A 72,089-nucleotide genomic window follows, 5' to 3' on the forward strand; every position below is an offset into this window, starting at 1 on the left:
AAGTCTATAGTAACGAATTTGACTACTTTGTCCTTGAGGAAGTTCTTAAAATCCTGGAACTCAACATCGGCATGGCATATGTGGTAGACCAAGCAAACGTTATGTACGCAAACCTGGATCACAGCGGGCCTCTTCCTCTCTTCTTCCTTTAGATCCTTCTCTCGTCCCAGGACTGTGGTGTACTCAACATCTAGCCCAGCGACCCACTCATCATCTGAGTTTTCGAACATGCGTCTGAAGTGAGAAAGGCATCCTTTCACCGTTGTGGAAGAACGGGTGTAGATGATGTCGAACTCATCGCCGGTGATGGTTCTAACCTTGTACTCACCGCCGATCGTGGAGATTTGGGACGCCATGGATTTGGGAGGAGGGTTAGGATTAGTGGAACTGCCGTAATGTGAATGGACGGGACGACTAGGAGCGAACCGCCGTAGTATTGAAGGACGTGTGGGGACGAGTAGGAGCGAACTACTAGTGTGCGAACGGCAGGGTAGTGGCTTTCCATTCTCAGGCTTCCGAGAGCCCTTGGATCTGCGATCGAACGGTTGCCTGGCGTGATTCTAGACCTATGGGTGAATATTCTATCCTAGAGGGTTATTCTGCAAATTTTCAGCAACTTAGCATGTGATCGTTTGATCTCAGATCCAAGGGCTGCCAGGAGCCCGTATCATGGTCACACCTACCGCGACCGTCGCGTCGCTCGCGCGGTCGCGCCCTTGGAGATTTAACACGGTGCGTTAGGCTATATGATGTTGGCATATCATACATAGTCATCACTTAGTCACTCATACTACAACAAGGTTGGCTATAAGGTTGGCTATAAGTGTATTTCTTTACTCCTCTCTATCTCTTTCTTCGTACCCCCTCCGTCCCATAATATAAGAACGTTTTTGACACTAGTGTAGTGCCAAAAACGTTCTTATATTATGGGACACAGGGAGTACTAGTATTTATTGCATTTGCCAAGGAGTGACCTCTTCCAATGAAATGGTGTTGCTAAGTTTGCTTCATTTAATTAGCTATAGACTCAAAATTGTCTTTTCACCTAGGTACACACGCTTAGCACCGTTTCTTCCTTGGGTCACCAAACTAGTCTCTCTCTTCTTGATTAACTTGCCACATCAGACTTTATGCCTATGTGGCAAGCTTAAGCACCTGTAGGAGCAAGTAAAAGTAAGTACAATAGTGCGCTTTACATGGCATTTTTGCATATGTGGAGGAAAGAGAGGCAAGGAAAAAGTGGAGAAGTGGGCTCTCATGCAAGAGTCAGCCTCTACTACATGGTGGAGCATTGGGAGAGGCACCTGTATGGAGGTGGTCAGGAATCGGGAGACTCACGCCGGTCGTAGCGCCGTAGCTAAAATGATAATGGCAAGTCAAACCATGGGGCCCCACCTGTCCAGCAGTAACTCCGCTGTCCAAATCACACAGCCCTACGTTTGCAGCAAGCCTACTCCCTTGTCTTCTCGCGTCTCTGTTGAACCGACTAGGCGGAACTGCCCCGCCTACCATGCAGGAAAAGCCCCGCCTCGACTTTTAAATACAACTACATCCGCTTAAGAATCCAATGATATTACTTTTTGTGACATAGTAACTCATATTTAGTTAGTCAAATGGATGATCTAGAACTACGTGCAGGCCCTATAAACCGAGGACGCCTAAAAATAAAAAAACGAGACGAGAGGGTAGTTCAGCACGTATCTTTTTAGATCAATATAGTCGGGATTCACCAAGGAGCAAAACCAAGTGGTAGGCTGCTCCTGTCGTGTTGGCCGTAGCAACTCAAGCAGGGTCAGTCCGCACACGAAATGGCGAACACACTTAACCGGACCCCTTTGGCCGACATGTGGCTCATCCACCGTCTTGTTCCAGGTGCGATGCACCAAATTACAGTTCGGAGCAGCGGTTGGAATTGGAGGCACCCCGGTCGTAGCGCCGCAGTAGTAGAAATGAGCGATGAGGGGTCAAATCACAAAGCCCCACATTTTCCCGCATTAAGCTGGACGGACGAAGCAACCATCATTTCACTCTAGGCGCAAGAGCATAAAGAAAAGAGAAAACAATGATGTGTGCGGCAGCTACCTAGGGCACCCTAGGTAGGGGTCTCCACTACAGATCCTTTTTTTGAAAGCGCCTCCACTACAAATCGGCTTCTCCCTCGTCCTCTTGAAGAAAACCGATGATGAGTGCTGGCGGTAGGGTTTGTAGGATACTACGGCGTGCGGGGCCACGTCGTAGTAAACGGGTTCGAGTCGACGCCTTAAATATGTGTGGGCCGCTTGGTTTTACTGGAACGAGGCAACATTTTGGGTTCGGGACCAGTGGAGATATAGTACGTACAAAAAATTGTGGACGTAGGTTCGACCGAAAGGCAATGATGCATGGGCCCTGCATTTTGATATACCCGGGGCCGCGTGAAATTTGCTACTCTACTCAAAACTAGTAAGGTACACATGTATTGAACGCATGAGATTTCGAAACCAAATTATGAATAAATACACACTATAGCATGTAAAGCTTTGAGTCATATATGCATGATGTAGATGTTCGTTTAGTTCTTATAGTTCATCTCATTCAAAATCAATTAGTTTTATAAAATGTTAAGATTCATGGGGTTGTGCATTGTAAATCATAAAGTAAAAAACAAATAATGGCAATTCATTTAGAAAAAATAATCAATTATGATACAGAAGATTCTAGAACAAAGGAGAAGTGCTTGTGTTTTGAGGTTTGTGCATTATGCTTAAGTTCAACCATGGAGTCTTCTAAATTGTACATGTGGCAGATCTGGTGGGAATGTTGATGATATCCAACGGCCAGTAGTGCTCGGATTTGCCTATCTCTGCACTGTCGGGTTAGCTTCATCCAGCGACCATCTTTCAAAGTTATTGGCACACTATATAGTTCTTGTGCCATAGTTGCATGTTTTGGAAAAAAGCTACTAGTGGGTTGTACTATCTATTTAGGAATAGAAGATGTATACATGGAAGTTGTAGGGAAAGAGATGACATGGAGCATCTCAATTCCTATGAGTAGGGATTGGAAAAGAGATGTCATTTGGTTCACATCATAGGAACTTTTCTATTGAATCTAGAGATGACATGTATCTCAATTCCTATGAGGAGGGATTAGAAAAGAGATGTAATTTGGTTCATATCATAGGAACTTTTCTATTGAATATACGCTAATGTTTATTTTCCTTTGAAATTAAGGGAGTATAGGAATCCATTCATATGAACCAAGTGGCTCTAAAGCTATAGAAATGATATCATGTTTATTTCCTTTGAAATGTGGAGTATATGAATCTATTCCTATGAACCAATTGGCTCTAAAGGAAAAAATCCTATAAAAATCATATCATATAGAGTTCCTATGATATTCCTCGACACTAAAGGATGCTTGAAATTGTTGCGGGTGATACGATGGTCTTTCTTTGGTAGACTCCTCACCCATCTTTATAGTTACCTCTCGAAGATGAATGAAATGATATATACATGGTATTCTACATGTGCAATTTGGTACACGAAAACTCGGTAAAAGTTTGCGAGGTTCGAATTTTCAATAAAGCTATATGCACTGCATTTCGGAACGGAGGGAGCATACGGCAGTTGCTAACACTCACGTGAAGATTTGTGTGTAGGAGGAGTGGCTGTTCTGTTAAATGACATGGCAAAACTGACACTGTCGGATGCCGATCTAACGGTTCTTACGGCGTTCGTCAGGAAAAGGCTTGTGGCGAACGTTTGTCGGATAATGATTTACGGACACATGCATTGCATTGATACGTGCCCCCCTCTCTCTCACGCACACGCACCCTCACGAGTCACGACTCTCCCGAGTCCTCTCGCAGACTCGCACGTCGCACCCACCGTCTATCTGCAGGTAGAACGTCACCACATATGTGCTCTTCACACCTACCCTCAGAACTTCTAAAAAACAAAGACGCACGCACATTTTATTTTAGCTCACACGTCACACACTTATACTATTACTCTTGCGGTGAAACGTTCTTTGGGCATAGTATATTGTCTCTCACGAAGAGAAGCGGTGCACGCACGCACTAGTTCTCTCACACCCACTCGCGGGTACATGTAGGAGCTCATTTTTTTTGAAGCTGGCTACAACAAAATCACTCACTATATAATAAAAGCAGGAGCCTTAGCGCTTGCTTTACTAGGTTCCTCTCGTTCACTCTCTCATGCTCTCCAGATCTTAAGCAACAACATAGGTGGCCACACTCTCTCTCAGCTCACGGCTGGTCACAAATCCGGCCGGACAACCTCGACCGGGGCAGGGGTGTAGGTGCATCGTCTCATGCTGTCGTCAGCGGCGAGGAGGAGACCAACGGCTTGCCCGCGCGTCCCGATCGCGGCCGTGCCGTTCTCTCCGAGAGAGCGCCGGCTCGGGAGGGCCTCCGACCCCTTCTTCCTCCCTGCGGTATTGTGGCCAAGATGCCCGTCTTGCCACATGCCGACGACCCTCAGGTATATATTCCTTCGAAACCTGCCTTGCTCTACTGCCCCAGCTCCCTTCGTGTGGATCCTTTTCTACTTCCGTCCGCTGTTCCAAAGCCATCTAGACTTCTACTATTATTAGAAGTAAAGCTAGTTCATACAGTCGACTCAAAGCGTTGGTTCAAACAGGGAAGAAAGTGGGAAAGCTGTAGCATGAATCTAGGACTTGGTTCTAAGAGGAAACGGGGGAAAGTAGTAATATCTGTCACTGTTTAAATAACCATATTTCGTATTTGCGCAAACAGGGATGTCTGTCTCCATATCGTTTCGGGATGTCTGTCTCCGTATCGTTTCTATCCGCGCAATCAAAAGCACACACCTCAGTTTTAGTACAACTGCGCAAAATGAGATGGCTATCCCTCGTTGCCGTCGTCTAACCTCCCGTCTTCAAGGTATCCCTACATTGGTAGTAACTAAGGTAGAATGACCAACGCAATCTAAAAGAAGCTGATTCGTACGTTTTACTTCCTGATTGCAGTGCAGGGACGAGCGAAAACAACTGCATCCTAGTCCGGAATGCACTTTCTACCAGTTCATCCATGGACCGAGGACTAGCTGGCACGGCTGCACGGCGGTTTTTGGATAGGTGCGCGGACAAGAGGCATTGTGGTCTGCTTATTTCTGCAAATAGCGGTGCTTAAATTTAGTGGAATGCACAAGCATTTCAGCTGGTCAGTACACTGCATGGTTCAGTTCAGCATTCCAGCTGAGACCACAATTATAATTGGTTATTCTGGAATGAGAGAACCTAACCCTGGATGGTGGCAACAAGAAAAAACCAGAGTGAACTCCAGGAAATTTAAGCCTGCCGGGAGGCCCTTTGCTCAGAGAAGCCTTGCTTGTTTTTCCTGATTTGTAAACCTTCTCACAACTTTGTCTTTTGCTGTGAACTAGTATATGTTTGTTATGTTCTATGAATCATTGAGATGTATAAAATTGCTTAACTTATGCTTTTCAAGTTTTTTATGAAGACGAGTTTAATGTGAGTGTTCCACATGAGCGCTGGACTAGCGTGTGAACGTTTGGAATTTATTACATTGTGGCCTCAATTAACTGCATGAACCACTGTAACAAGATACATAGTTCCTTATATGTCAGACATCAGATTGTTCATTGTTAGCTGGTCGATAGCCTAGTGTTGAAGCGAGCTGAGCCAATGTGTCGTGTTTTGCACAACTGCTTACAAGTGGGGTAGCACCAATAGTGTTTACAAGTACTTATGTATATGTCGGCGCACGGTTCTCGAACAAGTGCTCTATTTCAACAAAATACACATTGCTCGTATGGTAAACCGTGACAACTTATGTCTTACCATGCCATATTCATGAAAAAACTAGTGAGGACGTATCTGTCTCTGCAACAGTTATGATGGTTCTCACATGATTCACGAGCACACAAAAGTAGTAGCAGTTCCCATAGACGGATTCAAGTAGAGTACTAGCCCCAGAGGGGTCGATAACAGGCAAGGTTCGGATAATTAGACACCATCCAAACTACTATTAAACACTAGCTGGGGAAACTATTTCATGCCTCGATCTAATTTGGGCTGGACACAAGATGGACCTTGCCATGAACATCATCGAGGACATCCCGCAGCAGCTCAATCCTGTGATCCTTCATGAAGACAACCTTGTGGCATTGCCACTGATAAACTTGTTTGTGGAGGCATGCCATGTAATCTTCCTGCGTAAGCTTGACAAGAAAGTATGCCTCACAAACGAAGGAGTAGCTTTCAACTTCTTGTGCTTTAGTACACCCTGGACAACAGGCCTGACAACAGTGTGGCTGGAATACAACTCTTAATTGGTATAAGTGCAAATGGCTTCCAGGAGCCGACAGCCTAAGATCTCTGTTTTCCTAGTGCGTATATTCAGGTCGTCCGCCTCATAGCGAGTAACATGTACAACCACACAATCCTTGTCATATCAAGGCTCTAATTGAAACAGAAACAAATTCTGAATTACTTTTCAGTATAAGAAACACAAGTTATTTAAACCACTATGTATAGCATGGCATCGAAGCTAATAAAATTTTGCATTATTAATCACCACATACTTCCTTTTCTAAAAAATCACCACATACTTAGATGAAAAACCACAATCGAGATCGGCAAAGAAGGAAATCACCTTGGGCAGCTCAGCGGGGGGGGGGGGGGACACATCCTCGAAGGGGGAAAACTGCTCCTGAAGTGCCACGGGGGCTGTAACCTCAAACGAGGCATTGACCATCTCAGTAGTGGCCATGAGCATAGCTGGGGTCGGCTCGGTGGTTGCCTCCATCTTCTTGGAGCTCTCTGTCTCGTGGGGATCAGCCTCCCGCGTCTGCTCCAATATCGGCAGATCTTTGCCTGGTTCTCCTTGGTCCATCATGAAACTGACGAATACTAGGAGACCACTGAAAGGAAAACACAATCGCAATGACAATGAAACAAAAAAGAGAGTGAGGATCGGTTACTGCTTTGCAAAAGTTTTTTTTCTCTAAATGAAAATATACCAACATCACGGATCCACTTACCTTCCCTTCGTTCGGAGAGAAGAACAATGGCAGATGCGAGTGTTGCCTTTCTTGAAGATGGTGAGGGAGAAGGGGATTCAGCGAAGAGTGAAATGATGGTTGCTTCGTCTGTCAAACTTAGACTGCGGGGAGGTGGGGTTTTGTGATACGACGGCTCGTTACTGCCGCGCTACGACCGGGGTGACTCACCGCCTGCATACTGCCTTCTAATTTGGTGATGGCATTTGGGGCCGCGCGCTGCATGGCCCGCATGTCGATGAACAAAAGTATAACGACATTCAGTATAGGGAGACATTTCAATGACCTAGGAGGAGCCAGAAGCGGTAGAGTGTCTCCACTATACTAGTAGTAATTGTTCTTCTAGGTAGCTGTAGAGTGTCTCCACTAGACTAGTAGTAATTGTTTCTTTGGGCCCAAGACAAAACAGCCCATCCACACTAGTAAATAGTAAAATCAATTCAAAAGCCCATATATTTACTAAATTGACGCATGGGTATGTCGAAGAGCAAAAAAAGGAGTTTCAGGTGGGCAAAAGAGCTTTTGAATGTGCCAGGCTTCTATTTACAACATATTGTGGTCATAATCCAATAAATTTTACGACCCAGGATGTTCATTCTATGGACCCGACCGATCCATTTGACTGTGACTGCCGAAAACAGTGTTGGAGTTAGATGTTGTTGCCCTTTTCAATCTGGTTTTTTGTAAACCCGATGAACAATTAACCCTCGTGCTTTTGTACAGTTTGTAAGCTGGAGTTAGATGTTCCTGCCCTTTTCAACTCGGCTGTGACTGTTATATTTTCTTTGAAACAAGGCAAATGGCTTGCCATTCATTTAATTAGAGTGAAATATTGTAACAAATCCCAACCAAGGGAAATAACATCACTCTCGCCGGCTGCTTGAGCTCACTATGCATTAAAGAAGCCAAGTGATTAACCCCCACCAGCACCCACAAACTTATTTCAAACTAGCACATCAAATGGGATGTAAATTTTCATAGGAAAGGCTGCATGACCGTGACAGATTTGGATTCTGACATTTGGGACCCGCGAGGAAATAGCCTATCCAAGGTGGTGTCGACTTACTAACCAGTCAACAAACGATTCTGCCTACCAGCCGTTGGATTGACATCCAACATCTGTCGTGTATCTTCTATCTCTTGTCTTCTTCTTCCTCCAGCCGCCCAAACCAAACCACCCCATCGGCTCCGCCTGCTCCCGCCTCCCATGGCTGGCTGCACCTCCGCCGCCCTACCGTATGTACCGTCCAACGTTGGCCAGTCCCTCCCTCTATTCCCCCACACATCCTATTATTCTCGGGCGACGTCAGCCCCAACATGCACCCGCGCCCGAACCAGTCAACCCTCGTACTCCCCTCGGCCTACGACTGGACCGGCGCATCTTCAACGGCTCCTGTTCGTTCCGTCCGAGGCCTCGCCGTCGTCCTCCGCCTTGCGGCCTTGGTTCGCTCGTCGTGCGCGGTGCGGCGCCCTCTTGCGTTGTCAACATTGTCAACAACCAAGAGGAACAAGGAGATGACTGTACGTGGAGAGGATGACAGTAGGGACCCACCAGCGTCATGGCAGTACGCAAGCAAGGGCCTCTATAGTACAATCCCAAAAATATGGTTCCTCCTAATGGTTGGACATCTGGGGCTCACGCCATTGTCAACGTAGTCAATAAACGAGAGAATTACACTACGAGCGGCTGACACCAGGGACCCAGCAAGTCGCGCAGTTTTTTTGAGGAACAAGCAGTTGTTATTTATACTAGTTTTAGCGATGGATCAGGGTAAAAAGGGGCTGTGCGGGGGCTGTGGCCCATCTAGCTAGGGTTTTATTTATGTTTACCACATCATGAGCCCAGTTGTGCTTTTTTCTTGCTGAAAATGGCTAGACCAGTTCTATTTTTTTAAGGAAATAAGCAAACAAGGCCTACTTGCTTTATCGGCCCTGCTGGACTGCAAATCTTTCAAGACGAGGAGAGTTTCATTCGGTTTGCCCAGAAATGGGTTGTACATTTTTAAAACACATCAAACCGGGAATTAGTTTTAATTTTTTTCATTACAAGATCCTAAATTCCATTTATTTTTATGCGTGGACAATTATTTGGATTTTATATTTATATAAATTATTTTTCAAAATAGTTTGAATGTGAATCGATATTTCTGGATTAAAAACAGTTGACCGCACCGAAATATGCAAAATTTTGTATACTTTTTAACCGTGGCCACAATATGGGGTGTAATGCTAAAAAAAGAAGATGGGCTCCAAAAAAATTCTTAAGAATTAGCAAATGGGCTGTACATTATTAGAAATAATGGCAGATGGGCTGTATGCTGTTTTCTACAGATTTGAGGCTGACTTGTGCGCCTACTACAGGTTGACGCATATGCTTTCATAAAAAAAAGGTTGATGCTCACGCAATGCCCTGTCAACTTAGTCAACACACGAGAGCAGTGACTATTGGATGTCCATCCAACGGCGGCCGTGCTTCTTCAATCTCTGCTCTTCATGCTCCAGCCGCTCAAACTAGCGCCGACAGGACTGCCTGCTCCCTCCTCCCGCGGCCGGCTTTGCTGCCACGCAGGCCTCACGGCCCCACCGTACTCCCATCGTTGGCCTAGCCATCCCTCTACTCATCCACACATGCTATTATTCTCTGGCGACGGCAGGTGAATCGGTAAACCCTCGTACCCCTCTCTGTGGGAAGCAACTACCGAGTATTCCCTGTCTCCGTGTCGTTCCCTTCCTAGGCCTCGCCGTCGTCCACCGCCCTGGTGCTCTCGGCGTGGCCTGGTCAACGTGGTCAACGAATGACATCCATCGGAAGTGGACTGTACGTGGAGATGCTGACAGCTGGGTCCACGGCCGCACGCAAGGAAATGCCTCCTTATTACGCACAAAATAATGATTCCTCCACCTGACAGCTAGGACCCACAGGAAGGGCCTCTGTATTTCGTGAAAAAAACGTCCCCCCCCCCCCCGCTGACAGGTCGGACCCACCAGCTATATCTTCGCACGCAAGGAAGTGCCTCCTTATTATGCCCAAAAAATGAATACCCCCTGCTAGCTGGGACCCACCATATTGTTGGGCTGACTTGTGGGCCTACTAAGTTGACGGGGACGGAGGGCTTTGTCAACTTAGTCAATACTCTAGTGACTGTATGATGTCCATCCAACGACCATAGTGCTTCTTCAACCTCTGGTCTTCTTGCTCCAGCTGCCCAAAGCAGCGCCGGTCGTGCCTCCTGCTCCTGCCTCCCATGGCCGGCTGTGCTACCGCGGAGGCCTCACCGCCCCCATACTACTCCCACCACTAGCCAGGCCATCCCTCCACTCACCCACACCCCCTGTTATTCTGCGGCGGCGGCAGCCTCACACCGCAGCCGAACCAGTGAACACTCGTACTCCTCTCCACGTGGGCATCCACTGCCGCATCTTGCCTGGCTCCGCGTTGTCCCCTTCCAAGGCGTCACCGTCGTCCACCGCCGTGGTGCTCTCGGCGCGGCGTGGTCAATGTGGTCAACGACCGACTTCCATCGGAAGAGTACTGTACATGGAGAGGCTGACAGCTGGGTCCACGGCAGCCGCAAGGAAGTGCCTCCTTATTACGCAGAAAATAATTATTCCTCCACTTGACAGCGGGGACCCACCGGACGGGCCACCAGTATTTTGTGAAAAAAATGTTTCCCCCTGACTGCTGGGACCCACCGGACGGGCCACAGTATTTCACAAAAAAAAATGTTCCCCCCGCTGTTAGTTAGGACCCACCGGAAGTGCCTCCTTATTACGCACAAAAAAATGAATACTCCCCCGGCTAGCTGGGACCCACCTTGGTGGGAGGCTGACTTGTGGGCCTACTAAGTTGACGGGGACGAAGGGCTTTGTCAACTTAGTCAATATGAACGATTCTAGCTCCAGTGACCGTACGATGTCCATCCAACGGCCGTAGTGCTTCTTCAACCTCTGGTCTTCTTGCTCTAGCTGCCCAAAGCAGCGCCGGTCGTGCCGCATGCTCCTACCTCCCGTGGCCGGCTGTGCTGCCGCAGAGGCCTCACCGCCCCCTACTATTCCCACCGCTGGCCAGGCCCTTCGGCGAGGGCAGCCTCACACTACAGCTGAACCAGTGAACCCTCGTACTCCTCTCCGCGCGGGCTTCCACTGCCGCATCTTCCTCGGCTCCGCGTCGTCCCCTTCCTAGGCCTCGCCGTCGTCCACCGCCGTGGTGCTCTCCGCGCGGCGTGGTCAATGTGGTCAAGGAACGACTTCCATCGAAAGAGTATTGTACGTGGAGAGGCTGACAGCTGGGTCCACGGCCACAGCCTAGTTTTTTTTGTGATTTGCTGTCAAGACCCCGATTCCAAGTGACATTGATCTAGCCGGTAACACCTCATATCACATTATGTCCTCACGCACGGTATCCCCACGGGTGTCGCCTTACCATGGCCCGGGACCGTTTGCGCCTTTTGGCTCACGAATATGATAGTGTCGCTAGCATCCATATGACAGAGAACCCGGGCCGACATGGCTAGTCGTGAACCCAAAGCGGCACAGACGTATGGGGACAGGCATACATGAATCACATCCAGCATGTCGGTTATCAGTGAGTGAATCCGGGCTGTAGCATTGGGCTAGGACTCCGGGGAACCCGGGCTGTAGCAGGCTAGGCAGGACTCCGGAAGTCACCGTGTGACATTTCCCCGAAGGGACAGACATAGGAACAAAGTGAAACACATGCCGGCCAGTCAAGTGTCCTGAGCAGTAGTGCTGGGCTAGCAGGACTCCGGTGAACAGGGCTGTAGGAGACTACTATGGCTCATGGAAGTACTAGACTACATTTCCTCATAAGAGAGGCTGCCAAGGATAAACAACTAGATTGTCGGATCCCACACATACCAAGCATTTCAATCATACACACAATATGCTCGATATGTGTAAATACAACATGGCATCACAACATAAGTCTACGACTCAAGTATTTATTCATTAGGCTCCAAGGAGCGAGATATTACAAACATGGGTCTCATGACCCAACAATCATAGCATACAAATCAAGCACATGCGGAAGCTTAACATGTCTGAGTACAGACATCTACAAATGAAAAAGGCTGAGAAGCCTGACTATCTACCAGATCCTGCCAAGGGCACAAGATCGTAGCTGAGGTACCAAGCTAAACGTCGAAGTCCACGCGATACTACTAGCGAGACTGAAGTCTCTCTGCAAAAACATAAATTAAGCAAACGTGAGTACAAAAGTACTCAGCAAGACTTACATCAGAACTAGCTACATATGCATCGGTATCAACAAGGGGGGGGGGGGTGGTGGAGTTTAACTACAGCAAGCCAGCTTTGACTCAGTAGCTAACCTGAACTACGACTGCAAGCAACTCTTTTGAGGTGGCGCACACGAGTCCACATATTCACCATTCAATACACCACTATGGATCTGCTCCCGTCTCCCTACGAGAAGGCAATCCATAGCACTCACACTTATCTTGCGAGTTTTAGAGTATCCACTTCCACTTGTCTATGAACTGTTATAGGCAACCCAGAAGTCCTTTACCGCAGACACGGCTATTCGAATAGTTTTATACCCTGTAGGGGTGTACTTCGTCACACATGTTTCCACCACTTAGCGTCTGCACACGACATGTGCTCGGCAGACTTCAAGTGAAAGCCGACGTGGGTGTAGACCACGACCTGACTAACCGCACAAGTCTCTAGTCCAGGTTTATCGCCTATTCAGGTTCCATCCGCGAGGAGATCCGACCGGAGTTTCGCTCACAGCCCCAAACGATGTGTGCAGGGTTCCCGAGACACCAAACGGGTGCCCGGTACACTGTGCCACGGCGTATCTACCGCATCATAGCCCACCCCTAGGGTCAGCCCTACGCACGGCCACCAACACATATCCTATAAACACAAGAAACTAGTTGCAACTCCTAGACAGAGGACGAGAGGGGTCAGTAAGTCGAGCGGGGTCATATTCCAGGGCCCAATGTGTGGTAGTAGCTGTTTCATGGATCACAAACACCGAACTCAGTTCCTAAGGACGGCTCCAATGAAACAACCCACCATGTACTCCTACATGGCCTCTCATCGATACCTTTACCAAATCATGTTCACACACTTAGCTCTCAACAGTAGGACATGTTCACACACCTCCAATTCATCCCCGATGAATCAGACCTGACACAATTCTATGCAATAGCAGGCATGATAAACAAGCATGAATGAGTAGGCACATCAGGGCTCAAACAACTCCTACTCATGCTAGTGGGTTTCATCTATTTACTGTGACAATGATAGGTCATTCAGAGGATAAGGGGTTCAACTACTGCAGCAAGTAACAGATGAATCGTTGTTGTCCTAATGCAGTAAAAGAGAGCAGGAGCAAGAGAGTGGGATAGTACGGTAATGAGAAAGGGGGTTCTTCTTGCCTGGCACTTCTGAAGATAATATAGCTCTTCATCGGTGTCATCGAACTCATCATCGAAACCACGTCTATCGAGAGGGGACAACTTCCGGCAACTGGGAAAGAACACAATCAACACATGACGATATGCAACAATATGATGCATGCTATGACATGGCAATATGAATGTGTTTTTGGCTAATGCAAGCTAGATCATATTAAAAAGAGTCCATTTGAGCCAAAGATTGTAATGCAAACCCATTTTATGAAGTCATATTAGTGCATTAACTTGTTTCACCTAAATTGTAAGGTTAAAGTATTCTAACATGCATGAAACCAGTACAGATGGATAGATTGGATTTTTCTGATCATTTTGCATATATAAATTATTTCATTTGGAGTTACGGTTGATTTACTATGAATTTTAGAAGTTTTGGCTATTTTCTGGAATTTCCTGTAAAAGAATAAATCCAGTAAACGCTTTATTGCATCAGGAGTGCGTCAGCGTGACGTCAGCTGGTCAACAGGGGTTGGTCCGGGTCAAACCTGACCTGTGGGTCCCGTCTGTCAGTGTTAATTAAACTAACTAAGTTTAGTTAGCGTTAAACTAATACTAACCTAGTTTAGTTAGTGGCCTGAGGCCCACACGTCGGCGAGTCAGGGGGAAGTCAAACCTAGTCAACCGAGGTCAAAGTCGCCGGAGTTGACACGCGGCTCGTCGCCGGCGAGGCTAGAGACGGTGGAGGGGCTCGGGATTTGGCCTCCGGCGACCAAATCGACGGCTGAGCCCATCTATGAGGAGCTGGAGCTCGCGTGCATCGACTGGTAGGGTTAGCTTGGGCCGAGGTGATCTAAGACGTCGGTGGTGGCAACAACAGCGGTGGCCGGAGTTCAGCCGAGCTCGGGGACGAGGCTATGGTGGCCGTGGGGTTGCATGCTTGGCTCCCACGGCACCTACACGGCACGGCAAGCACGTGGGTGAGCTCGGTTGGAGGCTACGGTGACCGTGGCCATGGCGGTGAGGAGCTCAGGCGGCGGCGCGATTCGGTCATCATCGAAACGATGGCTGCGGCGAGAAGCTGAGCACGGGAGCAAGGGGAGGAGGTGGAGAAGCTCACAGCGAGGCCGGAGGAGGTATCAGCGGCTCGGGGAAAGTCCGGTGCAGGCGGAACGGCGAAGACAATCTCCGGCGATCCAAGGAGGAAGACGATGGCGGAACGGCGATGCAGAGCTCCCGGTGAGGCGTAGCTCGACGGGGAAGAAGAGGGCGTCGTGGCGGAGCTTCTTGACTCATCGGCAGGGTGAGGGGTGGTCGGTGGCCGTGGTGGCAGCGAACGGCGGCGACGGGCGCGCTCGGGTGTGGCGCGGGAGAGAGGGTTAGAGGAGGGGGCGAGAGCAGAGAGTAACGGGGAGAGGCAGGGAGGGGTTCAGGGCGGCGATGAGGGAAGGATCGGGGCTCCCAGGTGGAAGCAGGAGGTGGCCGAAGCCGCACGCGCGCGCCACGCCTCTCCTCTGCCTACTGGCTGAAGGAAGAAGACGGGCGTGCCCCTGTGGGCTGGGCCAGCCAGCTGGCCGTCCAAGTGGGCTGCACAGGAGGTAAGCTCAGGTACTTCTCTTTTTTTTTATATTTGTTTTCTATTTTCTGCTGTTTGTTATGATTTGGTCTAAATACCAAATCAATTTGAAACTTCATGAAATAATTGTGTGAGCTAAATGGTCTTATCCAAAGCCACACAACAATTTTCAGAATTATTGAACATATATTTCTTATATAATAAATATATATCCAACTCAAATAGTTATTGAATTAATTTCAAATGCCGAAAATAAATATTACTGAGACTCCAAAAATATTGGTTTGAATTTTACCCCTTGCCAATATTTTTATAGCTTGACAGGAACATTTTCTTGGGTTTATTTGAATTTTTTTTTAATGTTGATCATTTTTGTAAAAGACTTCTGAGGCTTCCCACTTTCCCCAATTCAACTTTCATAAATATAAACATGATGCACGAATGCTTGTGCAACTAGTTGCAACCAATTATAGGGCTGTGACATTTGCCAAGTAAGTCGCTTTGTCAGGCCTGTTGGGCTGCAAATCTTTCAAGACGAGGAGAGCTTTCATTCAGCTGGCCGAGAAAATGGCCCATCAGTAATGAGAAATGGGCTATACGTTTTTAAAACACATCAAACGGGCAATTAGTTTCAAATATCTTTTTTTCATTTCAAGATTTAAATTACATAAATTTTTATGCGTGCAGAATTTGTCGGATTCTATATTGATATACATTTATTTTTAAAATCAGTTTGAATGTGAGTCGAAATTTCGGGATTAAAAACAGTTCGGACCGCATCGAAATATGCAAAATTTCGTATAATTTTTTAACCATGGCCACAATATGGGCTGTAATGCTAACAAAAAGAATATGGGCTCCAAAAAACCATTAAGAATTAGCAAATGGGCTGTAAATTATTAGAAATAATGGCAGATGGGTTGTATGCTATTTTCCACAGATTTGAGGCTTTCCTAAAAAAAGGTTGACGCACAAGCACTGACTGTTGGATGTCCATCCAACGGCCGTCGTCCTTCTTCAATCTCTGCTCTTCCTGCTCCAGCCGCTCAAACAAGCGCCGGCGGGACTGCCTGCTCCCTCCTCCCCGCCGCCGGCTGTGCTGCCGCGCAGGCCTCACCGCCCCACCGTACTCCCATCGCTGGCCTAGCCATCCCTCTACTCACCCACACCTGGTGTTATTCTCCGGTGACGGCAGACGAACCAGTAAACCCGTGTACAGTCGTACTCCCCTCCGCATGGGAAACAACCACCGAGTCTTCCCTGCCTCCGTGTCGTCCCCTTCCTAGGCCTCGCCATCGTCCACCGCCGTGGTGCTCTCGGCGCGGCGTGGTCAATGTGGTCAACGACCGACTTCCGTCGGAAGAGTACTGTGCGTGGAGACGCTGACAGCTGGGTCCACGGCCGCAGCAAGGAAGTGCCTCCTTATTACGTGCAAAATAATTATTCCTCCACCTGATAGCGGGGACCCACCGAATGGGCCGCCATATCTCGTGAAAAAAACGTTTCCCCCCTGACTGCTGGGACCCACCAGCTACACCTTCGCACGCAAGAAAGTGCATCCGAAAAAAAACAAAATGATTCGTCCCCCTGACAGCTGGGACCCACCAGCTACATCTTCGCACGCAAGGAAGTGCCTGACAGTCGGGACCCACCTGGTCGAGGCGTACGTAACATTATCATTCTGGTCGCGAACGTGTAGGTACATATATACTGGTGGATGTAGAGGCGCGCATGTGTCGTAGTAGAGGCGCGCACGTAGCATGTACACGTATGTACAGCGGCCAGGGTGCAAGAAAGAAACTACGGCCCCGTATGTGTACATACGGGTGGGGTCTCGAACGCCTACTCACGCATACGTATGGCGAGGGCTCGTTGACATGGCTGGGTCGGAACGGAGAAACAGCGTTGTCGTCGTTTTCATGGGAGGCAACGGAATGCGTTGTGTTCATGGGGAGGCAAAGGAATGCATCGTGTTCATCGGGAGGCAACGGAATGCGTGGGAGCCAATCGGCTGGGTCGGAACGGAATGCGTGGTCGTGTTCATCAGGAGGGCTTGGACAGAACAGGCGATGGAAATGAGGCCTTGCATACCACAGAACGGAGGAAACGACCTTCTGTTCGACCGGCCATGTTTGAAATGGGATCCTGTTCATCGGGAGGGGTCTGGCGTACCGCAAAACGGACGAAACGGACCTCCTATGGTCGAAACGGGGGTCCTGTTGATCGGGAGGGTGTGGCGTACCGCAAAACGGACGAAACGGACCTCCTACGGTCGAAACGGGGGTCCTGTTGAACCGGAGGGGTGTGGCGTATCGCAAAACGGACGAAACGGACCTCCTACGGTTGAAACGGGGGTCCTGTTCATCGGGAGGGGTGTGGCGTACCGCAAAACAGGACTCCACGAGATACTGTTCATGTCCACCGTCGACCTCCTCTAGCCTCCACGGGCTACCGTCGACCTCCTCTAGCCTCCACGGGCTCCTGTTCATCCAACCTCCACCGCGCACTACTCCACCAGCTACTGTTCAACCACCCCTCCACGGGCACCCCTCCATCGTCTATTGTTCATCCAGCCCTCCACACCACGGGGTCCTGTTCAACCACCCCTCCACGGCACCCCTCCATCGTCTTCTGTTCATATAGCCCTCCACACCACGGGGTCCTGTTCATCCAGAGGCAACGCCACCGCTCACTGTTCATCCACCCCCCCTGCAATGCTCACTGGTCATCCAATCGATCGGCTTCAGTTAGCAGCAGTAGCGAAGGAATCGCTTGATCGAGTTCAGTTAACAGCCATCGATCGATCGCTCGGGTTCAGTAACGCGTAGCCTGCCGTGCAATCGCTCGGGTTCAGTTAGAGCCCAACACCTCGCTCGGGTTCAGTTAGAGCCAATGCCTCTCACACACGCGCGTACGTGTACGGGAAAAACACGCATCGCTCGTCCCCGACCTCCCACCGTAATTGGGAACTCCCTGAAATTTTCCTCCCCCTCGCTTCTACCATGGTTTTTTCCGTCATGGACGGCCCAAAGAATGTCATGCAGCAGCGTCTCCGGCCCGCCCAGGATGAAAAGCCCATTTTCTGTCATGATTTTTTGTCATAGAAGTAGGAGCCCACCACATCTATGATGATACTGGGTTTTGTCACAATTATCGTCATAGAAGTGTCATATGTATGATAGAAAAAAATTTCGTTCAGCCCAAAATGTCATGGATGTGTCTTTTTTTGTAGTGGTGTTCTTTGACCCTCCTGTGCACCTTCCATGCCAAAGTTTGAGGTCGGGTCGTTTTGGGCCAGGGGTGACCCCTGGCCGCTATTCGCTCACTCAGGGTACGGGCTCGAGGCCAGCAGGGTGTTATGGGGGAGGAGCTCGGCCGATATCGAATCTTAGCCTCTAACCTCTGGTTCTGCCTCGAGGGCCGTAGATAAATTCTCCGCTGATGTGAGTTTGGTTGACGGTGGGGTAAGGTCCCCTCTCTCAGGGAGTCCTTCCTGGCTCGAAGCCGTTTGGTGGACTTCACGGATTGGATCGGAGGTGTACGTCGGAGCAGGCGCGACAAGGCCTACGGGGGTGGTGAATTCGGTGAAAACCAAATCCCCCCGCATGTCAGTGATGTACTCTAGATTGCCGAATTGAATCCGGTGTTCGAGAGAGAAGTTGTCAACCTGGTCAAGATAGCCGGTCGAATCAGCATGCAACACGATGTTGCCAAAAGTGAAGAGTTGTCCAGGGATGAAGAGATCCATGGAACGGATGTCCTCTCCACGGACTAAGCGAGCCATCAATCCTTCCGGTGATCCAACAACAGAACTCCCAATCAAAGCACCAATGTCGGTGTCAAAACTGGCAGACCTCGGGGTAGGGGGACCCAAGTTATGGATCTAGGATCGATGGGTAACAAGGTACGATGAACATAGTGTTTACCGAGGTTCAGGCCCTCTCGAAGAGGTAAAACCCTATGTCCTACTTGATTGTATTGATTTCATAACGTGGTTTACAGAGTAGATCTACCTCGAGATCATCAGGAGCTAAACCCTAGGCTACGGGGGGATGAAGATAGCTCCACCCCTAATGACTACAACCCTCGGTTTATATAGACAATGATAGGGCTAGAGTTACCGAAGATAGATTATAATAAGGAATAAAAGAGATCTTCCGCCTTCTTGACTTGGAGGGCACACCGCGGCTTCATAGATCTCTTATCATAGTACAGCCCTACCAGTCCAACCCACGTATAATGGGCCGTCGCCCCAAGGACCCCTTAGTCCATGACTCCCTCACACCATATATAATAAAGTATGGTCACGACGTTCGGTCCTCCACGATCAGATCATAGAAACTTTATTTTCTTGTTACGATGATTCTCTAATTCACTCTGAAATTCCTTGAACTTTCAAATGTTTTAGACTTGTATTTCATCAAGTAGATATACCCATACATACTCAGATCATCTGTGAAGGTCAGAAAATAATGATACCCGCCACATGCCTCAACACTCATCAGACCGCATACATTGGTATGTATTGTTTACAATAAGTCATTAGCTTGCTCCATTGTTCCGGAGAACAGAGTTTTAGTCATATTTCCCCTGAGGCATGGTTCGCAAGTATCAAATGATTCATAATCAAGTGATTCTAAAAGTCCATCCGTATAGAGTTTCTTCATGCGCTTTACACCAATATGACCTAAACGCCAGGGCCACAAATATGTTGCACTATCGTTATCAACTTTGCATCTTTTGGCATTGATAGAGGCAAAGGTGTCCCGTCTTTCGATGAGATGGTGGCTATCGTTTTGGAGGAAGTCGACTTTGACGATCCGACTACGAACGTGCGAGGACGTCGCACCTTAGCAATCGCTAAACCAACTCCGAGAGGTTATTGACCACGCTAGAGCACGATCAACCTGACCACGAAGGTCTGTATCCTGCAGGCAAACAAAGAACAAGCAAGAAACTAAGATTGCAATCTCGATATTGTGAATATAAGAGGAAAGCTTTACTGATCAAGGTGGGGTTCTGTGATGCCTTTGTCTGGTCGTTGAACACAAACGAAGTATGCGAAGTTGCAGCTATGGTGAACTTTAATCTAAACAAAACCCGAAGTCCAGACGACGCCCTAAGGGCTATATATATGGAGGAAGAGGGGTGGTGGATTTCGTGGCCCTTGGAGGAGGGGTCTGAAACCAACCCTAACTCTTGTTTCCCCACACATAGGGACTATAAAAATAGCCTATACTTAAGTATTTCGAAATTACAAGGGCCTGGCCCAATAATAAGGTGACGTTGCACCTAGAACAGCCTTTGGACGAAATTTATGAAGTTGCATCTTGTATATTTCGTCCAAGGCTTCATGCACTCCTTATGGTGGCTTTAAAGTCCTGAAATCATCACTTGCAACTCCGTTCTTGTTCCCCTTGCGCATGCCATCATCTCCATGCTTGGTCTTGCTCTAGTTTTCATCCCTCTTATCCATGCCAGGCCCTTCATTGGTATGCAAAACAAATGTATCCAATTTAGGCAGCATCATATTCTCATGAACATTAAATAATTACGAAGAAACGAAAGTACCTAATAATTTAATTGTTGTGCGCGAGCTCTAATAATTGGTCCAGTATATGTAGCAGTAGGGGTTTCCTACAGGCAAACGAAGAACAAGCAAGAAACTAAGATTGCAATCTGGATATTGCGAATATAAGACGAAAACTTTATTGATCAATGTGGGGTTCTATGACGCCTTTGTCTGGTTGTTGAACACAAACGAAGTACGCGAAGTTGCAGCTATGGCGAACTTTAATCTCAACAAAACCCAAAGTCTAAACGACGCCCTAAGGGCTGTATATATAGAGGAAGAGGGGGAGGATTTTGTAGCCCTTGGAGGAGGGTTCCGAAACCAACCCTAACTCTTGTTTCCCCACACATACGGACTCTAAAAACAGCCTATACTTAAGTATTTCAAAAATACGTGGGCCTAGCACAATAATAAGGTGACGCAGCACCTAGAATAGCCTCTGGACGAAAATTATGAAGTGGCATCTTGTATATTTTGATCCAGGCTTCGTGCACTCATTATGGTGGCTTCTGAAGGAAATATGCCCTAGAGGCAATAATAAAGTTATTATTTATTTCCTTATTTCATGATAAATGTTTATTATTCATGCTAGAATTGTATTAACCGGAAACATAATACATGTGTGAATACATAGACAAACAGAGTGTCACTAGTATGCCTCTACTTAACTAGCTCATTAATCAAAGATGGTTATGTTTCCTAACCATAGACAAAGAGTTGTTATTTGATTAACGGGATCACATCATTAGGAGAATGATGTGATTGACTTGACCCATTCCGTTAGCTTAGCCCTCGATCGTTTAGTATGTTGCTATTGCTTTCTTCATGACTTATACATGTTCCCATGACTATGAGATTATGCAACTCCCGTTTACGGGAGGAACACTTTATGTGCTACCAAACGTCACAACGTAACTGAGTGATTATAAAGGAGCTCTACAGGTGTCTCCAAAGGTATATGTTGGGTTGGCGTATTTTGAGATTAGGATTTGTCACTCCGATTGTCGGAGAGGTATCTCTGGGCCCTCTCGGTAATGCACATCACATAAGCCTTCCAAGCATTGCAACTAATGATTTAGTTGTGAGATGATGTATTACGGAACGAGTAAAGAGACTTGCCGGTAACGTGATTGAACTAGGTATTGAGATACCGACGATCGAATATCGGGCAAGTAACATACCGATGACAAAGGGAACAACGTATGTTGTTATGCAGTTTGACCGATAAAGATCTTTGTAGAATATGTAGGAGCCAATATGAGCATCTAGGTTCCGCTATTGCTTATTGACCGGAGACGTGTCTCGGTCATGTCTACATTGTTCTCGAACCCGTAGGGTCCGCACGCTTAAGGTTTCGGTGACAGTTATATTATGAGTTTATGAGTTTTGATGTACCGAAGAAGTTCAGAGTCCCGGATAAGATTGGGGATATGACGAGGAGTCTCGAAATGGTCGAGACGTAAAGATCGATATATTAGACGACTATATTCGGACATCGGAAAGGTTCCGAGTGGTTCGGGTATTTTTCGGAGTACCGGGGAGTTACGGGAATACGGGGGAAGAAGTATATGGGCCTGATTGGGCTTTAGGGGAGAGGGAGAGGCAGGTCGCGCGCCCCCCATTGACTAGTCCGAATTGTACTAGGGGAGGGGCGGCGCTCCCTCCTTCCTTCTCTTCCCTCTTCCCCTTCCTTGTCTCCTACTCCTACTACATGGAAGGACTCCTAGTTGGACTAGGAAAAGGGGAATCCTACTCCCGGTGGGAGTAGGACTCCCCTAGGGCGCGCCATAGAGAGGGCCGGCCCTCCCCTCCTCCACTCCTTTATATACGGGGGCAGGGGGCACCCCATAGACACACAAGTTGATCTTCGTGATCGTTCTCTTAGCCGTGTGCGGTGCCCCCCTCCACCATAATCCTCGATAATATTGTAGCGGTGCTTAGGCGAAGCCCCGACGGTAGAACATCAAGATCGTCACCACGCCGTCGTGATGATGGAACTCTTCCCCGACACTTTGCCGGTCGGAGTCCGGCGATCGTCATCGAGCTGAACATGTGCTAAAACTCGGAGGTGCCGTAGTTTCGGTGCTTGATCGGTCAGGCCGTGAAGACGTACGACTACATCAACCGCGTTGTCATAAGGCTTCCGCTGTCGGTCTACGAGGGTACGTAGACAACACTCTCCCCTCTCGTTGCTATGCATCACCATGATCTTGCGTGTGCGTAGGAATTTTTTTGAAATCACTACGTTCCCCAACAGTGGCATCCGAGCCTAGGTTTTATGTGTTGATGTTATTTGCACGAGTAGAACACAAGTGAGTTGTGGGCGATATAAGCCATACTGCTTACCAGCATGTCATACTTTGGTTCGGCGGTATTGTTGGATGAAGCGGCCCGGACCGACATTACGCGTACGCTTACGCGAGACTGGTTCTACCGACGTGCTTTGCACACAGGTGGCTGGCGGGTGACAGTGTCTCCAACTTTAGTTGAACCGAGTGTGGCTACGCCCGGTCCTTGCGAAGGCTAAAACAGAACCAACTTGACAAACTATCGTTGTGGTTTTGACGCGTAGGTAAGAATTGTTCTTGCTAAGCCCAGTAGCATCCACGTAAAACTTGCAACAACAAAGTAGAGGACGTCTAACTTTTTTTTGCAGGGCATGTTGTGATGTGATATGGTCAAGACGTGATGACATATAAGTTGTTGTATAAGATGATCATGTTTTGTTGAAGTTATCGGCAACTGGCAGGAGCCTTATGGTTGTCTCTTTATTGCATAAGATGCAAGCGCCAAATAATTGCTTTACTTTATCGCTATGCGATAGCAATAGTTGCAAGAGCAATAGTTGGCGAGACGACCATGTGACGACACATTGATATAGATCAAGATGATGGAGATCATGGTGTCATGTCGGTGACGATAGAGATCATGACAGTACTTTGGAGATGGAGATCAAAGGCGCAAGATGATGATGGCCATATCATGTCACATATTTTGATTGCATATGATATTTATCTTTTATACATCTTATTTTGCTTAGTTTGACGGTAGCATTTTAGATGATCTCTCACTAATTATCAAGAAGTGTTCTCCCTGAGTATGCAGCGTTGCGAAAGTTCTTCGTGCTGAGACGCCATGTGATGATCGGGTGTGATAGGCTCTACGTTCAAATACAACGGGTGCAAAACAGTTGCACACGCGGAATACTCAGGTTATACTTGACGAGCCAAGCATATACAGATACGGCCTCGGAACACGGAGACCGAAAGGTCGAGCGTGAATCATATAGTAGATATGATCAACATAGTGATGTTCACCAATGAAACTACTCCATCTCACATGATGATCGGACATGGTTTACTTGATTTGGATCACGTGATCACTTAGATGACTAGAGAGATGTCTGTCTAAGTGGGAGTTCTTAAGTAATATGATTAATTGAAGTTTAATTTATCATGAACTTAGTCCTGATAGTATTTTGCAAATTATGTTGTAGATCAATAGCTCGCGTTGTTGCTTTCATATGTTTATTTTGATATGTTCCTAGAGAAAATTGTGTTGAAAGATGTTAGTAGCAATGATGCGGATTGGATCCGTGATCTGAGGTTTATCCTCATTGCTGCACAGAAGAATTATGTCCATGATGCACCGCTAGGTGACAGACCTATTGCAAGAGCAAATGCAGACGTTATGAACATTTGGCTAGCTTAATATGATGACTACTTGATAGTTTAGTGCACCATGCTTAACGGCTTAGAATCGGGACTTCAAAGACGTTTTGAACATCATGGACCATATGAGATGTCCCAGGAGTTGAAGTTAATATTTCAAGCAAATACCCGAGTTGAGAGATATGAAGTTTCCAACAAGTTCTATAGCTAAAAGATGGAGGAGAATCGCTCAACTAGTGAGCATGTGCTCAGATTGTCTGGGTACTACAATCGCTTGAATCAAGTGGGAGTTAATCTTCCAGATAAGATAGTGATTGACAGAATTCTCTAGTCACCATCACCAAGTTAGTAGAACTTCGTGAAGAACTATAGTATGCAAGGGATGACGAAAACGACTCCCGAGATTTTCATGATGATGAAATCGATGAAGGTAGAAATCGAGAAAACATCAAGTGTTGATGGTAGACAAGACCACTAGTTTCAAGAAAAGGGCAAAGGGAGAAAGGGGAACTTCAAGAAGAACGGCAAGAAAGTTGCTACTCAAGTGAAGAAGCCCAATTCTGATCCTAAGCCTGAGACTAAGTGCTTCTACTACAAAGGGACTGGTCACTGGAAGTGGAACTGCCCCAAGTATTTGGCGGATAAGAAGGATGGCAAAGTGAACATAAGTATATTTGATATACATGTTATTGATGTGTACTTTACTAGTGTTTATAGCAACCCCTTAGTATTTGATACTAGTTCAGTTACTATGATTAGTAACTTGAATCGGGAGTTGCAGAATGAACAGAGACTAGTTAAGGGTAAGGTGACGATGTGTGTTTGAAATAGTTCCAAGATTGATATGATCATCATCGCACACTCCCTATACTTTAGGGATTAGTGTTGAACCTAAATAAGTGTTATTTGGTGTTTGCGTTGAGCATGAATATGATTTGATCATGTTTATTGTAATACGGTTATTCATTTAAGTAAGAGAATAAATTGTTGTTCTGTTTACATGAATAAAACCTTATATGGTTACACACCCAATGAAATGGTTCATTGGATCTCGATCGTAGTGATACACATATTCATAATATTGAAACCAAAAGATGCAAAGTTAATAATGATAGTGCAACTTATTTGTGGCACTGCCGTTTAGGTCATATTGGTGTAAAGCGCATGAAGAAACTCCATGCTGATGGGATTTTGGAATCACTTGATTATGAATAACTTGGTGCTTGCGAACCATGCCTTATGGGCAAGATGACTAAAAACTCTGTTCTCCGGAACAATGGAGCGAGCAACAGATTTGTTGGAAATCATACATACTGATGTATGTGGTCCGATGAATATTAAAGCTCGCGACAAGTATCATTATTTTCTGACCTTCACAGATGATTTAAGCAGATATGAGTATATCTACTTGATGAAACATAAGTCTGAAAAGTTCAAAGTATTTCAGAGTGAAGTAGAAAATCATCGTGACAAGAAAATAAAGTTTCTACGATCTGATCACAGAGACGAATATTTGAGTTATGAGTTTGGTCTTCAATTAAAACAATGTGGAATATTTTCACAAACTCATGCCACCTGGAACACCACAGCATAATGGTGTGTCCGAACGTCATAACCGTACTTTATTTGATATAGTACAATCTATGATGTTTCTTAACGATTTACCAATATCGTTTTGGGATCATGCATTAGAGACAGCTGCATTCACGTTAAAAAAGGGGCACCATCTAAGTCCGTTGAGACGACACAATCTGAACTGTGGTTTGGCAAGAAACCAAAGTTGTCGTTTCTTAAAGTTTGGGATTGTGATGCTTATATGAAAAAGTTTCATCCTGATAAGCTCAAACCCAAATCGGAGAAATATGTCTTCATAGGATACCCAAAGGAGACTATTGGGTACACCTTCTATCCCAGATCCGAAGGCAAGACATTCGTTGTTAAGAATGGATCCTTTCTAGAGAAGGAGTTTCTCTTGAAAGAAGTGAGTGGGAGGAAAGTAGAACTTTATAAGGTAATTGTACCTTCTCCCTTATTCGAAAGTAGTTCATCACAGAAATCTGTTCTTGTGACTACTACACCAATTAGTGAGGAAGCTAATGATGATGATCATGTAACTTCAGATCAAGTTACTATCGAATCTCGTAGGTTAATCAGAGTGAGATCCGCACCAGAGTGGTACGGTAATCTTGTTCTGGAGGTCATGCTACTTGACCATGACGAACCTATGAACTATGAGGAAGCGATGATGAGCCCAGATTCCGCAAAATGGCTTGAGGCCATGAAATCTGAGATAGGATCCATGTATGAGAACAAAGTATGGACTTTGGTTGACTTGCCCGATGTTCAGCAAGCCATTGAGATTAAATGGATATTCAAGAGGAAGACGGACGCTGATAGTAGTATTACTATCTAAAAAGCTAGAATTGTCGCAAAAGGTCTCGACAAGTTCAAGGGATTGACTACGATGAGACCTTCTCACCCGTAGCGATGCTTAAGTCTGTCCGAATTATGTTAGCAATTGCCGCATTTTATGATTATGAAATTTGGCAAATGGATAAACAAAACTGTATTCCTTAATGGATTTATTAAACAAAAGTTGTATATGATGCAACCAGAAGGTTTTGTCAATCCTAAAGGTGTTAACAAAATGTGCAAGCTCCAGCGATCCATCTATGGACTGGTGCAAGCATCTCAGAGTTGGAATATACGCTTTGATGAGTTGATCAAAGCATATAGTTTTATACAGACTTGCAGTGAAGCTTGTATTTACAAGAAAGTGAGTGGGAGCACTACAACATTTCTGATAAGTATATGTGAATGACATATTGCTGATCGGAAATAATGTAGAATTATTCTGCAAAGCATAAAGGATTGTTTGAAAGGAGTTTTTTTTAAAGAAAGACCTCGGTGAAGCTGCTTACATATTGAGCATTGAGATCTATAGAGATACATCAAGACACTTGATAAGTTTTTTCAATGAAGTACCTACCTTGACAAGATTTTGAAGTAGTTCAAAATGGAATAGTCAAAGAAAGAGTTCTTGCTTATATTAGAAGGTGTGAAATTGAGTAAGACTCAAAACCCGACCACGGCAGAAGATAGAAAGAGAATTAAAGTCATTCCCTATGCCTCAGCCATAGGTTCTATAAAGTATGCCATGCTGTGTACCAGATCTATTGTATACCCTACACTGATGTTGGCAAGGGGGTACAATAGTGATCTAGGTGTAGATCACTGGACAGTGGTCAAAATTATCCTTAGTGGAATAAGGATATGTTTCTTGATTATGGAGGTGAAAAAAGGTTCATCATAAAGGGTTACGTCGATGCAAACTTTGACACTGATCCAGATGATTCTAAGTCTCAATCTGGATGCATATTGAAAGTGGGAGCAATTAGCTAGAGTAGCTCTGTGCAGAGCATTGTTGACATAGAAATTTGCAAAATACATACGGATCTAAATATGGCAGACCCATTGACTAAACTTCTCTCACAGGCAAAACATGATCACACCTTAGTACTCTTTGGGTGTTAATCACATAGCGATGTGAACTAGATTATTGACTCTAGTAAACCCTTTGAGTGTTGGTCACATAATGATGTGAACTATTGGTGTTAAATCACATGGCAATGTGAAATAGATTATTGACTGTAGTGCAAGTGGGAGACTGAAGGAAATATGCCCTAGAGGCAATAACAAAGTTATTATTTATTTCCTTATTTCATGATAAATGTTTATTATTCATGCTAGAATTGTATTAACCAGAAACATAATACATGTGTGGATACATAGACAAACAGAGTGTCACTAGTATGCCTCTACTTGACTAGCTCGTTAATCAAAGATGGTTATGTTTCCTAACCATAGACAAAGAGTTGTTATTTGATTAACGGGATCACATCATTAGGAGAATGATGTGATTGACTTGACCCATTCCGTTAGCTTAGCACTCGATCGTTTAGTATGTTGCTATTGCTTTCTTCATGACTTATACATGTTCCTATGACTATCAGATTATGCAACTCCCGTTTACTGGAGGAACACTTTATGTGCTACCAAACGTCACAACGTAACTGGGTGATTATAAAGGAGCTCTACAGGTGTCTCCAAAGGTACATGTTGGGTTAGCGTATTTCGAGATTAGGATTTGTCACTCCGATTGTCGGAGAGGTATCTCTGGGCCCTCTCGGTAATGCACATCACATAAGCCTTGCAAGCGTTGCAACTAATGAGTTAGTTGCGAGATGATGTATTACGGAACGAGTAAAGAGACTTGCCGGTAACGAGATTGAACTAGGTATTGAGATACCGACGATCGAATCTCGGGCAAGTAACATACCGATGACAAATGGAACAACGTATGTTGTTATGCGGTCTGACCGATAAAGATCTTCGTAGAATATGTAGGAGCCAATATGAGCATCCAGGTTCCGCTATTGGTTATTGACCGGAGACGTGTCTCGGTCATGTCTACATTGTTCTCGAACCTGTAGGGTCCGCACGCTTAAGGTTTCGATGATAGTTATATTATGAGTTTATGAGTTTTGATGTACCGAAGGAGTTCAGAGTCCCGGATGAGATCGGGGACATGACGAGGAGTCTCGAAATGGTCGAGACGTAAAGATCGATATATTGGACGACTATATTCGGACATCGGAAAGGTTCCGAGTGGTTCGGGTATTTTTCGGAGTACTGGGGAGTTACGAGAATACGGGGGAAGAAGTATATGGGCCTTATTGGGCTTTAGGGGAGAGGGAGAGGCAGGCCGCGCCCCCCCATTGACTAGTCTGAATTGGACTAGGGGGAGGGGCGGCGCCCCCTCCTTCCTTCTCTTCCCTCTTCCCCTTCCTTGTCTCCTACTCCTACTACATGGAAGGACTCCTAGTTGGACTAGGAAAAGGGGAATCCTACTCCCGGTGGGAGTAGGACTCCCCTAGGGCGCGCCATAGAGAGGGCCGGCCCTCCCCTCCTCCACTCCTTTATATACGGGGGCAGGGGGCACCCCATAGACACACAAGTTGATCTTCGTGATCGTTCTCTTAGCCGTGTGCGGTGCCCCCCTCCACCATAATCCTTGATAATATTGTAGCGGTGCTTAGGTGAAGCCCTGCGACGATAGAACATCAAGATCGTCACCACGCCGTCGTGTTAACGGAACTCTTCCCCGACACTTTTCTGGATCGGAGTCCGGGGATCGTCATCGAGCTGAACGTGTGCTAAAACTCAGAGGTGCCGTATTTTCGGTGCTTGATCGGTCGAGCCGTGAAGACGTACGACTACATCAACCGCGTTGTCATAACGCTTGCGCTGTCGGTCTACGAGGGTATGTAGACAACACTATCCCCTCTCGTTGCTATGCATCACCATGATCTTGCGTGTGCGTAGGAATTTTTTTTGAAATTACTACGTTCCCCAACGGCTTTAAAGTCCTGAAATCATCACTTGAAACTCCGTTCTTGTTTCCCTTGCGCATGCCATCATCTCCATGCTTGTTCTTGCTCCAATGTTCATCCTTCTCCAAGCTAGGCCCTTCATTTGTAAGCAAAACAAATGTATCCAATTTAGGCAGCATCATATTCTCATGAACATTAGAATCATTATCAAGAAACGAAAGTACCTGAAAATTTAATTGGCGTGTGCGAGCTCTAGTAATTGGTCCAATATTTATAGCAGTAGGGGCTATGGGTGTAACAATGGTATTGATGTCCTCATCATCCTCCCCTTCTTGAAATGAAGTCATCCTCGACGGAAGATCAGCTTCCTCACCCAAATACGGCTTCAAATCTGCAATGTTAAAAGTGGGACTAACCAAAAATCTGCAGGCAGCTGAAGTTTATATGCATTATCATTTATTTTTTCTAACACTTTAAAAGGACCATCATCACATTGTATTAGCTTTGATTTGCGTAAATTAGGAAATCTATCCTTACGTAAATGTAACCAAACAAGATCTCCAGGTGCAAACACAACATGTTTTCTACCCTTATCTCCAGCAAGTTTATATTTAGCATTCATACGCTCAATGTTTTCCTTAGTTAACTCATGCAGTTTTAAAATCTATTCAGCACGTTGTTTAGCATCCAAATTAACCTTCTCCGAAGATGGAAGAGGTAACAATTCAATAGGTGCACGAGGTAGGAAACGATAAACGATTTCAAAAGGGCACATCTTAGTAGTAGAATGCAATGAACGATTATAAGCAAATTCAATATGAGGCAAGCATTGTTCCCACATTTTCTTATTATTCTTCAAAACAACCCTAAGCATAGTAGACAAAGTTTTATTCACTACTTCAGTTTGACCATCAGTTTGGGGGTGACAAGTAGTACAAAAAAGCAGTTTAGTCCCCAGCTTAGCCCATAAACATCTCCAAAAGTGGCTAACAAATTTAGTATCACAATCTAAAACAATAGTATTTGGCACACCATGCAAGCGAATAATTTCATGAAAGAACAAATCAGCAACATTAACAACATCATCGCTTTTATGACATGGTATAAAGTGTGCCATTTTCAAGAATCTATCCACGACAACAAATATGCTATCCCTCCCCTTCTTTGTTTGAGGTAAACCTAAAAAAAGTCCATATATATATCCTCCCAAGGAACACTAGGTACAGGTAAAGGCATATATAAACCATGAGGATTGAGTTGTGACTTAGCTTTTTGACATGTAGTGCAGCGAGCAACAAAACGCTCAACATCCCGTCTCATTTTTGGCCAAAAGTAATGTGTAGCAAGTACATCCTCCATCTTCTTCACGGCAAAGTGTCCCATTAATCCTCCTCCATGCGCCTCCTACAACAACAAAAGACGAACAGAGCTAGCTGGAATGCATAGCTTGTTAGCACGAAACACAAATCCATCGTTAACGACGAACTTGTGTCATGTTCTACCTTCTTTACAGTTCTGCAATACATCTTTAAATTCAGCATCATGCACATATTGATCTTTTATGGTCTCCAAACCAAATATTTTAAAGTCAAGTTGTGAAAGGACAGTATAACGACGAGACAATGCATCAACAATAACATTTTCTTTACCCTTCTCGTATTTAATGACATAAGGGAAAGTCTCAATGAATTCAACCCATTTAGCATGTCTACGATTTAGTTTAGCTTGACTTTTAATATGTTTCAAAGATTCATGATCAGAATGTATAACAAATTCTTTGGGCCACAAATAATGTTGCCATGTTTCTAAAGTCTGGACAAGAGCATATAATTCTTTATCATTAGTAGAATAATTTAGACTAGGCCCACTCAATTTTTCAGAAAAGTATGCAACAGGTTTGCCATCTTGTAATAACACACCTCCTAATCCAATTCCACTAGCATCACATTCAAGATCAAAAGTCTTATTAAAATCAGGAAGTTGGAGTGAAGGAGCATGTGTCAACTTATCTTTCAATACCGTGAAGGCTTCTTTCAATGTGGTACCCCAAACAAAAGGCACATCCTTCTTTGTAAGCTCATTGAGAGGTGCAGCAATGGTGCTGAAATCTCTCACAAAACGCCTATAGAATCCAGCGAGGCGAAGAAAACACCTCACTTGTGTGACCGTTTTGGGTTGTGACTAACTCTCAATAGCTTCAATCTTGGCTTTATCAACTTCAATTCCCTGTGGAGTAACAACATAGCCAAGAAAATATACACGATCAGTGCAGAAGTTGCACTTACTAAGGTTACCAAACAAACATGCATCACATAGAGCAATAAAAACAACACGTAAATGTTCCAAATCTTCCTCCAAAGATGCAACATCCACGATCCGGCTATATCTCCCACGTGTTGGAGCACAACTTAGAGGCATAACCACATAGTAGGCATGTCGCAAGAGGGGTAATCTCATCCCATGTACTGAATAAGAAAGGGATAAAGAGTTGGCTTACAATCGCCACTTCACACAATACATAAATAAAGCATTACATCATCCAGAATACAATCAAGGTCCGACTACGGAACCAACATAAATAAAGACAACCCCAAATGCATAGATCCCCGATCGCCCCGACTGGGCTCCATTACTGATCAACTGGAAACGAAACAACAGAATGAACACGATCTTCATCGGGCTCCCACTTGAGCTCAGTTGCGTCACCTGCACTGGCATCATCAGCACCTACAAGCTGTTTCAAAGTATCTGTGAGTCATGAGGACTCATCAATCTCACAACCACGAGATCAAGACTATTTAAGCTTAAGGTAGGAAAGGGGTAATGCGGTGGAGCTGCAGCAAGCACTAGCATAAATGTGGCTAACATATGCAAATGAGAGCGAGAAGAGAAGCAAAGCACGGCCGTGAACTAGAAGTGATCAAGAAGTGATCCTGAAACTACTTACGTTCAAGCATAACACAAGAAACGTGTTCACTTCCCGGACTCCGTCGAGAAGAGACCATCATGGCTACACATGCGGTTGATGCATTTTAATTAAGGTAAGTGTCAGGTTTTCTACAACCGGATATTAACAAATTCTCATATGCCCATAACCACGGGCACGGCTTTTGAAAGTTCAAAACCCTGCAGGGGTGTCCCAACTTAGCCCATCACAAGCTCTCATGGTCAACGAAGGATATTCCTTCTCCTAGGAAGACCCGATCAGACTCGGAATCCCGGTTACAAGACATTTCGATAATGGTAAAACAAGACCAGCAAAGCCACCCGAATGTGCCGACAAATCCCGAGAGGAGCTGCACATATCTCGTTCTCAGGGCACACAGGATTATCCAAACTTCTGGTAGGCCAACCCAGAGTTGCCCCCGGTGGCCACCGGCGGCTGACAGGTTGGACCAACACTTAGAGGAGCACTGGCCCGGGGGTTTAAAATAAAGATGACCCTCGGGCTCTGGAAACCCGAGGGAAGAAGGCTTAGGTGGCAAATGGTAAAACCAAGGTTGGGCCTTGCTAGAGGAGTTTTATTCAAAGCGAACTATCAAGGGGGTCCCATTCCCCCAACCATGTAAGGAACACAAAATCAAGGAACATAACACTGGTATGACGGAAACTAGGGCGGCAAGAGTGGAACAAAACACCAGGCATAAGGCCGAGCCTTCCACCCTTTACCAAGTATATAGATGCATTAATTAAATAAGAGATATTGTGATGTCCCAACATATCCATGTTCCAAACATGGAACAAACTCCATCTTCACCTGCAGCTAGCAATGCTATAAGAGGGCCTGAGCAAAGCGCTAACATAGCCAAACAACGGTTTGCTGGGAAAGGTGGGTTAGAGGCTTGACATGGCAATATGGGAGGCATGATAAAGCAAGTGGTAGGTATCGCGGCATATCAATAGAGTGAACAACTAGCAAGCAAAGATAGAAGTGATTTCGAGGGTTTGGTCATCGTGCCTGAGATCCCGCAAGGAAGAAGAACGAGTCCATGAAGAAGACAAACGGACGTAGTCGAACGAATCCTCACAACTCCGGAACGGAACCGAAGCTAACGAGGGAAGCACCCCCGAAAAGAAGCAAACAACATAGTAAACAACCATCACATCAACATGGCATGATGCACAACCAAGTATGATGCATGTCCGGTTTAATGAAGCATGGCATGGCAAAGCGCACAAGCAAAACTACAAGTTAAGTGGAGCTCAATATGCAATGAGTTGCATATTGACGAAACACCACATGGCTTATTTAGTTCTCTCCCGTTTATGTACCCAAAAATATTAAAAGTTGTTAACATGGCAAGAGGTGAAACATGAGTAAAATACACAGTTAGGCATTTTAAATGGGGATAATTGATTTTATACCCCTAGTTAGGTCACACTCGGCAGGTTTACCCCTAGTTTTCGAAAACCCTCAGTTTTTCCCAAGCCCGTTTGCTTCTCTTATGGTTTTGCCCTTCCGTCACGTTTCCATCCAGTTAGTGCCGTTTGACCGTGTGTTGACCGTCTATGGACTTTTCGTTGGACTTATTTGCCCCTGCTTCCTCACTCTCTCACTAGACACTTCCAAGTCAGACCCTCACTCAGAAAACATTCCTCTCTCTTCTCACTAACATGTGGGACCCACAATGGACCAAATATCTCTAACGGACACTGCCATGTTGTAAACAAAATATCAATTTTGCATTTTTTATATGCAAAAACACCGCATAAATAAATTAATCAAAACACCGTAATTAACACAAATCAGTACTCCTACTTAAGGTCGGTCTCATCTCGAATATAATTAATCATCAATCCATAGTTGCCAGCTATACTACCTAATTATACCTAAAAAAGTTGTACTACCTAATTACATTGCGTTAAAAAACGTTGGGTCAACGATTGAAAGGACGCCCTCTGCAGAACAAGGATGAGGTCGCCGGAGCAAAGGAATCAGCGCCGGAGCTCGCTGGAGCCAACGGAATCGGCATGGGAGCTGGCCGAAGCTAAAGGAATCGGCACCGGAGCTCACCAAATCTTCCTCGCCTGTGCTTCGCCATGACGGGCGCTTGACCACCGCCGCTGCAGCATGGAAGGAGGCCCGGGGGAAGCGTTCACCACCTCCTCCACCATCTCTGCCCACCATGCGTCCCCGGCGGCCGCCTTACATTGGCCACCGACGAGATCTGTGGCTCCACCACTGACTAGAACCCCGTTGGCCATCCGCGGGACGCATTGGATCTGGGCCAGCAGGCGGCATCGGTGTTGGTTGGCCCACATTGGCATGGACGAGGGTCAACGAGGACGCAGCCGCTGTAGTTCGTGCCTCGCACATTGCAGCACCGGATTGAACATGGCTCGCGGCGGCGTAGCTCGTCACCAGATCCACGTGGACGTCAGCTATGAATGGATCAATAGATGGACCTCCATGAGCGGTGGATGGTGGCTTTGGTGCTGCTCCCTACTTCTGTCAGGGAAGAGAAAAGAGGAGGGTGAGAGAGACAAAGGGAGAGGGAAGGAGGAGAGGAAGGAGCACGGGCAGGGCGGCGCTCACGCCCAGCCCCACCGGCCGGCCATGGAGACGAGGCGGGTCGACGCGGTTTTCCTCCTGCGGGTGCTCGAGCCCAACCCCGACGGGATCCATGGCTCCACCACCAGCGGGACCTCCTCTGGCCCACCCTTCGCTGGCCACGGACGGGATCTGTGGCTCCAGCGCTGACAAGATTTGAGAGTGAGGGGGGAGGGGATCTATGACTAGGGTTTGACTACCGGGAGAGAAATAAAAGGGAACATGGGATGGTTTTCAGAATGATGGGTCCCACTTGGCAGTGTCTCGCTAGAGAGTGAAGAAACAGGGGCAAAATGGTCCAATGAAAAGTCCATAGATGGTCAACAACGACACTAACTGGACGGAACAGTGACGGAAGGGCAAAACGATAAGAAGAGCAAAGTAGCTTGGGCAAGACCGAGTGTTTTTTGAAACTAGGGGCAAAACTGTCGAGTGGGACTCAACTAAGGGCACAGAAATAATTATCTCTTTTAAATGAGGTCGGAAACATCAAACAACAATTCCGGTAAATCCCCATATGCATTTAGAAATTTAATGCAAACAACAATTTTAAACATTTTATATTTTATTATCATGATGCGAATGACATGTGCAAGTTTATGCAAATTTTATGAAAAGGCTGACAAGAGCATTACGGGATATTTGTCACCGTGGTGGGAAGAAAGGGTGCCACGGTGACGATAACGAAAACGGTGCCACGGCAATGTTCCGGTTCCGGTAACTCGATTGAGATACCGATGCAAAAGAGAAGTGTGTGGATGCGTGCAAAAGATGGTGTGGTGATCCTGGTACCGGGTTCCCACGGGTGGACGGCATGGCAACAAGGAGGAACATGGAAGCGACATTTTCGGACACGGTGCAAACGCGGGGTCCATCTCATACAACTCACGCATTCGTCCACGGGCGGTCGTTCTCGGTGGTTAGACCTTCAAAGCGTGCGTTCTCGGAGCGGTTCGGGTCAAGCGGTCTAGTCGTTCACGATCATCATGGGAAGTAGTGGTACTCGGCGATGGTAGAGGAAGTAGTTGTTCATGCAACGGTAGTCGAACTTGACGGTTCCGTTACACGGGTCTTCGGCAACGGTAGTGGTACACATTTCGTAGTCGTACACATTCCGTAGATGTTCGAGGTCATGGCGAGGATCTTGACATCCACGGGGTCTTCGTGGGTCGGCGGTAGGGGTACACGTTTGTAGTCATACACTGTCCATAGATGTTCGCGGTCGTCACCGTACGTAGTCGATGTAGTTGAACTAGGTGTAACCAAAAGGAACCTGGTGAACCCACGTTGCGTACACTGTATGTCATACACATGGCGGGCATCGGGTAGTAGTACAGGTTCCGTAGATGTACAAGTCATCGTAGCCGTTCGGGGCTTGGACCTTGGCGAAACCCACGGACACGAACTTGCGTCCCTGGTAGGGAGATTCTTGACAGAACCCACAATGGTCTTGGAGGTCAACGCCTGGACGCCAAGGCAGTGGAGGTGCATGCGTGTGGTAGCAGTCCACGGCAAGGCGAGGAGAAGGAGGCTGGGGGTTACACGGTCGATGCAACGCTGGCTCTAGCAAGGGGAGGAAGGCATGGGCGTGTAGCTCCGGGGTGCCACGGACGAGGACCCGCGTCAGCGATGCTCCGACGACCGAGGAGGGATGGAGGCGCTCGTTCCTCGCGCTCGAGGCTGAGGCAGGAGGAGTGATACTTGGCGGGGAAGAAGAGGAGCAGCGAGGAGGTGCGGTCGTGGTCATCGGTGATGTAGGCGGATCAGAGGACACGCGACGACCATGGCGCGCAGAAGCGGCCCGAGCGATGCGGCTCCATGGTGAGGCGATGGCATAGGAGGAGAGGCTGCAGGGGCGCCGGGGTTGGCGCGGTCGGAGGCCAGGGCCGCGGGGCGGAGCTTGGCGGCGTCTTCCTGGCGGAGATGATGATGGAAGGAGCGGTGGTCGCTGGCACGGGCGTCTGGTAGGTGTGGGGACGTGGGTCGACGGGGTAGCAGCTGGCAACGGCTTCGGTGGCCGGCATGGTTGAGGGAGGAGGCGAACGGGCGAGGAGGATCCAGGGGTCGCCGGCGCCCAGGTACTTGTGCAGCTCGGCTTGGTCGACGAACGTGCACAGGAGAAGAAGAGCTCTGGCGGGTCTGCTAGCTGACGATGGCCGGAGACGTAGGCGGGGCCGTCGGACTCGAGCGGTGGCGAGGCGTGATGGGGATCGAGCGCGGGAGCTTGCAGCTCCTGGCAGCACGAGAGGGAACATGGAAAGGGAGCGAGATGACGATCGGCAGGGGAGGGGGCTAGGTTTAGGTAGCGGCTGGGCCTAGGGGTTAGGAAGGATGGATGGCCTGTTGGATGGGCCAAACCGGCCACCTAATTATGGGCTGAAGTGCAAAGAAAGTAAAACAAGAACAGAGAAGGGGAGTTGGGCCAAGGGAGGCCTAATCGGTCAGGCCTAAGAGGCTGGCTGGGCTGGCTCCTCTCTCCGCCTCAGTTACTTTTTATTCTCCATTTTCTTCAGACAAAAAACTTGGGGGAAAAGAAAGAAAGGGGTAGACAGGGAATTTGACAGAGATAAAAATATATTTGGATTCCGGCAAACATGCACAGTTTGAATAAACTGGTTTGGGCATTTTTAAGGATATAAAAATAATTCAAGTTTGAATTAAATTCAAACTTGAGCCATTTTTGAATCCAACCAAAACAAGTCCAAAAGATCTGAAAATTGGAGGAGGTGGTCCTGGCACGGTCTAGAATTTATAGGAAAAGAATGGACATTAATAGAGAAGGGGAAAAAGGACTTGCAAAAGACAGGAAATAGAAGGAAAGGAGAAGGAGATGATGCATGGGACAAAGGCATGGGGAAAATATTTTGCAAATGTGTCAAGGTAATTCCACATGAATGGAATATTTTTATATAGCTCCCTAATATTGGGAGGATATGTTATAAAGTGAATCACCATGTGAATTCCCTAGATTTAAATGGACCGAAGATCCATGCAATTTATTTAGTGAGTTTTAAAATGGGTTGCATGATGACATGATGCAATGGACATGATGCAATGATGTATGCAAAGAACCAAACAAAACACACGACGAAACCCGGAAACCCTGGAAGGCATCTGAAGCTACGGTCATGGGGCGTTACAAAAGATCTGCTATAAATCAGTAAATCATGAAAATAGACTACCACAAATCGTCCAATGAAAGCACCTAAAACTTCGTTCATTAGTCTCATGAAAGTACTAGGTGCATTAGTTAACCAAAAAGGCATGACTAACCACTCATATAAACCAAACTTAGTTTTAAATGTTGTTTTCCATTCATCTCCCAATTTCATACGAATTTGATGGTATCCACTATGCAAATCAACTTGAGAAAATTGTAGAGCCACTCAATTCATCAAGCATATCATCTAGCCTAGGAATAGGATGACGATAACAAATAGTAATATTATTAAAGCCTCTACAATCAACACACATACGCAACGTACCATCCTTTTTAGGCACTAGTATAATAGGAACAACACAAGGACTAAGAGATTCGCGTATGTAACCTTTGTCGAGCAGCTCCTGTACTTGACGCATAATCTCCATCGTCTCCTCTGGATTGGTACGATATGGTGCACGGTTGGGTAGCGATGCACCGGGAATTAAGTCAATTTGATGCTCAATCCCTCGAATAGGTGATAATCCTGGTGGCATGTATTGTGGGAAGACGTCAGCGAACTCTTGCAAGATGTTAGTGATAGAAGGGGCAAAGAGGAAGGCACGTCCTCGAATGAAAATAATGCTTCTTTGCACACATAAGCATAGCAAACAGATTTGCTGAAATCTAGCTCATCAATATCAGATTTGGTGGCAAGTAAACATGCACTTATCAATTTAATTTCAGAAGCAACACTAGATGGTTTATTATTAGGTTTCATTTGGTTCCTCAAATTCTTTTGCCACAATCTGATTTTCACTCTTATTTTCTCCTATTTTTCTTTATTAGCTCTATTAATATCATCTTTGAAAATGGATTTAGAAGTCATAGGAAGCAAAGTAATATGGCTATCCTTATGAACAAGAGTATACTGATTATTTCTACCATGGTGTACATAATTTTTATCAAATTGCCATGGTCTACCAAGTAATAAGGAACATGCTTGCATGGGTACCACATCACAATCAACATAATCAGCATATGTAGAGATACTAAAATGCACACGAACAGTGCGTGTTACCTTAACCTTGCCACTTTTGTTGAACCATTGGATGTAGTAAGGATGTGGATGTGGTCTTGTGGTAAGAGATAGCTTCTCCACCATCTCCATGCTAGCCAAGTTGTTGCAGCTCCCTCCATCTATAATGACGCGAACAGAACATTCATTCACAACTCCCTTTGTATGGAGCAAATTATGCCTCTGATTTTGCTCAGCTTGTGTGACCTGCACACTCAAAACATGTTGAGAAACTAAACATTCATACCTGTCAGCATCTTCAGGAGCCATGTATTGCGTCTTATGATCAGAATCATCTCCACCGTGTTCTTCACGTGTAATAAGAGCCAAAGTCTCCTCATCATAGTCACTAGCGGACTCATACCCACAATCCTCAGTAGCAATCATCACACGCTGAGATTTGCATTCTCTCGCCAAATGTCCTCTTCCCTTACAACGACAACAAATAATATCACTTGTGTGCCCTGTTGATGCCATGGAAGAAGAAGAACTCTGTGCAGGCCTGAGAGGTGTGCTCTTGGCAGATAATGGTGGTTGTGCCTGCTTCCTTGTATCACGGCTGGAGGTAACAGCTGATGGAGGTGTCGGTGCAGTAGAATGTGTGGAAGTAGAGGATGCATGCGGTGTCCATGATGAAGCTCGACCTGCAGAAAAGTTAGTCCGCGCCAATGCCTGTCGATCCTGCACTTCACGTTTGGCTTTACAAGCAAGATGGAATAAACGAGTGATATTATTATACTCCTTATACTCTAGAATGGTCTGAATGTCTCTATTTAATCCACCCATAAAACGTGCAAGCATAGCTTCATTCTCCTCAACAATACAACATCTAATCATGCCAGTTTGTAATTCCTGATAATATTCTTCTACAGAATTTTTTCCTTGTCTTAAGCGCTACAATTTTTGAAGTAATTCACGTTGATAATATGGTGGAACCCAACGAGTACACATAGTAGTTTTCAATGCAGCCCAAGTAGCTGGAATAGGATATAATCTACAATGGTCAAACCACCAAACACATGCAAAACTAGTGAAAGCACAAACAACAGCAGGAACATGTCTCTCCTCGGGATATTGTAAACATGTAAAATATTGTTCAGTTTCTAACTCCCAAGTAAGATATATATCAGGAACCTATCTACCCTCAAATGGTGGAATATTCAATTTTAGTTTAGGAAAAAGGTCATGATCTCGTACCTCAGGTGGTGGTGCAGCCGTACCGTTGCGATGATATACCTGAGGACGACCTGGTGGTGGTGGTGCTGGTGATTGCATGTAGTTCTGATTTTGATCAACCTCATCCTCGTAATGGTCCTCCACCTCTGCAGTAGTAGCAGGAGCTACAGAAGCATCAACAACGGCACCAGGGTTTTGCCTAGGGTCAATGGGAACGCGGTGTGCTCGTGCCACTTGATTTCGAAGGCGACATTGTTGTTGTTGTTGTTATTGTTGTTGTTGTTGTTCTTGTTGTTGTTGTTGTTGTTTTTGTTGTTGTTGTTGTTGTAGAGGTGTGATAGGTGCAGCCAGCGGTGGTGGTGGAAAACGCGAAAGAAATTCAGTGAACTTGTTATCGAGCTTTGTTTCGAACGTCTTCTCCATGCCATCTATCTTCTCCATGGACTCTTCAAATCTATTTAGCACATCTTGCACCTGTCCACTCATCATTTGCTGAAACTTATCATGAAGCTCCTTGTTCGTCAAGTTCTCCCAGTCAATCTCGTCGGCTTGTGATCCTGCCATGGTTAGCAGCAATAAAAACAGACAAGAATATGATCCTACAGACTACTAACAAGCAGTGGTGGTAGGTTTCACAAATCCGTCAAGCAAATCTCAAATTCTTACCAGTTCTTACCCAGCAGCAGGCGGTGATCGGCAACCGATGTAGTAAAAACTCTTAAAGCTTGGATAGAGCGATTACTAGGGAGAGTAAAACGCACGACGTAGATGTATGTGGAACTAGGACGACTTATAATATGGTAGCAAAAAGATTAGCAATAATCAATTCAGACATGCAAAGTTGAATAAACGCTCAACGACGGTACTGTGCTGGTCCTAGACTAGACCGTGCTAGAGACGCGAGCCTAGAACACTAACAAAATCACGACGCTGCACGTAAACAAGGGAAAAAGCACACTCTGGAATTTATTTTTTTAGCTCTGTTTTTTTGGCGCTCCTCTTTTTTTGGGAAAAATCACTATAATGGCGAGTGTCTCAAAACTCTTCCCAGGTCAAACTGACAGGATGGGCACGAATTTTTTTTGACATTTTTTCGGAAATGAGGGCAGCGACAATGAAAAAGTCCGATAAAAAATCAGTATGATGGCACATGGCTCAAAAGACTCAGTAAAGCCTAAAAATAGGATAGGGAAAAAATATTTTTGCCTGCGAAAATTTTGGCCTAAAAACTGTCCGGGGGTCTCCAGACTCATTTTTTTGAAACCTACTCAGGCAAGGAAACACGAATCGGAAATTAGATGGATCTTGAAAAAAAAACCTAATATGAAAGGAACTCAGGTTGGTGGTGGGATATATGGTGGTAGGATATGGTAGCGGTGGTGGTATATGGATATGGATTGGTAGTGGTATATGGATACGGATTGGTGGTGGTATGTGGATACGGATTGGTGATGGTATATGGAGACGGATCGGTGGCGGATAAGCGGTGGTGGTAGATGGCAGGGGCGATGATGATGGTGCGGCGGCGGCGTGACAAGTTATGACTAGAACTCGAAACTCTAAAAGACTAGACTCTAAGACAAGCAACTAGACATGACGATGCAACCACAGATTCAATAAAGCAAAATACTGAAAAGACTATGCAAAGGCTCAGACTGGTTCGAATATGATGAACTAACCCTAATTTTTTTTGGCTTTTTCGTGGACTGTAGGTATGAAGAACAGACTCGATCTAAATTACGAAAAACTATAAAATCTCATCGAGCAACCTAGAAATCTGATACCACTTGATAGAGGCAAAGGTGTCCCGTCTTCCGATGAAATGGTGGCTATCGTTTTGGAGGAAGTCGACTTTGACGATCTGACTATGAACGTGTGAGGACATCACACCTTAGCAATCGCTAAACCAACTCCGAGACGTTATTGACCACGCCGGAGCACGATCAACCTGACCACGAAGGTCTACTTCCCGCAGGCAAACGAAGAACAAGAAAGAAACTAATATTGCAATCTGGATATTGCGAATATAAGAGGAAAACTTTATTGATGAAGGTGGGGTTCTGTGACGCCTTTGTCTGGTCGTTGAACACAAACGAAGTATGCAAAGTTGCAGCTCTGGTGAACTTTAGTCTAAACAAAACCCAAAGTCTAAACGACGCCCTAAGGGCTGTATATATGGAGGAAGAGGGGGAATTTCGTGGCCCTTGGAGGAGGGGTCCGAGACCAACCCTAACTCTTGTTTTGCCACACATACGGACTCTAAAAACAGCCTATACTTAAGTATTTCGAAAATACATAGGCCTGGCCCAATAATAAGGTGACGCAGCACCTAGAATAGCCTCTGGATGAAAATTATGAAGTGGCATCTTGTATATTTCGTCCAAGGCTTCGTGCACTCATTATGGTGTCTTTAAAGTCCTGAAATCATCACTTGAAACTCCGTTCTTGTTTCCCTTGCACATGGCATCATCTCCATGCTTGTTCTTGCTCCAATGTTCATCCTTCTCCAAGCTAGGCCCTTCATTTGTAAGCAAACAAATGTATCCAATTTAGGCAGCATCATATTCTCATGAACATTAGAATCATTACCAAGAAACGTAAGTACCTGATAATTTAATTGGCGTGCGCGAGCTCTAGTAATTGGTCCAGTATGTATAGCAGCAGGGGCTGTGGGTGTAACAATAGTATTGATGTCCTCATCAGGCATCAATATTATGTATATGTGTATCACTACGATCGAGATTCAACAAGAATTGACCATTCATCAGGGGTGCATGACCATAAAAGATATTACTCATATAAATAGAACAATCATTATTCTCTGATTTAAATGAATAACCGTCTCACAATAAACAAGATCCAGATATAATGTTCATGCTCAACGTTGGCACCGAATAACAATTATTGAGGTCTACAACTAGTCCCGTAGGTAGATGTAGAGGTAGTGTGCCGACGGTGATCACATCAACCTTAGAACCATTCCCGACGCACATTGTCACCTCGTCCTTAGCCAATCTTCGTCTATTCCGTAGCTCTTGTTTCGAGTTACGAATATTAGCAATAGAACCGGTATCAAATACCCAGGTACTACTACGAGCATTAGTAAGGTACACATCAATAACATGAATATCAAATATACCTCTGTTCACTTTGCCATCCTTCTTGTCCGCCAAGTATTTGGGGCAGTCCGCTTCCAGTGACCATTCCCTTTGCAGTAGAAGCACTCACTTTCAGGCTTAGGTCCAGCTTTGGGTTTCTTCCCGGGAGTGGCAACTTGCTTTCTATTCTTCTTGAAGTTCCCTTTCTTTCCCTTGCCCTTTTTCTTCAAACTAGTGGTCTTGTTAACCATCAACACTTGATGCTCCTTCTTGATTTCTACCACCGCGGCCTTAAGCATTGCAAAGAGCTCAAGAATCATTTTATTCATCCCTTGCATATTATAGTTCATCACAAAGTCTTTGTAGTTTGGTGGCAGTGATTGAAGAACTTTGTCAATAACACTATCAACTGGAATATGAACTCCCAGTTGAGTCAAGTGGTTAAGATACCCTGACATTTTGAGTATGTGTTCATTGACAGAACTGTTCTCCTCCAGCTTGTAGGTATAGAACTTGTTAGAGGCATTTTCTTGAAATATTAACTTCAACTCTTGGAACATCTCATATGCTCCATGACGTTCAAAACATCTTTGAAGTCTCGGTTCTAAGCCGTAAAGTATGGCACATTGAACTACTGAGTAGTCATCAGATCGAGCCTACCAAACATTCATAACATCTGTAGTAGCTCCTGTGGCAGGTCTTTCACCTAGCGGTGCATCAAGGACATAATTCCTCTGTGCATCAATTAGGATAATCGTCAAGTTACGGACCCAGTCCGTGTAGTTGCTACCATCATCTTTCAACTTAGCTTTCTCTAGGAACGCATTAAAATTCAGGAGAACAATGGCACGGGCCATTGATCTACAACATAGATGTGCAAAACTACTAAGACTAAGTTCATGATAAATTAAAGTTCAATTAATCAAATTACTAATGAACTCCCACTTAAATAAACATACCTCAAGTTATCTAAGTGATACATGATCCAAATCAACTAACCCATGTCCGATCATCACGTGAGATGGGGTAGTCATCAATGGTGAACATCTCTATGTTGATCATATCTAATATATGACTCATGTTCGACCTTTCAGTCTCCAGTGTTCCGAGACCATGTCTGTAGATGCTAGGCTCGTCAAGTGTAACCCAAGTATTCTGCATGTGCAAAACTGTCTTACACCCATTGTATGTGAACGTAGAGTCTATCACACCCGATCATCACAAGGTGCTTCGAAATGATGAACTTTGGCAATGGTGCATACTCGGGGAGAACACTTTTATCTTTAAATTTAGTGAAGGGATGATCTTATAATGCTACTGTCGTTCTAAGCAAAATAAGATGCATAAAGGATAAACATCACATGCAATCAAAATATGTGACATGATATGGCCATCATCATCTGGTGCTTGTGATCTCCATCTTCAAAGCATCGTCATGATCTCCATCGTCACCGGCTCAACACCTTGATCTCCATTGTTGCGTCGGGTTTCATATCTTCAACTATTGCTTCTACAACTATTTCTAATGCATAGCGATAAAGTAAAGCAATTACATGGCACTTGCATTCCATACAATAATTAAGAGACAACCCTAAGGCTCCTGCCGATTGTCGATATTACAAAACATGATCATATCATACAATAAAGGATATCACATCACGTCTTGACCATATCACATCACAACATGCCCTGCAAAAACAAGTTAGACGTCCTCTACTTTGTTGTTGCAAGTTTTACGTGGCTGCTACAGGCTTCTAGCATGAACCGTTCTTAACTATGCGAAAACCACAATGGTGATTTATCAAGTTTGTTGTTTTAATCTTCTTCAAGGACCGGCTGCAGTCAAATTCGAGTCAACTAAAGTAGGAGAAACAGACACCCGCTAGCCACGTTTTATGCTAAACAAGTTGCATGTCAGTCGGTGGAACCGGTCTCATGTGCGTGGACATGTAAGGTTCGACTGGGCCGCTTCATCCCACAATACCTCTCATTCAAAATAAGACGTTGGTCGTAAGCAGTATGACTATCACCGCCCACAACTCTTTGTGTTCTACTCATGCATATCATCTACGCATAGACCTGGCTCATGATGCCACTGTTGGCACTACAAAAAAAGACACATCCGTGACATTTTGGGCCGGATGAATTTTTTTTCTGTCATGCTTCTGACACTTCTATGATGATAATTGTGACAAAACCCAGTATCATCATAGTTGTGGTGGGCTCCTACTTCTATGACAAAAAATCATGACAAAAAACTAGCTTTTCATCCTGGGCGGGCCGAAGACGCACCTTGTCGGAGTAATTGGACACGGATACCCCGAAGACGGTGAGACAAGAATTCAAGACATCGGGGCTAGCAAAGCCCCTCAGTCCAACTACTTGGCCGGCGGTTGGCTGCTGGCTGCTGACTGCTCCACTAGGACGACTGCTGGCTACCGACTGTCCGGCCGCTCCTGCCGGCTGCTGGCTGCCGACTGCTCCACCAGGCCGACTGCTGGCTGCCGACTGCTCCACCAGGCCGGCTGCTGGCTGCCGACTCCTCCACCAGGCCGGCTACCCGAAGTCAACTGCAGCCTGACGCGACCCCGATGTGACGACCATACTGCGACGTCATCTAGAGTGTACTGTGTCCCCTGGGTACTGATTTATAAAGTACCCCAAGAGATAAGAATGACATGCACCATGCCACTAGCCATGCCTACATAGCTTGGCTTGTAAGGTAGCTTACAACCAAAGCTACTACCACCCATGCCAACTCCTATATATATAGGCACACATCCATCCATCAGGAGATGAACTCACGCGCGCGCGCGCACACACACACACACAAGCAAGCTAGCTAGCAAGAGGGCTAGCTAGCTACCATCCACACACATACACATGCATACATGCCCACGAGCACACACCCATTTAGGCAGCCCCATGCCACTCGGCCACGAGAGTTTGGATGCTCATCCGGCCACCCGCATATATACGAGGCCAGATGCCTACGACACTTTTCTGAGATACAACTCTAGGAGCACTTTGTACTGCCCGATGTACACCCTACATATATACTCAGACATGCAGGAGTAGCGGTGTTTTCTCTCCGGAGAGCCCCAAACCTGGGTAAACTAGCGCGTGCTACTCGCATACCCGTCCCTTGGTATTCTAGCAGCAGTCTTGCCCTCACACGAAGCCACCTTGTAGCATATGTCATCCTGCACCCCCCCGTGAGAATACCACGACATTTGGCGCCCACCGTGGGGCGGTACTATGCTACCACGCTGCTGCTGGTTTCGCATTCTGGGCGGGACCATTTTCGTCATCACCGCAGCATCGTCGTCGTCTCTCCCGTAGCGCTCGGGGGACCGACATCGACGTGCCCTCGGAGCGGCCACGAGGGGCGACAGTTCCTCGCTGTCGGCCTCTTCATCTTCATCACCGCGGTGGCGTGCCGTCTCTCCGATAGCGGTCAGGGGCTCAACATTGACATGCCCCCGGATGGCCGCGAGGGCGGCGCGTCCTCGCCGTCGGCCTCGCCATCTTCATCATCACCGCGACGTCGCCGTCGTCTCTTTGGCACCGGTCAGGGGCTCGACGTCAGCATGCCCCTGGTGTGACCGTGCTGGACGGCACGTCGTCGTCGTCTGCCCTCGGTCTATGCACTTGCAGCTCCAATCTGCTCCGTGGCTGTCCCGAGCACCTCCGGTCTCTGTGCATGCACATGTTCGTGCATAGCTAGCTAGCTAGCGAACTCAATGGATTCAGCAGCAACAACATGCGTACTAGCTTTGCTAGCTAGCCCAGTTTGTGTGCGTGCATGTGACCCGCCGGACGTGTGAGCCTCGTCATCGCTCCGGCCGGCGACTCCGTCGCTGCGCTGCGCTGTTTCCGCTACTACCTACAACCACTCATACATTATCCATACATTAGTCGGAGGCAAGCCAGACATGCCCAGTACGCAAGTACGCAGCCCATGCACTGTTGCTAGCCAATGACCATAAAACCATACCATACACTGCTCCCATATCATACAGTGGTTGAACACTGCCCGTTCACTGGTCGTGTGCTAGCTGAAAACACTGCCCATGCAAATTCGTACAGTGGCCGGATGAAAGCACTCAGGGCACACGCACGCCCACGCCTGCGGGTCCTACTGGCATGTCGCTCGGCCTCCGTGTGCCTGTGCGCGTTGCTCGCCCGCGCTGCTCCCTGCCTTTCCTCCACGCTGACCGGCTCCCTGCACGAGCTGCATAGCCTCGCTGCACCTCCACAGCTCAGCGCGTCCGCGTGTTGGCTCCGCCCACTCGCGACAGGTCCGCGCGCGCCTGGGTCGCCCATCGTCGGGTCCTCTGCGCGGGCTCGAGCCTGTGCCGCATCCCGGATGGCCCGCGCCTCCGCCTCCATCTCGCGCGCTCCTCGCCCGAGTCCCACCACTCGAGCGCCAGCTCTGCCTGTGCTGCGGCCGACTGCGCCTCCCCAGCACCCGGCATCACGCTCAGGCCAGCATCCCTCTGCCCCGGCCGCCTACCGCGCTGGCCTTCCATGCGTCGCGCGCGCGCCTGCAGTCCCCCCGCCGGCTGCGCGAGCCCGGCCTTGTGCTCCTCTCCGATGCCGCCTGCTGTGGCCGCCTGCTCAGCACCTCCGCCCCGCGCCGACTTCGCCTCCGCGCCGGCTGCCCTGCTCCCGGACTCTGACTGCTCAGCTCCGGCTCCCCACGGCCGCCTCCATGCGCCGCCCATTCCGGGCCGCCTGCAGGCGTCGTGCAGGCCGGCTGCCCACAACCCGGCCTGCCTGGCCGGCCGCCGGTTCCCCGCTCGCTCGCTGCCGGATCCCGCCATTCGGCTGCCCATGGCCAGTTGAAAAAAAGTGGGAGAGAGAGGCTGGCTGCCCGAGAGAGAAAACTCAGAAAAGGAAAGAAGGGAGTAGGGAGCCAGCTGAGAAGAAACAGAGAAAAAGAAACAGAGAGGCCGGCTACTGCGCTCCCACTACGGCCGCTTGGTGCGGTCGTGTGCCCAAAGAAGAAAAGGAAAAGAAAAGCAAGGTGAGGTCGGGTGCTCGGGAAAAATAAAAAAAAGGGGGCCGAGTGCCCGATTTGGCTGAGAAAAGAGGTCGGTTGCTAAAAAATAAAAGAGAGAGAGAGAGAGAAGGGAGAGAGGCCAGCTGGAAAATATTGTCGGCTGCCTACCTGGCTGGACAGAAAGAAGAAGTATCTGTTCGGCTGTTTGGGCAGACAAAGAGAAGATGAAAGAAGATGAAATAGTTTTCGGGAGATCTGGCCCGACTGCTCAGCAGTCGGCCCGAATCTCGGGGGCTACACCCAGCGGGTGCGCTGACGCGCCCCCGCGAAGAAGAATACAAAGTAGTTGCCGAGAGATCCGGCCCGACTGCTCAGCAGTCGGCCCAGATCTCGGGGGCTACACCCAGCGGGTGCGCTGACGCGCCCCCGCGAAGAAGAAGACAAAGTAGTTGCCGGGAGATCCGGCCCGACTGCTCAGCAGTCGGCCCAGATCTCGGGGGCTACACCCAGCGGGTGCGCTGATGCACCCCCACGAAGAAGAAGACAAAGTAGTTGCCGGGAGATCCAGCCCGACTGCTCAGCAGTTGGCCCGAATCTCGGGGGCTACACCCAGCGGGTGCGCTGACGCGCCCCCGCAAAGAAGAAGACAAAGTAGTTGCCAGGAGATCCGGCCCGACTGCTCAATAGTAGGCCCGAATCTCGGGGGCTACACCCAGTGGGTGCGCTGACGCGCCCCCACGAAAGATTGGAGACAAGAGAAGAGTTTTGTCCGGCTGTCAGTAGTCGGCAAAAAAAAGAAGAAAAAGGGCGCTGCAAGATGCCTCGCCACCTGGCCGGTCGAGCCTGACCGGCTGGGACGCCTTCGAGCACCAGGAGGCTCGAATGCTGCACCCAGCGGATGCGCCGGCGCGCTCAGCAAGCATTGAGCCACGCCGGCTGTCTTTGGCAAACTCCGCCTCGGCTACACGAAAATCAATGTGAGCTCCTCACCCGCATATTTTTGCACAACGCAAGCACGGATAACCTCGAGCGATGCTTGGGGAACTATCTCAGCATTTCATTACAGTAGCATCACTGTTCGCCCCGGTGCCAGCCAGAGTTGGCCCGGGGGCTGGCCGCTTGGCCTGAGACGTTATATCCCGTAGATGGCTTAGTACTGTGCGCAGTACCAAAGGCCCACTCTTAGTCACAGACCGCAGAGCGGCTGTCCGACTAGCAAGAGTGAACGCTGGAGGCCACCCACGCGAAAAACATCCGGGAAGAAAAATGGATCGGGCGATCCGGCCGTTTCCTTTACAAGTATCTACTCGGTTGAATCTGCTCCCAGACTCTGAGTACTGTACACTCCATTTCGCAGCCCACTCTCAGCCATAGACCGCAGAGCAACTGTCCGGCAAGCAAGAGCACAAGCCAAAAAGCGGAGGGAACACGAAAAAATTGAAGGGGGCTCGGACGAAACCGAGTCGACACCCCCCGCATAAAACTTGCAATGCTAAAAGCAAATATTTGATATATCTGCGTGGATTAACTTTGTCTTTTTCATGATCATTTCCATGAACACTCGCCAAAAAACCTCCGCCCAACTTTGCCAAGTTGCCCGGAGGCTTGGGGGCTACTGTCGGAGTAATTAGACACGGATACCCCGAAGACGGTGAGACAAGAATTCAAGACATCGGGGCTAGCAAAGCCCCTCAGTCCAACTACCTGGCCGGCGATTGGCTGCTGGCTGCTGACTGCTCCACTAGGACGACTGCTGGCTGCCGACTGTCCGGTCGCTCCCACCGGCTGCTGGCTGCCGACTGCTCCACCAGGCCGACTGCTGGCTGCCGACTCCTCCACCAGGCCGGCTGCCCGAAGTCAACTGCAGCCTAACGCGACCCCGACGTGACGACCATACTACGACGTCATCTACAGTGTACCGTGTCCCCTGGGTACTGATTTATAAAGTACCCCAAGAGACAAGAATGACATGCACCATGCCACTAGCCATGCCTACATAGCTTGGCTTGTAAGCTACCCAAGGTAGCTTACAACCAAAGTCACTACCACCCATGCCAACTCCTATATATATAGGCACACATCCATCCATCAGGAGATGAACTCACGCGCGCGTGCACACACACACACACAAGCAAGCTAGCTAGCAAGAGGGCTAGCTACACAGCCATCCACACACATACACATGCATACATGCCCACGAGCACACACTCATTTAGGCAGCCCCATGCCACTCGGCCACGAGAGTTTGCATGCTCATCCGGCCACCTGCATATATACGAGGCCAGATGCCTATGATACTTTTCTCAGATATAGCTCCAGGAGCACTTTGTACTGCCCGATGTACACCCTACATATATACTCAGACATGCAGGAGTAGGGGTGTTATCTCTCCGGAGAGCCCCGAACCTGGGTAAACTAGCGTGTGCTACTCGCATACCCGTCCCTGGATATTCTAGCACCAGTCTTGCCCTCACATGAAGCCACCTTGTGGCATTTGTCGTCCTGCACCCCCCCCCCCGTGAGAATACCACGACACACCTGCATGACATTCTTTGGGCCATCCATGATGGAAAAAATTGTGGTAGAAGCAGGGCGAGAAAAATTTCTGGGGATTCCCAGCTAGGTAGGTGGTCAGAGCCGAGTGATGCACGGAGGCTTGTGTGTTTCTCTCATACACGTACGCGCGTGTGTGCGAGGCGCTCTAACTGAACCCGAGCGAGGCATTGGGCTCTAACTGAACCCGAGAGATTGCACTATCTACGTTACTGAACCCCGATCGATCCGTTGCTATTAAATGAACCCGAGTGATTCCTTCGCTAATGCTGCTAACTGAAGCCGATCGAAGCTGCCTCTTGATGAACAGTTCCCGGTGGGGGTTGGATGAACAGGATCCCGTGGTAGTGGAGGCAGGGACGGAGCCAAGAATTTGGTATAGGGGGGCGAGTTCCTAAGTTGAGCTCTTACATACTATTGATCTTCGACCCAGCCAAAAAATATTAAGACCATGTAAAAGGCCAAAACTGAAACCATGTTTTCATTGATGTAAACACTAGAAGAAGACTACCAAATTGTCCATCTTTGACAAGACAACTTCATTTTGCATGCAATTTATATAGCAAAATTTGGTATATTGTACTACAAATAATTGATTCCAATCTGCTTTTCATGCCCATTAATTAGCTATCATTCATGTTAGACAAAATAAATTGAAAGATTTGAAGTTGATGAGAGGGTCGTGCCATGGAGGCATAGAGGAAGTCATGCATCATTAGGTCCATGGTGGCTCCTTGTGATAGTGCTTCCCCTAATCCACTTTCTGCTGTGTAAAACAATGATCAGGCTGATAATCATGTTCAGCGGGAGTAGGGTTGTTCTCTTGGCTAGGCTGCAGAACGTTTACGTTTTGCATCATGTTCACATGGCTGACAGCTTGAACCAATTGGCATAAGAAATTATGAACCGATTCATCTCTATTCATCTTCATGTCTACACAAACACAATTACAAAATCGAAAATTTCTAATTAGTTTTCCTTGTACGTAGTTCTACGATTACATTATAAGACACAAACTCATCTAATCCTAAAGAATAAACTAACCCTTTTTCCTCGCTTGGTCGCTGTCGGCCGGCTGTAATATGCCTGTGAATCTGTGTGACGGTGCTTGTCTGCCGCCTTCCCTTCTCGACGGTAGATGATCTACTAGGCAGCAGCGGCGAGTGGGTTTTTCCTGATCGCATGAAGCCAGGAACTAGCAGATTGGAAACAAAGCGACCAGAGGAAACTACCGTGTACGTGCGACGTGTGTGAGCCTGGGTCCTTTTATTTCAGGGTGGGCTGTTTTTATTTTCTTTTTCTTCCTCTAATATTTGGGCCTTTGACCTGTTGCCTGCTGCAATCACTACGTGCATATAACATGGGCTTTGACCTGTTGCCTGCAAGTAAGTGATATACATGGGCTACGGGAGGCACATGGGGGCGAGACAACCATAAAACATGTCCGTACGCAAAAAATATGCTAATACCTGATCGCTATTGAGGGGCAATGTGATTGTTGGGGGGGGGTGTCGCCCCCCTCCCCCCCGTCCCCCCGCCCCTTGCAATCGTCCATGAGTAGAGGCCGTTGCTGTTGGATGAACAGGACCCGATCGAGGAGGTGGGGTGGATAAACAGTTGTCGGTGGAGGGACCCCATGGAGGACTGGTTGAACAGGACCCTATGGAGGGCTGGTTGAACCAGACCCCGTGGAGGGCTGGTTGAAGAGTAGTCGGTGGAGGCTGGATAAACAAGACCCCATGGAGGGCTGGATGAACAGTAGTCGGTGGAGGCTGGATGAACAAGACCATGTGGATGAATAGTAGCTGGTGGAGGCTGGTGGAAGTCGGCGGTGGATAAACAGTTGCAGGTGGAGGCTGGAGGAAGTCGACGGTGGATGAACAGTAGCCCGTGGAGTCCTGTTTTGTGGTACACCACACCCCTCCCGATCAACAGGACCCTGTTTCGACCGTAGGCGCTCCAACAAAAGTCTGTTTCCTCCGTTTTGCGGTACGCCACACCCCTCCCGGTCAATAGCACCCCGTTTCGACCGTAGGCACTCAAACATAAGTTCGTTTCCTCCATTTTGCAGTACGCTAGACCGTTCCCGATGAATAGGACCCTGTATTGACCTTACGCGGTCGAACATAAGGCCGTTTCCTTCGTTCTATGGTACACCAGACCTCGTTTCGGCTGTTCCGTCCAAGCCAGTTGGCTCCCAAAGAACACACGACGATGTTTACTCAGTTTCGACCCAGCCGGCTAGCTGCCGACGAACAGGACGATGTCGCTGTACAAGTTAGAGAGCCTGCCCGTATGTACGTATGTAGCCGTATTTACTATCTTGAAGCGTGGCCGTACGTATGTGTACACGATATACATGAGACTATGTGATATGCTACATTAGCGCCTCTACTTCAAAATGTGTCGCTCCTTACTTGGCCACGGTACGTCGCTGTAGAGAGACCGATCAACCGCTATGTACGTACACATTCGCGGTCGGACAGACAATGCTACATTCGCTTCAACTTGGTCGGTCCTAGCTATCAAGGGGTAAGAAGGCAGTTCTTTCCGTGCGAAGATAAAGCCGGTGGGTCCCGGCTGTCAGGGGGGAACATTTTCTCGTGAAATATAAAGGCCCTTCATGTAGGTCCGAGGTGTCAGGTGAGGAGTCACTATTTTGCGCGTAATAAGGAGGAACTTCCTTGCGTGCGGCCATGGACCCAGCTGTCAGCCTCTCCACTTACAGTCCTCTTCTGATGGCTATCGTTCGTTGACCGTGTTGACGATGCCGTACCACCCGAGAGTACCAAGGTGGCGGACGACGGCGCGACCTAGGAAGGGAATGACCCGGAGCCGGGGAATAAGTAGCAGTGGATGCCCACGCGGTGGGGAGTATGAGGGTTGACTGCTTCGGCTGCAGTTTGAGGCTGCCGTCTCCGGAGAATAATAGGGGGTGTGGGTGAGTAGAGGGAAGGCCTGGCCAGCGGTGGGAGTTGGGTGGGCAGTGAGGCCTGCATGGCAGCACAGCCAGCCATGGAAGGCAGGAGCAGGGGGCACAACCCATGCTAGTTTTAGCGGCAGGAGAAAGAAGACTAAAGGTTGATGAAGCACAACAACCGTTGGATGGATAGCTAACCACGGGAGGCAGGAGCAGGTGGCACGGCCGGCGCTGGTTTGAGCGGCAGGAGCAAGAAGACCAGAGGATGAAGAAGCATGACGACCGTTGGATGGACATTGTACAATCACCGCAGCTAGAATTGTTTATATTGACTAAGTTGACAAAGCCATGTGTCCGCGTCAACTTAGTAGGCCCACAAGTCAGCCTCCAAATATGGTGGGACCGACCTAGCTGCAGGGGCATTCATTATTTTTGTGCATAATAGTTGGTGGAACCGAGTTGTCAGCGAGGGGAATGTTTTTTTTCACGAAATACAAAGGCCCTTCTGGTGGGTCCCAACTATCACGAGGAGGAATCATTATTTTGCGCGTAATAAGGAGGCACTTCCTACAGGCAAAAAGAGGAGGCACTTCCTTGCGTGCGGCCATGGACCTAGCTGTCAGTCTCTCCACGTACAGTCCTCTTCCGATGGATGTCGTTTGTTGACCACACCATGCCGAGAGCACCCAGGCGGTGGACGACAGCGAAGCCATGTAAGGGAACGAACCGGAGCCGAGGAAGACTTGGCAGTTGTTTCCCATGCGGAGTGGGTACGAGGGTTTACTTGTTCAGCCGCAGTGTGAGGCTGTCGTCGCCGGAGAATAACATGAGGTGTGGGTGAGTAGAGGGGTAGCCAGACCAGGGATGCGAGTATGGTGGGGCCGTGAGGCCTGCCCGGCAGCACAACCGGCCATGGGAGGCAGGAGCAGGTGGTTCCGTCGGCGCTGTTTTGGGCGGCTAGAGCAGGAAGATGAGAGACTGAAGAAGCACGATTGTCGTTAGATTGATATCTAACAGTCTGACGCTGGTAGAGTCGATTGTTGAACTTAGTAGGCCCACAAGTCAGCCTCCAAATCTATGGCAGACAACATAGATCCCATTTGCTATTTTTTTAATAATTTGTAGCCCATTTGCTAATTCTTAAGGAATTTGTTACAGCCTGTTTTCTGCCCAGGACCACGGTCAAAAAGTTCAACCTTGTTTTGCATATTTCGGTGGAGTCCGAACTGTTTTAATCCAGAAATGATAAACATTTATTTTTTAAGAACTTGTTGATTTGCCTAATAAAATATTGTTTTGTTTTTGTAAGCTAATAAGATGTGGGATAATTGAGTTGCTTTTAGGGAAACCAGTGGTAAAAAATCAGCGCTCGGAGGGAAAACAACAACAACAAAATAAGGATGTAAAGATGAAAAGGGAACTTTATCTATTTTCAATATAATAATACGTGTATATGAACTAGTAAAACTATAGGTAGAGATTAGAAAACGGAAGTAGGACATGGCGTTTCAAGAGGAAAAGTAGAACTGTGATGTGTGTTTGATTTAGTAAAAAACTTCCTGCGGATGTTCTAAGACAAAATATAACTTAGGCTAGCGTGCCAAAGGCAAATTGATACCTGTTGGATCTTTGTGCCCCTTGTCGTCATCGGCCGGGGCCTGCTAAAAACAAAACCAAGCCTGGGCAGTCTATAGGCCAGTTGAAACTTGCTCAACCTGAAAAAACAATATACCTGCTAGATCCCAGTTATCAGTCTATACTTGAAGAATTCTCTCGTTTATTGACTACATTGAAGACTTCATGGGTTTCACCAGCTCATACATCAGCATTATTCTTCCATCATGATAATAAGTGCATGCACTTGCTTGCGTACGGCCCGGGACCTGCTGGTTCTGTACGGTTAGGCTCTGTATGGACAGCCGTCTTGTGGTTCCATGGACGAATTTCATGCAAATCAGATGGTTGTCAATGAAAGTGGACTAAATTCATTGCATTTTACATATTTATTTTCATTATGGAATATTTTACATGTTTAAATTAGTAATAACGGAGTAGGCCTTTTTAGTCCATGGGAGGCACTTTACGATCGAGGTCGCGGCACTTAACTGTTCTGGAAGGCCCAAATCCATCGCTCCTCTCTTTTAGCAATTTGTAGCTAGGCTTGGCATGCCACAACCCAGTTCTGACGTGCCGCGTCCAACTATCAGCCCGTGAAACTGGATGGATCCGCTGCGTACTTCGAAGATGTTAATTTTTTGGAGAACTAGGAATTCGAACGACAGGTGCTTATGCTACCCATCAAATAAAAATCAGGTGCCTGAAAAGTTGTTTCGAAACAAATGATTCAGCTTTATATCCACATCGACCCTTGACATGATGGTTGGAACCAAATGCCAAGTTCATACCGAAAGATCGTAAACAACAATACCAACTTGCAGACGACCAGGTAATACCAACTTGAATGATGGTCTCTCTCTTTATCAGGAGAGCCCTGGCCGAACTACGGTCAGCAAGATTGGGATACGGACGATCAAGAAATTCAAAACCCACCCACCACCAACTTTGTAGCCACTGTCGACGATTTAACCGACATGCCCGACTTCGACTCCGAAGACATCGACGGTATGGACGCCGATGAAGGAGACGATGAAGAACCAGCGCCTATTGGGCCCTGGAACACCACCTCGTCATATGATGTATACATGGTGGACGCACCAAAGGATGACGACGAGGAGCGGAAGGATGCACCGAAGGCTTGTTCCCTTGAAAAGCAGTCAAAGCGGCGACGCAAGCGCCGCCCCAAATCCCGCCTCAACAGAAATAGCGATCACACAGACCCAACGCCGGAGCAGGGCAAACCGCTGCCGGACAACGGCAATCCGGATAATCAAACCGAACAAACAAATCCTATCAAGGATAATGGTCCGAACGACATAACGCCGGACAGGCACCCGGAGCAGCAGACTGCCCGTAAAAGGCTTGTTGCCACCGCGAGGAGTCTGAAAAAGCAGAAGCAAAGGCTCAAGGCCGTGCAAGACACGCTCCAAATCAGGTGGAGTAAAATACTCAACACAGCAGCAAGGTACGGCGACAATCGCCCCTCCAAGAGCTACCCAAAGCGGAAGCTGCTACCCGAATTCGATGAGGAGGCCTCAGATGTCAGGACCCCGACTCAATGCCACATCGATCTAGCATGTAACACCTCATATCACTTTGCGGCCTCACGCACGGTATTCCCACGGGTGTCGCCTTACCTTTGCCCGAGACCGTTTGCGCCTTTTGGCACACGTATATGACAGTGTCGCTAGCATCCATATGATAAGGAGCCCGGGCTGACATGGCTAGTCGTAAACCCAAAGCGGCACAGACTTACAGGGACAGGCATCCATTACCCAGCATCGAACGTGTCGGTCATCAGTGAGTGAATCCAGGCTGTAGCACTGGGCTAGCAGGACTCCGGTGAACCGGGCTGTAGCGGGCTAACAGGACTCCGGTATTCACCGCGTGACATTTCCCCGAAGGGACAGACACAGGAACGAAGAAGGACACATGCCGGCCAGCCTAAGTGTTCCGGAGCAGTAGCAAGCTACCATGGCTCGGTGGAAACACTAGGAGACATTTCCCCGTAAAAGAGGCTACTAAAGATAAACAACTAGATGGTCAGATCCCACACATACCAAGCATTTCAATAACATACACACAATATGCTCGATATGTGCAAATACAACATGGCATCACAACATGACTCTATGACTCAAGTAATCTATTCAATAGGCTCCGAGGAGCGAGATATTACAAACATGGGTCTCATGACCCAACATTCAGAGCATACAAATCAAGCACAAGCGGAAGCTATCATGTCTGAGTACAGACATCTATAAATGAAAAAGGCTGAGAAGCCTGACTATCTACCAAATCCTGCCGAGGCACAAGATCGTAGCTGAGGTAACAGGCTAAACGTCGAAGACCACGCGGAAATACTAGTGAGACTGAAGTCTCTCTGCAAAAACATAAAATAGGCAAACGTGAGTACAAATGTACCCAGCAAGACTTACATCAGAACTATCTACATATGCATCATTATCAACAAAGGGATGGTGGGGTTTAACTGCAGCAAGCCAGCTTTGACTCGGTGGCTATCCTGAACTACGACTGCGAGTAACTTTTTTGAGGTGGCGCACACGAGTCCACATATTCACCATATCAATACACCACTATGGATCCGCTCCCGTCTCCCTACGAGAACGCCATCCATAGCACTCACGCTTATCTTGCGTATTTTAGAGTATCCACTTTCACTTGTCTATGAACTGATATAAGCAACCCAGAAGTCCTTTTCCGCGGACACGGCTATTCGAATAGATCATATTAACCCTGCAGGGGTGTACTTCTTCACACACGCTCTCACCACTTACCGTCGTTTACACGACATGTACTCGGCAACCTTCAAGCGGAAGCCCAACGTGGGTGTCGGCCACGACCTACCTAATCACCTAAGTCTCTAGTCCAGGTTTATCGCCTATTCGGGTTCCATCCATGAGGAGATCCGGCCGGAGTTTCGCTCACAGCCCCAAACGATGTGAACAGGGTTCCCGAGACACTAAACGGGCGCCCGGTACACCGTGCCACGTGCCTACCGCATCACAGCCCACCCCTACGGTCAGCGCTGCCCACGGCCTCCAGCATACTACAAACACCAGAAACTACTTGCAACTCCTGGACAGAGGACAAGGATGATCAAGAAGCCGAGAGGGTCCATTGGTTTCGGGCCCAATGCGTGGTAGTAGCTGAATCATGGATCACAAACACAGAACTCAGTTCCTGAGGACGGCTGCAATGAGACAACCCACCATGTACTCCTACATGGCCTCTCAACGCTACCTTTACCAAATCGTGTTCACACACTTAGCTCACACACAGTAGGACAGGTTCACACGCCTCTGATTCATCCCCGATGAATCAGACCTGACTCAACTCTAAGCAATAGCAGGCATGACAAACAAACATGAATGAGTAGGCACATCAGGGCTCAAACAACTCCTACTCATGCTAGTGGGTTTCATCTATTTACTGTGGCAATGACAGGTCATGCAAAGGACAAAGGGGTTCAGCTACCGCAGCAAGTAACAGATGAATCGGTGTTGTCCTAATGCAGTAAAAGAGAGCAGGAGCGAGAGAGTAGGATTGTATCGGAATGAACAAGGGGGTTTTGCTTGCCTGGCACTTTTGAAGATAACATTGAGTCTTCATCAGTGTCAACAATCGCATCATCGGTATCACGTCTATCGAGAGGGGACAAATACCGGCAACACAGAAGGGAACACAATGAATGCAATGCACAATATGATGCATGATCATGACATGGCAAAATGAATGTGTTTTGAGCCAATGCAACTAGCAACAGATTAAATGAAGTTGGTTTGAATACAAGATTCAAATTCAAACTCCATATGTGATTATTTAAATGCCCAGCAGCTATAAGTTGTTCTAACATGCATGAAAATGGTACAGATGGATTCCTTGAATTTTTCTGATAATTTTTCATATATACATTATTTAATTTGGAGTTACGGTTAATTTTCTATGATTTATTGAAGTTTAAACAATTTTCTGGATTTTTCTGATTTATTTTAAATCCAGAAAATCATTTAATGCGTCAGCATGACATCACCTTGACGTCAGCAGGTCAATAGGGCGCCTCCAGGTCAAACCTGACCAGTGGGGTCCACTGGTCAGTGACCCAGGGCTGCTTAGTGTCAATGGCAGGTGGGGCCCTGCTGTCAGTGTCACGATTAATTAACAGAATTGATTAACTTTAAACTAATCCTAAACTAGAATTAGTCAGGGCCGGGCCCACATGTCATTGACCCAGGGGGGGTCAAACCCCTGGTCAGCGGGGCCTAACCCGCCGGCGGCTTGACGCCGGCGAGGCCGAGACGGCGGAGAAAGTGCATTTGCACGTTACGGCCACCAAACGGGAGGCGGAGAGCATCTACGAGCTCCTGGGAACGAGCCGCAGCTCTTGGTGGTGATGGTTGAGCTCGGGGTGGCCGGAGACGTCGCCGGCGACGACTTTGGCGGTCGCCGGAGTTCGGGCGAGCTCGGGCTCGACGCTGTGGTGCACTAGAGGGGAAACGGGAGGGCGCTGCAGGCTCCTGGGAGGGCGGCGAACTTGGTAGCATACTCGGGCGCCAGCTGGGGTGGCCCTGGCCACGGTGGCGCCATGGTCAGCGGCGGCCGGAGTTCGGCCGCGACGGGGCTATGGCCTAGAGCTCGCAAACGCGAGGGGAGAGAGAGGGGTTCTGCACAGAGGCTCACCGCGGAGCTGTAGGGAGGGTCAGTGGGCTCGGGGGCGCGCCGGAGTGGCCGAATTCGATGGAGACAGCACCGGGGCCGAAGCTCGGAGATGATGACGATGGCGGCTGCTCGGGGCCCTTCCGGTCACGTGGTTCGGTGAGGGGGTTGGCGACGAGGTGCAGGAGCTCGGGAGCACGTCGGAGAGGGGAGGGGGTGGCCGTGGTCATGGCTACGGCGAGCGGCGCTCCCAGGTGCGTTCGGTGACGAGAGGGAGGAAGAACAGAGGAGGAGGAGGGGGTCCAGAGAGAGAGAGACGATCGAGGGGGGTCGGGGCCGTCTTCGTGGCGTCGCGAGGGGGTCGGGGAGGCTGCCACGGCGAAGCAGGAGGTGGAGGCCTCCGCGTGCGCGCGTGCGTGCGGTGTCCGTCCTCCTGGCAGAGGAGGAAGAAGACAAGGGGGAGGAGGAGGTGGCTGGGCCGCGGGAGGAGCCGGGCCGGCTGGGCTGCACGGGTGCTAGGCCAGATGGGCGCTAGGTGGGGCTGCAGGTAAGTGGGCTTCTCTCTCTCTTTTTTTCTTATTTACTGTTCTGTTTTATTTTTGTTCTGTTTGTTTTGGTTTAGTTTAACAACTAAATCATTTAAATAAATTCTGTAGATTTTTATGTGGCTTGCTAAAATATATACAAAGCCACTCACAAACTTCCAGAATTATTGGAGTCATATTTAATATATAATAAATATAAATCCAAAGAAAATAGCTATTGGATTAATTCAAATGGCCAAAATAAATATCTCTGTGAATCCAAAAATATTGGTTTAAATTTTACCTCTCACCAATATTTCCATGGATTAACAGGAACATTTTCTTGGACTCATTTGATGAAATTTAAATGTTGGTTATTTTTAGAGGTCTTCTGAGGCTTTGAAAATTCCTCAATTCAAGTTTCATATGAATTTAAACATGATGCAGCAAGAGGTCTAGCCTAGTGCATTACCAGAAGCTAGGGATGTGACAACTCACCCCCACTAAACAAGAATCTCGCCTCGAGATTCAAGCGTAGGGTAAGGTGAAAGGGGAACGCAAACTAGTATAATCTTCACGATCGCGGTTGCACTTCAAATGAACGTTGATTTGAACACCATCTTTGTCTTGTCGTCTTGCTCTGAGAATTCCTGTCAACATGACATGGAGGGAAGAAGGAGACTCTAGAGGGGTCGATCTTCTCGAAGATCGAACATCTCACGGAATGAGACATAGGACCATCTCTCGGGTTGAGACACGAGATACACATCAAGAGGGGTGGAAGAAACGGATGACGAAGGTTCACTAAGTAGACAACAATTCCACACCTAAGAAGGTGGTAAACGATTGTCAGCGTAGCGAGGAGTCGAGTTGCCATGATACCACAACGAGACACCTTCGGAACCGTGACTCGTAGAGATATTCCCTTAAGTGGCAAAAAGAATTACTTTTGATTCAGAGATCATTGAAACTCTTTAAACCAGCCTAAGACAATTCTCGAGCGATCGTTTGGAGGGGGTCGGTAGAATGGCATACTCAAACTTGGATGATGTGGATTACCTTGTTGAAGACAACGTAATGGATGATTTTTGCTTATCACCGGAAATGGAGGGGACATTGGTGGTGCAAGCTGGGAACAAAATGCAAATGATGGGAATGATTCTGGTAACTGGGGAAGAACCCAACAATAGAGAGTGAATTCACTGTTGGAGTGGTTATAGCATAACCGAGGAAATCTGGGGCAATCCCAGCTAGTGCCGATGATAAGACGTAGCGCTTGTGCGTGCTCTCAAGAACTTGAGCATTTCCACAATCATCAAGGTTTTATCAACAACCGCGTCAAGGGTGCTGACAACACAACATACTACCATGATGAATAGCGATGGACGATGCAGATGCGAAGGAGGATAACACTTTCTCAGATTTCACCTTAGCGAGGCCAAGCAAATAAAATCTGGATGATCGACCGAGAGACATTTAGCACTCCGCTTCTAATGTTCTCCTTGATGTGCTAGTATAACCCATTCATAGATATGGTTTGATATCTAAAACATCAAGTAAAAGGTCGGACTTCGGGAACACAAAAATCCATAGGGGCAACTAGGGAGTAAATCCTACGAAATCCCTAGGGGGGGGGTGGCCAACTTCCTCAAACAAGATACTATAATAATAGGTCTACCGGATGGGTGTGTTGGCCATGACATCCACCTTACCGGTTATCGAGAGACCAATATTATAGTTCTTAGGGAAATGTTCCAACCATCATATCTGCCTGAGATTCAGCTCTGGTTGGTGTTAGGATATTCCAGGCTCATCGAGTCTTAGGAAGAAAAATGAAAGTTTGCAACACAAATCGACGAGATGACGTTGCGGGATTCTCGGGAGATGAACTACGATAGCAAGCTCCAAAACATGAGCTGGTTCTGCTACAAACATGTGAACACGTTGTCCCAGACAAGCATGACCACGTGGTAGTCTTATAATAAAACACTACCGAGTTCAGGAGGGGGAACCATCAACGAGGGTATCGAAGTTCTTTCATAAGTCCGGATTAGCTCTTATGAAGGAACTCCTTCTCCTTGAACAAATCAATCAGTGGCTTGGTGTGCTAGGGATACATATAGATTGAAGGTTGCAAGTCTTCAAACCACAGCATTCTTCGCACGTGCGTATGACTGATTTGGAATGATTCCAAAGAAAGCAACATTGACTTTCTCGAATCCACGGCGGCAACTTGCATCAGATGCACATGAATTAAAGGAAGTCACTACCTTCATCCAAACATATGCTTCATGAGCTAGCATGAACAAATGCTTTCAAAAGTTTCCAACACTAGCTTAATGTTCAGCAAAATTATGGAGAAGACAAGGATGTTGTCAATGGGCACAACAACAATTCATCTGGGTTTCCTTTTAAAAGGAATTCCATAGTTAAGTGAACAAGTGATAGCATTGGTCAGACCCAAAAGATATAATGGTGTATGCTCGAGGGATCAACCACGAATAAGACAACATTACGAGCATCGTTGGTACTGATTTGATTTGACGATAGCCCACACTCAAATCAAAGGATTGATAAGACAATAGGTCCAGCAACTGATCACAAGGACCAATCGATGAAGATATCATCTTTCTTCAACACACACTACACAAGAATATCCCTTTGGAACGAACTAAGTCAGACAAGCTTTTATCTTCCAACTCTCCAAGTTGTTGTCTAGCTTAACCAACTAGCTCAGGGATATCTAATACCGATTCTTGGAGAGAAGGTGGTTCACAAGAAACCAACTTGATCACGAACTCAACATAGCGGTCAGGTGACAACCCGGTAACACCTCCAAGAAGATATTTGGAAAGTCACGAACCACCGGTATGTTACTAAGCTCGAGAACAATCTTGCTTTTGAGGGCAAGATGATATGATCAAATGAGTGAGGACTTGACAAGATCCTAACTCATCAATCGAAGGGTGCACCGAAATAAGGACTAGGTAGCACGATCAGTCTTAGAAGGATGATTCGAAAACCAACATACTAAGAATGAAATTATTATCCTTTAACTACCAAGCAACAGAGTTGCTAGCAGTATTGATTTCACACATCACAATTCATTTGTCGGTATTCCGGTTGCATCAACACGAGGGCCGAGGAATGAACAGTGATGGCAAGAAGTATCACTGTACCAAGAGTTCATGGGATGGTGTGCAATTCCTATAACAATCTCGATATAAAATATGTAATACTCCAAGGTAGAGCAGAACCAAAAGCTGGATTGGCATTTGATCTGCGGAATACAACTACTTTGACCCAATCCTAGATATGGAAGAGGTACTGGAGTTTGTTTCTCCTAGTCATTCCGGAATAGAATGGCTTGACAGACCACAATAGTCATAGGCATCGATGAACGAACGCACGCATACTCTTGACTATCAATTGATAGACGAGGGTCAGAATGCAACTAAAGAGAACAACTCAAAGGAACATATAACTTTCTGAGTTGTGGATGCATAGATTAGTATGTCGAACCAAGTTCAACATATTTCTTCCGGATAACCCATGCAGAAAGGTAGAACTGGCAGAGTCACGATTTATGAATGGAGAACTCCTAAAGAGTACTCTAATTGTGATTTTTTTGATCCAATAAACATCTACCATAAGTAGTTCATGGTATTTGGAAGAAGAAGATACCACGGACTTCAAGGACTATCGCAAAGGTTACTAATATCCTAAAGGCACTAGCAATTACTATCAACATGAAGTAGGTAGAGTGAATCTCGGGTTCAGAACCCAGGAGTAGAATACCTACTACTAAGTAGCATCACGGGATGCTTCCGAGAATAAAGGCCAGAATCTTCACACTAGGACACAAATCATGGCTAGACCACTAGATGATCCCCTAAGCACTTAGGGTCATAATAATAATTCCAACATATATGTCGAGGCAATAATTACCTCAACACACCGATTAGTGTGGTTAATCTGGCCCATGGGAACATCGGAAACAAAAGGAAGGGATTTGCAAATACATCGGACTATTTAGAAACCTGGGATGACTCGGACAGCATAACGGCTATAATTGCTCAAAAAGATTTGAGACAATCACAAAAATGGTGGCATAACCACTCAGAAGCACAATATCAAGGTTCCGAGATCAACAATTAACATACGGAAGTAGTAGGAACTGAACTGAGACTTAAATCCAACAATCTTATAAGTCTACTGATTAGTAACACGTGATCCTAATAGAAAGAAGAGATAGCCTAGTTCTTAATCCCCGCAGGAAAGATAAGATGACTCAGATCAGAAGGGCATGAGGTATAAGGAGTAAAAAGAGCCTTACGTTCCATCCCACAATCAATTCCCTTATATAACTAAAGAATTTCTAAACTCAACTTCGACCAGTTTGGCTTAGTAATCCTACAGGCAGTCAAGCTCTGATACCAACGCTGTCAGGACCCCGACTCAATGCCACATCGATCTAGCATGTAACACCTCATATCACTTTGCGGCCTCACGCACGGTATTCCCACGGGTGTCGCCTTACCTTTGCCCGGGACCGTTTGCGCCTTTTGGCACACGTATATGACAGTGTCGCTAGCATCCATATGATAAGGAGCCCGGGCTGACATGGCTAGTCGTAAACCCAAAGCGGCACAGACTTACATGGACAGGCATCCATGACCCAGCATCGAACGTGTCGGTCATCAGCGAGTGAATCCAGGCTGTAGCACTGGGCTAGCAGGACTCCGGTGAACCGGGCTGTAGCGGGCTAACAGGACTCCGGTATTCACCGCGTGACATTTCCCCGAAGGGACAGACACAGGAACGAAGAAGGACACATGCCGGCCAGCCTAAGTGTTCCGGAGCAGTAGCAAGCTACCATGGCTCGGTGGAAACACTAGGAGACATTTCCCCGTAAAAGAGGCTACTAAAGATAAACAACTAGATGGTCAGATCCCACACATACCAAGCATTTCAATAACATACACACAATATGCTCGATATGTGCAAATACAACATGGCATCACAACATGACTCTATGACTCAAGTAATCTATTCAATAGGCTCCGAGGAGCGAGATATTACAAACATGGGTCTCATGACCCAACATTCAGAGCATACAAATCAAGCACAAGCGGAAGCTATCATGTCTGAGTACAGACATCTATAAATGAAAAAGGCTGAGAAGCCTGACTATCTACCAAATCCTGCCGAGGCACAAGATCGTAGCTGAGGTAACAAGCTAAACGTCGAAGACCACGCGAAAATACTAGTGAGACTGAAGTCTCTCTGCAAAAACATAAAATAGGCAAACGTGAGTACAAATGTACCCAGCAAGACTTACATCAGAACTATCTACATATGCATCATTATCAACAAAGGGATGGTGGGGTTTAACTGCAGCAAGCCAGCTTTGACTCGGTGGCTATCCTGAACTACGACTGCGAGTAACTTTTTTGAGGTGGCGCACACGAGTCCACATATTCACCATATCAATACACCACTATGGATCCGCTCCCGTCTCCCTACGAGAACGCCATCCATAGCACTCACGCTTATCTTGCGTATTTTAGAGTATCCACTTTCACTTGTCTATGAACTGATATAAGCAACCCAGAAGTCCTTTTCCGCGGACACGGCTATTCGAATAGATTAGGTTAACCCTGCAGGGGTGTACTTCTTCACACACGCTCTCACCACTTACCGCCGTTTACACGACATGTACTCGGCAACCTTCAAGCGGAAGCCCAACGTGGGTGTCGGCCATGACCTACCTAATCACCTAAGTCTCTAGTCCAGGTTTATCGCCTATTCGGGTTCCATCCATGAGGAGATCCGGCCGGAGTTTCGCTCACAGCCCCAAACGATGTGAACAGGGTTCCCGAGACACCAAACGGGCGCCCGGTACACCGTGCCACGTGCCTACCGCATCACAGCCCACCCCTACGGTCAGCGCTGCCCACGGCCTCCAGCATACTACAAACACCAGAAACTACTTGCAACTCCTGGACAGAGGACAAGGATGATCAAGAAGCCGAGAGGGTCCATTGGTTTCGGGCCCAATGCGTGGTAGTAGCTGAATCATGGATCACAAACACAGAACTCAGTTCCTGAGGACGGCTGCAATGAGACAACCCACCATGTACTCCTACATGGCCTCTCACCGCTACCTTTACCAAATCGTGTTCACACACTTAGCTCACACACAGTAGGACAGGCTCACACGCCTCTGATTCATCCCCGATGAATCAGACCTGACTCAACTCTAAGCAATAGCAGGCATGACAAACAAACATGAATGAGTAGGCACATCAGGGCTCAAACAACTCCTACTCATGCTAGTGGGTTTCATCTATTTACTGTGGCAATGACAGGTCATGCAAAGGACAAAGGGGTTCAGCTACCGCAGCAAGTAACAGATGAATCGGTGTTGTCCTAATGCAGTAAAAGAGAGCAGGAGCGAGAGAGTAGGATTGTATCGGAATGAACAAGGGGGTTTTGCTTGCCTGGCACTATTGAAGATAACATTGAGTCTTCATCAGTGTCAACGATCACATCATCGGTATCACGTCTATCGAGAGGGGACAAATACCGGCAACACAGAAGGGAACACAATCAATGCAATGCACAATATGATGCATGATCATGACATGGCAAAATGAATGTGTTTTGAGCCAATGCAACTAGCAACAGATTAAATGAAGTTGGTTTGAATACAAGATTCAAATTCAAACTCCATATGTGATTATTTAAATGCCCAGCAGCTATAAGTTGTTCTAACATGCATGAAAATGGTACAGATGGATTCCTTGAATTTTTCTGATAATTTTTCATATATACATTATTTAATTTGGAGTTACGGTTAATTTTCTATGATTTATTGAAGTTTAAACAATTTTCTGGATTTTTCTGATTTATTTTAAATCCAGAAAATCATTTAATGCGTCAGCATGACATCACCTTGACGTCAGCAGGTCAATAGGGCGCCTCCAGGTCAAACCTGACCAGTGGGGTCCACTGGTCAGTGACCCAGGGCTGTTTAGTGTCAATGGCAGGTGGGGCCCTGCTGTCAGTGTCACGATTAATTAACAGAATTGATTAACTTTAAACTAATCCTAAACTAGAATTAGTCAGGGCCGGGCCCACATGTCATTGACCCAGGGGGGGTCAAACCCCTGGTCAGCGGGGCCTAACCCGCCGGCGGCTTGACGCCGGCGAGGCCGAGACGGCGGAGAAAGTGCATTTGCACGTTACGGCCACCAAACGGGAGGCGGAGAGCATCTACGAGCTCCTGGGAACGAGCCGCAGCTCTTGGTGGTGATGGTTGAGCTCGGGGTGGCCGGAGACGTTGCCGGCGACGACTTTGGCGGTCGCCGGAGTTCGGGCGAGCTCGGGCTCGACGCTGTGGTGCACTAGAGGGGAAACGGGAGGGCGCTGCAGGCTCCTGGGAGGGCGGCGAACTTGGTAGCATACTCGGGCGCCAGCTGGGGTGGCCCTGGCCACGGCGGCGCCATGGTCAGCGGCGGCCGGAGTTCGGCCGCGACGGGGCTATGGCCTAGAGCTCGCAAACGCGAGGGGAGAGAGAGGGGTTCTGCACAGAGGCTCACCGCGGAGCTGTAGGGAGGGTCAGTGGGCTCGGGGGCGCGCTGGAGTGGCCGAATTCGATGGAGACAGCACCGGGGCCGAAGCTCGGAGATGATGACGATGGCGGCTGCTCGGGGCCCTTCCGGTCACGTGGTTCGGTGAGGGGGTTGGCGACGAGGTGCAGGAGCTCGGGAGCACGTCGGAGAGGGGAGGGGGTGACCGTGGTCATGGCTACGGCGAGCGGCGCTCCCAGGTGCGTTCGGTGACGAGAGGGAGGAAGAACAGAGGAGGAGGAGGGGGTCCAGAGAGAGAGAGACGATCGAGGGGGGTCGGGGCCGTCTTCGTGGCGTCGCGAGGGGGTCGGGGAGGCTGCCACAGCGAAGCAGGAGGTGGAGGCCTCCGCGTGCGCGCGTGCGTGCGGTGTCCGTCCTCCTGGCAGAGGAGGAAGAAGACAAGGGGGAGGAGGAGGTGGCTGGGCCGCGGGAGGAGCCGGGCCGGCTGGGCTGCACGAGTGCTAGGCCAGATGGGCGCTAGGTGGGGCTGCAGGTAAGTGGGCTTCTCTCTCTCTTTTTTTCTTATTTACTGTTCTATTTTATTTTTGTTCTGTTTGTTTTGGTTTAGTTTAACAACTAAATCATTTAAATAAATTCTGTAGATTTTTATGTGGCTTGCTAAAATATATACAAAGCCACTCACAAACTTCCAGAATTATTGGAGTCATATTTAATATATAATAAATATAAATCCAAAGAAAATAGCTATTGGATTAATTCAAATGGCCAAAATAAATATCTCTGTGACTCCAAAAATATTGGTTTAAATTTTACCTCTCACCAATATTTCCATGGATTAATAGGAACATTTTCTTGGACTCATTTGATGAAATTTAAATGTTGGTTATTTTTAGAGGTCTTCTGAGGCTTTGAAAATTCCTCAATTCAAGTTTCATTTGAATTTAAACATGATGCAGCAAGAGGTCTAGCCTAGTGCATTACCAGAAGCTAGGGATGTGACATCAGACCCCCCACAACCAAATATCAAAGCAGCCACCTGGTCGGATAAACGACCCATGTACCAACACAGAGCGGCATACAACGCCGCTCACAATACAACACGCGACCCATGCGAGGGCTCGCACCCAAAGGATGGTGCAACAAGATCCATCTATGGACCACGCAAGCGCGCCCCAGCATATAATGCAACACAACTAACATCCAAACAATGCGGTACACCCAACTACAGGGGTGCCGCATACCCCCTATGTTTCACCGATGAGGTGCTGGACCATGAATTTCCAGAGGGATTCAAGCCTGTAAACATAGAGGCATACGACGGAACAACAGACCCTGGGGTCTGGATTGAGGACTACATCCTCCATATCCATATGGCTCGGGGAGATGATCTCCACGCCATCAAGTACTTACCCCTCAAGCTCAAAGGGCCAGCTCATCACTGGCTCAAAGGCCTCCCCGAAAGCTCCATTGGAAGTTGGGAAGAGCTCGAAGACGCCTTTCGGGCGAATTTTCAAGGGACTTATGTCCGACCTTCGGATGCGGACGATTTGAGTCATATAACTCAACAGCCCGGAGAGTTAGCCCGAAAGCTCTGGAACAAGTTTCTTACTAAAAAGAACCAGATTATCGACTGTCCGGACACCGAAGCCTTGGCAGCTTTCAAGCATAGCGTTCGTGGCGAATGGCTCGCGAGACACCTCGGCCAAAATAAGCCGAGAACGATGGCCGCATTAACAAACCTCATGACCCGCTTTTGCGCGGGTGAGGACAGCTGGCTAGCCAGATGCAGCACCAGCGACCCCAGTACCTCTGAAGTTAGAGATGGAAACGGGAAATCATGGTGCAACAGCAATAACAAACGCCGGATTAAAGAAGACAGCACGAAGGGCACGGCAGTAAATGCCGGATTCAAAAGCTCTCGGCCAGGTCAAAAGCAGCCCCCTAAAGGCACCAGGGATGAACTGTCCAGCCTCAACAAAATTCTGGACCAAGTATGCCAGATCCATAGTACCCCTAGTAAACCCGCTAATCATACCCATAGAGAATGTTGGGTCTTCAAGCAGTCCGGCAAGCTCAACGCCGTACACAAGGGGGAGAATAGACCAAGTGAAGACGAGGACGAGCCCCCCAAGAAAGACACGAGGGAACAAAAGAAATTTCCACCAGAAGTCAAAACAGTAAACGTGTTACACGTGATCAAGGGAAAGAACAACGCGGCACTCCCAGGAAAATATACCCAAGTGCCGGTCACCGCGAAGTCCTGCCACTGGTCGTCTCAACCGATCACTTTCGACCATCGCGACTACTTAGCAAGTATCCGACATGCAGGATGGGCTGCCCTGGTATTAAACCCAGTAATTGGCGGATATCACTTCACACGAGTCTTGATGGACGGCGGCAGTAGCCTAAACCTAATATATCAGGATACAATCCGCGAGATGGGGTTAGACCCAACACAAATTCGCCATAGCAATAAAACCTTTAAAGGAGTAACGCCCGGCCCGAGAGCTCGTTGTACGGGCTCCCTCTTACTACAAGTTATATTCGGCTCCCCCCATAACTTCCGTCGCGAGCATTTAACTTTCCACATCGTGCCGTTTCAAAGTGGCTATAAAGCACTGCTCGGACGCGAAGCTTTCGCTCGCTTTAATGCAATACCACACTACGCCTCCCTCACACTCAAGATGCCCGGTCCACGTGGCATCATTACAGTGCACGGAAATATCAAGCAATCTCTGCGCGCCGAAGAGAGTGAGGCTGCCTTGGAAGCCGCACATTAAAGGCGCCCGGACCAGCAAAAGCATCCAATAGGTCGTCAAGACCTCAGACACAACTAATCGAGTCCGGCGCCGCTACTTATACCGAATAAATGGTCACACCCCTATTTGTCAATGCAAGGGGCTCAACACGCGCAGACAAGTGGCAATTTCTTCTCATCTTGAATTATAAATGGTTTCTTTAACAAACTATCTTTTTGCATGACAACTTTTTCACCTAAATTCCTCTCTTTTACAGACGATCATCGTGCTACACCCGTCCAGGATACGACACAAAGGAGACACAGGCGCAGACGTGCAGCAGGGACCCGCTCCAAGGATTCTTTTTAGATTAAGACCCTGCGTAAACCTTTTTTACTGTCTCTTGTTGATACATATCCACCGTTGAGAAGGATGTTGACGTCTTGGCATGTGGCCACGCCAGAACAATGCACGTACCTGGACAAAAGGGGCTTCTTACAAAGGCCATTATTCAGGCCCGGTTTATACCACAAAGACCGAATACCTTAGGGAGTGTTCGGCGTCGCGAGTTTGGCCCTATATGCATCAGCTCCGAATCATTGTCTTTGGTCAAATGTTGGGTTTGCCCGGCTCCTGTGTTTTGGTGCCTTACGTTCTACTTTACCGGCTAAGGTAGCACCAGGAGAACTACTGCGATTGTGCCCTGGTTCATCCGGACGAGCACTGCAGTAGAGATAGCCGAAAACTGACTGTCATGATATAGCG

This window comes from Triticum aestivum, chromosome 5A, assembly GCF_018294505.1.
Source record: "Triticum aestivum cultivar Chinese Spring chromosome 5A, IWGSC CS RefSeq v2.1, whole genome shotgun sequence".
Taxonomy (NCBI): Eukaryota; Viridiplantae; Streptophyta; class Magnoliopsida; order Poales; family Poaceae; genus Triticum; species Triticum aestivum.